General features: G+C 44.6%; 1 long non-coding RNA gene across 2 annotated transcripts; it reads left to right on the top strand.

Moving 5' to 3' along the window:
• The first annotated feature begins 21,803 nt into the window (after nt 1–21,803).
• LOC148504062 (uncharacterized) lies at nt 21,804–64,405 on the top strand. Of its 2 annotated transcripts, XR_015869923.1 has the most exons (6): nt 21,804–21,899; nt 26,252–26,403; nt 59,120–59,221; nt 59,973–60,059; nt 63,609–63,728; nt 64,321–64,405. It is a non-coding gene; the product is annotated as an uncharacterized LOC148504062 (long non-coding RNA). The 2 variants fall into 2 exon arrangements; XR_015869924.1 differs by lacking the exon at nt 63,609–63,728 and having other exon boundaries at nt 64,321–64,397.
• Nucleotides 64,406–72,089: the final 7,684 nt, after the last annotated feature.

Raw genomic sequence — 72,089 nt, 5'->3', positions numbered from 1 at the left:
AATTAATGCTTCGTGCTCATTTACGTTTCACTTATTCAGTCAGTGGTATCAGATTTATGACTTTTAATCCAATGCCCTGTATTTATGTTAGTAGCAGGGCTTAGATACTGCATTCTGTTGCTCTTACATGTGGATGGTGGAGGGCCAGGCAGGAAGCTAAGCCATGCCCCTGAAAGCTACACCAGACAAGGGGGCCTATTCATCAAAACATGATTATTACATGTGATAATAATGGTTTGAACTCGCTGCAAGTTCAAACTCAGTTTAGGAGGCATTCATCATGCTTCCTGCCCTAAACTATCTCCTGTTTCTACAAAGCAGTTTTTCAGAAGTGAAATACTTTTCTCCTGCACTTGGTCAGTTTTCACTGCCAGTCTTCAAGCTCCGCTGCGGACTTCACTCCCCCTGCATACTCCCCCTCATCGGTGTGCAATCAGGCCCCCCTCCCCCCGTGGGTGTACAATCTGCCCCCCCCCCTGCAGGTGTACGATCCAGCCTCCCCCCACCCACTCCTGGGTGTACGACCCCCCTCATTCCTGCCGCTGCATCTTCTTAGCCCGCTCTCCTGTCTTCTTTCGGTGAGTCCAGGCCACATGTCTACAGTGCCCCGGAGCTGAGCAACAATGCTTTCCTGCATAGGCCTGCAAACCACTAGGTGGTATTATCCGGTTGATGCCCCCAATAGAGATGTTAACCCTGCACTGACCAGCCTGTGCCTTGCTTTTTATAACAAGAAATGTCTCTATTGTGGTCTCACTGTTGTAAAAATAATAACCAAGGATATCGAGTGCTTTTATTGGTTGAGGATTTGGGGTGGGGTGGGGGATGACTGTGTGTGCCGTTTTACAAAATGGGGTACAATAAAAGTGTAAGCCTTTGGTGTAGTAATTATTTTCTAGGCATACTGGGAGCAATATACAGTACTGTAGCAAAAAGCTTCATAGACACATGTAATAAAAATAGTAAAAATGTTCCCTCACTTTTATGATTTATTTTTGGCAGAAAAAAAGCTTCACAGTATTTAGGATAACAGAGAAAAGACAACCTTATTTCAATCAAAGCAAAAGGTGTCATTATGAAAAGATAGCCTTTGGAAATCAGGTGCATCTTTGTTATCATTTTTTATTAATTGAGCCATGGCCATTAAGACAACAGGCCCAGGTGATACAAAGGGGGTGTGGCCAAATTTTGGAGACATGGCCACGCCCCCCCCAGAAATATGAATGGGAAATACTATGGGCGGTACGTGAAGTGGAGGGGGTCGTCAGACAATGCTGAGCATGGGTAATTAGTACCCCTCTCAGCATTCCTGCATACAGCATCAATATATTGATCAGCTTAACACCCTGAGCATACTCAGAACAACTATTTGAACAGAAATCAATCACCTCGGGTATAATCATTGGTAATACTTCACTCCACCCACTTTCAGATGCTGATGATTCTTTATAAACAAGGAGTTATTTCATACCAACTCTTTAAGCATCCCTTCCAAGAGGGGTGGATGGTAGGGAATGATGCTGGACACTGGGGTGGGCATGACCACGTAAATTGTGTCATCATGGTCTTGAAATCACCTGCAAAATGCCACTATTCATATAATGATATGATGCACCATGAATCACATCATCATGACCCCTGTAATTTGGGAGGCTCCGGGAGGGTGGACTACTCTCCAGGGAATGTGGGAAAATCACCAAAAATAGGGAGTAGGCAAGTATAGGTACTTTAACGTGACTCCTAGCAGTTAATCATTGCCAGATTATTGAGCTTCTAGCATTGATCCAGAATGACAGTGAGTTTCAGGGGTTTATTTACGAAGTGTTGGGTTGTAAAACCCCACACTTCTGTCCGTATTTATACCCAATATTTAAAAGGACAATACTTTTTCAAGCCCGGTCTTGCTAATAAAAGCACTAAGCTTTTAAATATCGGGCATAAACACGAACACAGGTGTAATGTTTTACAACCCATCACTTTGTAGATAAACCCCATGGTCTCAGGTCCTTTAGTTCAAAATAGGGATGTGCGCCGGCCCCCGTGTTTTGGTTTGGTTTTTGTTTTGGATCTGTATCTCCTTCAAGGTTTTGGAACTTGATATGGTTTTGCAAACCACCCTCAAGTGTTTTGGTTTTGGATCTGGATTTTTTAAATAAAAAATAGATAAAAAGTTTTAAAAACAGCTAGAATCATGTAATTTATGCAATCTAAAACCCGAAATTCGGATTTAAAATCCGAATTCCGAACCGCAAAAAGATCAGAACCGTGACCTGGATTTACCAGGATCTCCTCAGGAGATTAGAACCGCGACTCGGATTTACCCGGATTCACGAAATTCAGGTGGATTCAGATTTCTGGCGAACCGAACCGAACATCTCTAGTTCAAAAACATATGAATATACAGTATAAACCAATATACTGTAAGACTCTCGATATTTAGAGTTAGGACCACTCCTGGCAGAAGTGCTGTGAGTGGCTAGTGGCTTGTCACATATTTGCAAATAAGTGTAACTATTGCTTCTGCATTTAATTACATAGAGAGCTCTTCCCTTTTTTACCTGTGTATGGCAGAAGGCTGGGGGAATATTTTTGTGCTTTTCTTGTCTAGAAACCCCTGCCTTTCAAGCACCTGTTTAAGCCTATAAATTAATTTGAGCAACCTCCACTCTGTGTATCCTTGTCTGAGAGGCATATGTGGGATCGGTAGCTGGCAGGGAGTGCTGGTCCTTGTAGTGCCACATTGGAGACACTTGGGTACCTTGTGGTAAGTTAGCTCTCAAGACACACGACTGTATGACCCACTATAAGGACCTCTCCTGACTATTACTATTGGTCTGAAGCTCCTTGCCATTGGAATCCACATTTATTATTTCAACTATACGCAAATGTATTGCTTTTGCAGTGAACAGCCAGCTAAGTTCAGTACAGGAGAATGTTCTGTACATAATGTAATAAGGTTGATCTTTGGTTTTGAAAAAACCTGTAGGAGAAAGGCAGTAACTCCTACAGCTCCTCTGCAAACATCGTAATGCCTTTGACTTCAAGTTAGAGATGAGCGGGTCCGGTTCTTAGAGAACACGACCCACCCGAACTTGCAGATCCGAGGTGAGAACCGTGTCCGGCTCGAGTTTTCCCACCTGACTCGGACCTCGAAGTGAGGCAAAATGTCATCCTCATGCTGTTGGATTCTCGCAGGGTTTTGGATTATATAAAACTCCCCACGATCTGCGCCAATTTCACTCCGGCCAACCAGGGGCTGCTGTGTCTATCCAGGGGTTGTTGTGTCCATCTAGGGCAGGGGTGCTGTGTCCATCCAGTGGCTGTTGTGTCCATCCAAGGGCTGCTGTGTCCATCCAGGGCAGGGGCTGCTGTGTCCATCTAGGGGCAGGGGCTGCTGTGTCCAACCAGGTGTGCTCTGTCCATCCAAGGGTGCCCAGTGTATAAAAAAAATAAAAGCTAATAATATAATTAATAAAAAAATTATATATTTTTTTTGTTCTGTACCCCAGTGTACTATGTTATTATTATTTTTTTTACTGTGATGCAGTCTGTCAGACTGCAGTGTAATATTCATACACATATTGTTTGTGACACTGTAAGTGGAAAACGCAGTGTATTCGTAAAAATATCGTGACACTGTAAGTGGAAAACGCAGTGTATTCGTAAAAAATATTGACACTTAGTGGAAACGCAGTGTATTCATAAAAAATATTGACACTGTTAGTGGAAACACAGTGTACAGGTTGGAAATGCTTTTCAAGTGGAACCTTTGCAAAGGATTATTTAACAGTCAATTGTCAAGATGTGCCATGTTTTTGTGCCGCCCACTGCTGCCGCTTAGCTTAGTCAGCCAGCTAGCTTGGTGCAAATTTTGGGCCTAAACTGGATGAAAACAATATTGTGAGCTGTGAGGTGGTCAAAATTGACTCGAAACAAGTGGAAATTAATGTTATTGAGGTTAATAATACTGTAGGAACAAAACACCCCACATTATGTGATTTTAGTACATTTTATAAATTAAAAAAAAAAAAAAATACAGATCCAAAACCAAAACATGGAGGTCAGCGCACATATCTCCTTCAAATTCATTTTCTTGCTCCTCTATAGGAGCAATATGCATAATAGAGTAACAGCTACTGTATCTTAAGATGCCTGAGCAGGGGGCGACTGGGCCGGGGAGCAGGGTATCATCTACATCCCAGCCCGGTACATTTTTGCAATGCAAGGGCCATCAGTGTGCTCTGTAATAGACTTTGAGCAGGATGAGAGGACTCGAGGAAAGGAATGGGTGGCCACCACAGTGCCTGCATGTTCCATGTTACTGATAGCAGAAAGTGCAGTGTAGAGCGATGTGGGGGATGGGGGGTGTTTGGAGGCTTACCAGATGAATGTTCCTGGCTTTCAGCTATCTGCAGTCAGTGACATGGAACATGCAGGCAGTGTGGGGCCAGCCCTTCCCTCTCCTCAAGTCCTCTGCCACTGTAGACTAAACAAACTGAGGAGTTGGTACCGAATGACTTGTCCTTGGTGAGGAGAATTGATGTGTATATGTGTGTGGGGTTGGGAGTGGTGTAATGAGTGCTGACAGGGTGAGTGAATGTGTTTGTGGGTGCTGGAAAGGTGAAACGAGTAATGAATGGGCTAATCAGTGCTGGGTGGGGGGAAGTTGGGGTGCTGAATGGGGTGTTAATGGGTATAATAGGTTGATGGGTGCTTTGTGGGGAAATCTTTATGGGAGCTGATAAAGTGGTAGAAATTGTTAATGGGTGCTGGGAAGGTGAAATGATAATAAAATGGAGAGGAATAAGTTAATGGATTCTCAGGGGTAGGGGGGAAGTTGATGGTTTATTGTCTTGAGGAGAATAGGTGATGATGGGGGTACATTAATGGTTGCTAAATGGGTTAATGGGTGCTGACAAGATGGGTAAATAGCTTTGCTTGGGGTAAATAGTGGTTGTAAATGGGAGTGGAGGTGAATAGGCATATTGGATGCTTTGAGTAAACAACAGTGTTTCATAGATTAGAGACAGGATGTGTAGGTTTAGCACTGCTCCCTGCTCATTTTGAAAATGGAAAAATGCACCCTGACCCCTTTTGGATACTTACCTGACCCCTGACTGGGGCAGGTAAGTACCCTTACCCTCCCCTGTCCTCCCCTAACCCTCCCTTAGTGGTGCCTAACCCTAACCTCCCCCCCCCAGTGTCTAACCCTAACCTACCTCTCTGGGGGTGCCTAACCCTAACCACCCCTTACTGCTCCCTAAACCTAACCTCTCCCTGGGGGTGCCTAACCCTAACCTCTCCCCGGGGGTGCCTAACCCTAACCCTCCCCCCTAGAGGTGCCTAACCCTAATCTCCCCTCTCCAAACCTAACCCTAACCTTGCTAGACTCCATAATCCTAACCCCCCCCTTCACCATGGCTAACGCTAAGGAAGCCTCGCACTGACCTTCATTCGGAATGTCGTTCTGGCATTGGGATTATGATAGGCATCGGTATTTCAACACCTATCATGAATCCCTAGCTGGCATTCCGATGTCGGGATTGTGACCTGCGGCCTTGGGGCATATAAAATTAATCCTGCAGCACATGCACTAGGAATAAATCTATACTTTCCTTTGGAGGTGAGGATTCACAGTGATGCAGATGTATTTTCACCATAAAGGAAGGTTAAAAGGAACAATATATTGTAATACCTTTAGGTAATGTATGATATATGTGAAATATGTATAATAAGTAAATTTAGCTTATATATATATAAAAGTCATTGGTCAGTTTGTTTGTCTGTCCGGTTATGCATCCAGACTCCCCTGTACCAATTGGGCTGAAACAAATGTGAGGTGGACCAGTTGGGTCTTGGCCAGGTTTTAGGGGGGTTAGGGTCCAGGTTGAACCTCCCATTGGTGTACACTGTGTAGAACTTTGGCCCAGGAAGCCTGTTCTGGGCCTTCCACTGGATGGATTTGAATTAAAACTTTGCAGAGGGGTGGCAATTGGACTGGGATGCCTAATGGAGTGGTTGGGGTCCCGGTTTGACCTCACGGCAGAGAGTGCTGGGCAAAACTTTGACCCAAGAAGCCTGTTCTGGGCCTTCCACTGGATGGATTTGGGCGACATCACATAATTTGAATGAAAACTTCACAGAGTGGTAACATTGGATTTAGGTCCCGGTGGAACCTCCTGTTGGTGTTCGCTGGACAGAACTATGACCCAGGGAGCCTATTCTGGACCTTCCACTGTTTGGATTTGGATGAACACTTCACAGAGGGGTGGTAAGTAGTCTGGCATGCCTAATGGAGTGGTTGGTGTATCGGTCAGACCTCACGGCAGAGTGCACCAGGCAGAACTTTGACCCAGGGAGACTGTTTTGGGCCTTCCACTGGATGGATTAGGATGACATCACATAATAAAACGTAATAACTTGAAGATTTAAACTCAGGCAACAGCGAGTACTTCAGCTAGTTGAAGATAAACATAAGCTCTTGAGAGCAGATTGGTGTTCAGATAAACTCAGATTGATGTACAGATAAGCTCAATTGAAGAGCAATACAAATGATACACAGGTGTATCAATGCTTGTAGGATTCTTGTCTCCTTTCTTTAAGAATTAAGGGGCAGATTTTTCAAAGCTTGGAGAGAGATAAAGCACCAACCATCCAGCTCCTAATTGTCAGTTTACAGTTAGCAAAATGACAGGAGGTGATTGGTTGGTACTTTATCTCTCCTCACTTTATCGGTCTCCAAGCTTTGATAAATCTGTCCCTAAATCCATTAGGGAAAATCAAAGTAGATTTAAAACATTCAGAGACAATACATTGCGCCATAGATAAATTAAAAATATAAGTAAACCCCTCACTCCCTACACCACTGCAAGGTTGCCAGCACACTCCTTTAACACTGAATTAATTGCCCCCACGTTCAGTTTATAACTTTCTTAGTGGTAGATTTTTAGTGCAAATCCTCTGATACTGTATGTTAAACACATCAACAATTGGATCACATGGAATACAGTACTATGAATACAGTACTTCCCTAATTCTGGATTAAACTAGATATTTTGCAGCTGAATATCTCTTCTCACTTACTGTATGTAAGTAAAAATATATTTCATATTAGTGAATACTTAATTACAATATTACATAATTGTTGCTCAAATGAAAAAGTAATTAAGGCAAAATGTATTCTTGGCAAAAATAAGATTTGTTTTCCCAGGATTATTAACTGCATTACTTCCTAGTTCAGATTTTTAATATACAGTGTTTTATGTTGACTTTGAAAAAAAAAACAGATTGTCCTCTGGAGTAAATGGGAAGAAATTATATATTCAGGATACTTCTGCTTCGCCAGCCTTTGCCAAGCAGGTTATGCAGGGACTTGTAGTTCCACAGCATCTGGTGAGCCATATGTTAGTTCTTTTTTAGTCAATGGCATTACATATCTTATCTGCCACATTTAAAAACTATATTCTTAGCTGCAGCTTATTTTCTTTTGTTTTCTAAAATATGGCCAAGCAATTAACTTAATCAGCAAGTGTAAATGCAATCCAATTAGTACCATAACAAATATTCCTATTTCTTTTCATCTGTATTTTTCTTGTCGACATCCTCATTCTAATTTATGTATGAATGGAACAATGTTTGTCTAACTTAGAATAGTGTAATTATATTCTACAATATTTAAGGGAAACAACTAAAAAAATGCTAACATGCTTCTATGTCTATAGTATGCAGATAACTCCAAACTAGCAATTCACCTATACAGTACTCGTCTACTTTTACCTGGGTCCACGGAGATGTCAGATTGGACATGATTCTTTAAATTGTGTCAATGCGGCTCCACACTCAACCCCTCCCCATCTGTACAATGCAGTGATGTGCAGCATTGTGCAGTGCGGGTCAGTCATGGTGAAGCACCTTATGGACTGTTCACTCTGAGAAAGTGGGCATATACAGGCGGCTGGTTAACTCCCTTGGGACTCCAAGAGCCCTGAAATTCTAGGAGAGTAGGCAGAGACAGAGGTGTCGCTTCAGTCGCACAATATAGCTCCTCCCTATGCGCCAGGTTCCGTGTGACTCGACCACACTCAAAACGAGCGTCTTTTTCGCATACATAAAACTGGGAGCAACAAAACTAGTTTGCGCTGATCAAAATGATGTGAGACATTTGTATATCTGTGTGCGGCTGAGTCCTAATCCATGTAAAAAGGGCTCTGATGTGAGCAGCCGCGGCTTTTCCTCTTACCGAACTCTGTTGTGCTACATCTGTGACTTTGTACTAGTGTCGCAGCCCAAAGTCTCTAGTATACTGTAAATGGTGTTTTGCTGTATATGCGATGTGACTAAGGGGCTGATTCAGAATTTCCTGCAAGGGCAATGCTGAACGCAGATTTCCGATTATTGGGAATCTGCATGTGCACAGGTCCCATGCTGTGAGTGTGCAGAATGGTTCCTGCATGATTGCACAGCAGCCTCTTTGATGCCTCTGCTTGATTGACAGGCAGAGGCATTTAAGGGGCGGTGCGGCGGCGGGGTCGGTCGTTATTCCCGGAAACGGGGCATGTCCGTCTCGTTTTCTGGTAGTGGCAAGGCCAGGGACTGTATTGAAGGACGCAGTTTTCTGGCCTCACAAGCCAGCAAGCCTGAGTAAGCTGAGGCTTACTCAGCCAGCCCGCGGCCCAGCGCCAGCCACCATCACAACTATCGACCACCGATGCTCACGATGGTGATCCCTGTCTGCGACCTCAGTCAGAATGCTGGGATCACAATCCCTGTCCCTACTCTATAGCCTGTCCCTACTCATTAGTGTCGCGGCTCCTCATCAGCTTCTTTTGTCAGTGTGACATATCCGGTGCCCTCCTCACCCACAACTCTCTGTCTCACTCCTCCCTGGTGGCTGTATCTGCATGCAAAATGCTACATTACAGTGTCTGTAATGGGGGGCACCAAATTATAACTTGCCTTCGGGCGTCTGGGATGAATTTACGCCACTGTTCTTCATCATTCACTGAAAGGTTCACAGGTGGTCTGGCAATCTACCAGACAGAAGCTAAAAACCTGGGGCATATATATCTACCATTGACAACCTTTCCAGAGTTTTTGTCACAATATATAGATAAATATGTAAAATCAAAACCAATCTGGAATTTGATAGTGGTGCTTGTATGAGTGGATGCAGGCGGTGTTGTTATCTGGCTCCTTGTTGATAACGTCGTAGTAGCTGGGCCTTTGTTCATGCAGCTCCCGCTGCATCATAATTTGGTCTTTTTTTGCTGATGAATTGCTACATTCAATTCTACCGAGCGCCTATCAATATTTAAGGTCATTCTACTGTGGGTGAATTGGGCCGTCTGGTTAACTTGCACAGTCGGGAGGTGATGCTAGAAAATTGTCTGAATTGGTCCCACATAAAGTCCAACTGCATCTGCCTGAGCTACACAAGTGATCCAGAAACCTGCTACAAAGTTTACTGGGTTTGTGGTTGGGAGGGCAAGTCCTGCTCTGAGTCCTGTGTGGCTGAATGATGCTGGTGTTGTGCCCTCTGCAGCCTTAGCAGGATCCATTACTGTGATGATGATGGGCTCCTCCTCAGGCCCCACTCCTGCCCATCTGGAGCTGTACATGGTGTACATGTGTGAGATGGGCCATACAAGACAAGAGACTGTGTAAGTAATCAATAACCTGCTCTGACATTAGAATGTCCTTGACATTTGTCTATTTATAAAAGGATTACACTGTATTTATCTGGTCAATTTTACAATACTGACATTTACCTTTCTTGTTGAAAAACAAGTTTTGATTATTTAGGTTTGGTGGAAATATATTTGCAAAATAAAACACAGTTAGAAAGTGACTGACGATCACAGACATTGATAAGGTGGTGTTAGGTGGCCACATTACATTATGAAATCCTTATGTAATGCTGGGTAGTCTTACATTTACCAGAATCTCCTAATATCTGTGCTTCTCCAAAACCATTAGGACACTTGGAATTTTTCAAACACATTTATATTCTTGTCAACTTTTATGTCTTGACAGGATGCTTCCTCTTACTTTATTTGAACTATGATAAAATGTGTTTGTAATATTCTAGGGCCTGTGTTGGTAACATTGCTCATGCAATAATGTTTCTTACTTTACATTTTAGGACTACTCACCGGCTACTTCCCCATCATCTGCGCTGGTTGGTATTGTTTGGCTGGCTAGTGCACAGAGCCTAATTAACCATTAGGCTGCAGCCTAAAGCTGGCCATACACCAGACCAACTTTTGTTCTGTTTTCCAGTGATTGGGAGCAAATTGCTGACTGTCATTTGCTCCCATACATTACCGGATTTTCATTCCAACCAACCAATTAGTTGTATGATAGGACGAAAGTTGGTCTAATGTATGGCCAGCTTTAAGAACTCTAAATCAGGCCATAGCGGTGCAACTGTTGAAAAGTGGAAGGCAGCATTAAAGTACCCTAACATAACTCTTGTTTGTACGTTGAAGAGCAAACATAAGAAAAACATTACCTGCACCAGACAAATGGCACTGCCTATATTATTATGAGAATTGTCTTTTTACTATTACTATTATTTACTAAACTTTAAGAAACAAATAAAGTCAAATAATCAAAATCTACGATGCTTGTGGCTGGCTTTTTCAATGGAGTACAGATAAAAATGAATTCTGTACTATTGATTACACTGTTTAGTTGCTATTTTACAAACCATAGTACGTTGAAGTGATGTTGTGTTAATAGTCAAATTGAATCAAAAAAGGTTTATATGCCTTGACATGACAGAAATGGAAACCAAGACGACAATAATATGTTCAAAATACAATTTATAAAAAACACAGTATCAATAACACAATAAAACATATGATCATGCATAAGATAAATATCTCATTTGAAGACCACTCCAGAATCCTTATATAGCTGTATAAATAAATAAAACAGTGAATCCACAGTGTAAAGGATTTCCTCACAAGGTATCAATTTCAATTGTCATTTAGTATAAAAGTTATATGTCTCTCACTGGACTTGCATGCTCTTTGATAAAGCCTCCTAAAACGGAAGCGAACCGCGTCAGAGATATCTACTACCGATATTGCTATTCACCTTGTCGGACTCTATCTGACTTCAGCCGGAGGTCTTACTATATGTAGTGGGAGCTGTGTGGAGATTACGCCCTTAATACCTGGATCATAATGGCGGCTGGTTAAGGCGGTCACGAGACTGACTAAATTCCTCCCTTCAAAGCCACACAAGCCAGGATCATCGGGCTACTTTTTTTTCCTTAAGTCGGGACTGTGTATTCCATATGTGTTAAGCACCGTTATTGACAGTGAGTCTCCCACTGCTACAGTCTGGGAGGTCTGATTAATGAGGACTAGAAGGACCTTGTATATAAGTCCAGTGAGTGATATTTGACTGATACTAAATGACAATTGAAATTGATACTCTGTGAGGAAATGATTTATTTATACAGCTATATAAGGATTTCTGGAGTGGTCTTCAAATGAGATATTTATCTTATGCATGATCATATGTTTTATAGTGTTCTCTCCTACAGCTAGCTCCTTCCAAAACTTCTATGCTTATACTGTATAGGGCTGATGAGGTCAAAGTCACATGACTTTGGTCAAGCAATAGCTACAATGGTTTCAATCCAAACACGCTGTATGTTATGAAACTTGCCGTAGGTTGGTGAGATTTTGGCGGGTTACAGCAGGCGCCAACTAGATAGAAGTCACCATTGAGTTATGTAGGGCAAATATCTATGCAAATCCCTTGGAAACTCCCAATTTCCCCTTAAGGGTGTCACAGAAAAGCTCACATACTGTAGGGAAACTTTACAACTACATTTTCAGTGCTGTATGCATCCAGTAGTAAACTGATTGTGCTGATAGCTGAGAAATCATAGGCAAGTATAGTTTGTCTTTGAAGGATAAATTGGAGTAACATGTGATTGATTTGTTCACCAGCAATTCAAGAAGGATCTCAGTGTATTCTGTGCATGTAAACTGAATAAAGTTTGACATACTGTAGATTGTGCCTGGGTACTCGCAATAACATATATTTACATATTCATTTTCAGGACTGTGTGGAGTTGATAATAAAGCTCACTTTAAAGTCTGTAGTTATTAAAAGCCAGAGATCATGTGATGATATCGTAGCTGGTGTTATCAATGCCACTCCATAAACTCAGTCTTCCATCAATGTCAGCATTTCATAACAGCTACCAATATACTGTACACACATACAGTATACCCACATATATACTGTATATATATATATATATATATATATGTAAAAGTTATAACAAGCTAAATTATGCGGATAATAAAATGCTATGGGAAATGATGGGTATATATTTTTTCATATCTCTGATCATTTATCTGCCAGGAATATATATGTAGAGAAATATTACTAAGATGTTCATTTTTCCTATTGGTTCGGTTTGAAGCTATTGCCTTTTAATGTTTCCAATTCAGTAAAGTGTAACAGTGAAAACACAGCATAGATACTTTCTTTGTAACATCTTGTACCTATTTTGACACAAATGAACTCAATGTTTCTGAATAGTGCATGAATTTAGGAAGTAAGAAAGTGGAATTGGCAGGGTGCAAACCTTTCTCTGATGGCACGAGCTGATTAGATCGAATGTGATCTTTTTGTTGTTGTTATTTATGTATTAAGTATAACAAGTCTACATTAACATTCCTGATTCCTGGTCACTGAATAACCTGCTATTACCACTTATGTCAATTGCTAAAATGTGCTGTTCTCATTGGCTATAATAACATGGACCACACTTATATAATCTTTCTTATGCATTCAAGGATATTCCAGAGGGGTGTTTAGGGCACAGATGTGGGGGTGTGGAGGTGCAATTCATTTAATCACAGCCCAAGCAAACACTGCAAAATGCCACAATTAATGATGTCATCAAATCTTCATCCTGCCAACTTCACCGGTGAATTGAGCAGCATCTGAAAGGGTGGTCTACTCTCCTGGTCGTCTAGGAGTACTGGCTGATATTCTTTAGTTTCCAGGACATTCTGGAAGAGTAGTCAAGAAAAATATAACTAGAACATTCACTTGAGTTCACTGCAATACTATACGTTTTATAGTCATTTATAGTCCATGCTTCCAGGAGGCACATGCAATGAGCTCTTCCTATGTATACTGTTGTTATGTAACTGTATTATTATTATTATTATTATTATTATTATTATTATTATCCTGTATTTATATGGTGCCACAAGAGTTCTGCAGTGCTTTACAATGTACATAAACAAATGAGCAAACAAGAAACCAGTGACTTACAGTACAATACAATGCAGGACAAGGACAAGGTTTATATACATTGCTGTATTACTGATCATATCACTCAAATAAGCAGCAGGGCATCAGCAACCAAGTGTTAGGTGCCCTTGTGGAGAGTTAGGAGTAGAAGATAGTATAAGTAATGGCAGGAGAAGCACATGAGGGAAGAGAGTCCTGCTTGTGAGAGCTTACATTCTAAAGGGAAGGGGCAGACAGACACGGGTGACACCGATTGGGTAGAAGGAGCATGAAGCAGCGGGTATGAATGAGAGCTTGAAGGCTTTGATGAAGTAGTGGGTCTTGAGAGCCTGTTGGAAAATTTGTTAAAGAGTTGAGAGTTTGATGGGGAGAGGGAGAGAGTTCCAGAGGTAGTTCCAGTGAGTGGATGAGGTTCTTAGTATCCAGGCTGTGAAAGGGTTGTATCCTGGAAATATTTTTTAAATGGAAACTGCAGGACTGTGAGAGGTACTGAATGTGTGGTTTGAAAGGGAGGGAGGAGTCAAGGATATCTCAGATACAGAGCTAATAGAATATGAAATACTAATGCCATGCAGTCTACAATTAAGTGCCCGTGTATCTGGACAACTGTGTCATTAAGAGTTGCCTCTACACTTCTAAGAGAGCAAATGAAAAGTGGTAGAGAAAATACTCTTGATGCAAAGACGTTTATGTTGGTGAGTAATGAACTCTAATGACCAGCAGCTGCATACATAGGTATTTCCGACACTTCTGATTTAAAAGATAGGAAAACTTCCAAACTGAGTGGAAAACACCCATAATACACCCTGTTAGTCTCTTTATTGTTGCATGTTCTTGAAATACTTAGCTATGCCTCAGGACTTAAGTCACCAAGGGATGCTCTGGACAAGTACCCTGCAGCCCGTGGAGCTGCCTGTAGCTCCCTAACTGCCCAGAGTGTCCTAAGGAATATCTGCATAATGCTCTATTTACTGAAGACAGCAGCTCCGCCTCCTAGGAGCGACATCATGAAATCATGTGTTTAGGGGAAGGGCCAGTGCAGGAAAGCATAGAGCCCTTTTACAGAAATGCCATTGAAATGCTACCCCAGTTATATGATCTAGCTTCCTCCATCCCCCTTTATTTTTCACAGCTTAAATAAATTCTGATGGACTAACTTTGTATTGCTTTTAGTGCGTTACATAATGACAGAGGTAAGCTAGTTAGACACACCTGATGGGCAGACAGACACATCTATCTACATCTATCTACATCTATCTACATTTGTGTTACTTTATTTATGCTGTTTTAGTTTCTGTTTGTTATTTTATATTTCAGGGGCGTCTTTAGAGAGGAGGGGACCCGTGTGCATCCTCCATCATGGGTCCCCTCCTCTCACCCCAGCGGCCATCAGCCAACTGACACGGCTGGCCAGCCACCGCAGAATCAGTAGACTTTGGGCACTAGAGTGTGCCCAGAGAAAACTGCGCATCCACAGATTGCTGGGGAAATGGCATGACCGCCATTTTCCCAGCAATTTCCTCACAGCGCATGCGCAAAATGATGGACAATTGGCCGCGGTGGCCATTTTCTGGCATTATGAGAGTGCTGAGAGACCCAACGCGGGACCTTGGAGAGGTAAGTTTTAGATAATATGGGTACAGGATGTGCGGTGCTCATGGGGGTCCAGGGGGGCCCGTGTGCACCGCACAACCGACACCCATTATAGATATGCCCCTGATATGTTTGTGTGACGATACAGATGTGATCTTACACACAGCGGCTTCAGTAGTGCCAAACAGCCCCTCCCGGCATGTCATGTCCTAGGTGACTCAATCATGCTGAGCATCTTTTTAACTCAAAGGGGTGACAGTAGGGTCCTACGAGCCATTCTCACAGGGAACTTGCACTGTGAATTCCATTTGCAATTCAAATCCAAACTGGAAAAATCTTTATTGTAAGGTAAAAATGCCAGGACACAGAGCAGAACCTCTGGTGCACCCCTCCCAATGAATAATCATGCATTTGGAGGGGATTAAATAGCATCTTTGGCCCTATAGAGACATGTCAGTTTTTAGGCAAATTTCTCTAAAAGCTCAATAACCAGTTAAATGATGTGGGACAGGTACATGGAGGTATAAATTATATGGGACAGGTATACGGAGGTGTAAATGATGTAGGACAGGTATGTGGGGGAGTAAATGATGAGGGACAGGTATGTGGAGGTGTAAATGATGTGGGACAGGTATGTGGAGGTATAAATAATGTGGGACAGGTATGCAGAGGTGTAATCATGTGGGACATGTATGTGAAGGTGTAGATGATGTGGGACAGGTATGTGGAGGTATACATGATGCGGGACAGGTATGTGGAGGTGTAAATGATGTAGGACAGGTATGTGGAGGTGTACATGATGTAGGACAGGTACTTGGAGGTGTAAATGATGTAGGACAACTACATAGAGGTGTAAATGATGTAGGACAGGTACGTGGAGGTGTAAATGATGTGGGACAGGTATGCGGAGGTGTAATAATGTGAGACAGGTATGTGGAGGTGTAAATGATGTGTGACAGGTATGTGGAGGTATAAATGATGTGGGACAGGTATGTGTAGGTGTAAATGATATTGGCCATGTATGTGAAGGTGTAGATGATGTGGGACAGGTATGTGGAGGTGTAAATGATGTAGGACAGGTACTTGGAAGTGTAAATTATGTTGGACAGGTAGGTAGAGGTGTAAATGATGTAGGACGGGTACGTAGAGGTGTAAGTGATGTGGGACAGGTATGTGGAGGTGTACATGAGGTAGGAGAGGTACTTGGAGGTGTAAATGATGTAGGACAGGTATGCAGAGGTGTAAATGATGTGGGACAGGTATGCGGAGGTGTAATCATGCGGGACATGTATGTGGAGGTGTAAATGATGTGTGACAGGTATGTGGAGGTATAAATGATGTGGGACAGGTATGTGTAGGTGTAAATGATATTGGACATGTATGTGAAGGTGTAGATTATGTGGGACAGGTATGTGGAGGTGTAAATGATGTTGGACAGGTACGTAGAGGTGTAAATGATGTAGGACAGGTACGTAGAGTTGTAAATGATGTAGGATAGGTATGTGGAGGTGTACATGATGTAGGACAGGTACTTGGAGGTGTAAATTATGTTGGACAGGTACGTAGAGGTGTAAATGATGTGGGATAGATACGTAGAGGTGCAAATGATGTAGGACAGGTATGCAGAGGTGTAATCATGTGGGACAGGTACTTGGAGGTGTAAATGATGTAGGACAGATAGGTAGAGGTGCATATGATGTAGGACAGGTATGTAGAGGTGTAAATGATATTGGACAGGTATGCAGAGTTGTAATCATGTGGGACAGGTATGTGGAGGTGTAAATGATGTGGGACAGGTATGTGGAGGTGTAAATGATGTAGGACAGGTATGTGGAGGTGTAAATGATGTGGGACAGGTGTGTGGAGGTATAAATGATGTAGGACGGGTTTTTGGAGGTGTAAATGATGTTGGACAGGTACATAGAAATGTAAATGGTGTAGGACAGGTACGTAGAGGTGTAAATGATGTAGGACAGGTATGCAGAGGTGTAATCATGTGGGACAGGTATGTGGAGGTGTAACTGATGTAGAACAGATAGGTAGAGGTGTATATGATGTAGGACAGGTATGTAGAGGTGTAAATGATATTGGACAGGTATGCAGAGTTGTAATCATGTGGGACAGGTATGTGGAGGTGTAAATGATGTGGGACAGGTATGTGGAGATGTAAATGATGTAGGACAGGTTTTTGGAGGTGTAAATGATGTTGGACAGGTACATAGAAGTGTAAATGGTGTAGGACAGGTACGTAGAGTTGTAAATGATGTAGGATAGGTATGTGGAGGGGTACATGATGTAGGACAGGTACTTGGAAGTGTAAATTATGTTGGACAGGTACGCAGAGGTGTAAATGATGTAGGACGGGTACGTAGAGGTGTAAATGATGTAGGACAGGTATCTAGAGGTGTAAATGATGTAGGACAGGTATGTGGAGGTGTACATGATGCAACATAGGTATGTGGAGGTGTAAATGATGTAGGACAGTTACGTAGAGGTGTAAATGATGTTGGACAGGTATGTGTAGGTTTAAATAATGTATGACAATAATGTGGAGGTGTACATGATGCAGCACAGGTATGTGGAGGTGTAAATGATGTAGGACAGGTACGTAGAGGTGTAAATGATGTTTGACAGGTATGTGTAGGTGTTGTATTAATGGTATTGAGGCTCTTGAACCTGTAGATTAGCGGTAAAAGTGCTTATTCAACACCCTCCCATATCCGGGAACGCTGGCCATCTCCACCACCACATTGCCCAATTAATGCCTCTGCCTGTTAATCATGCAGAGGCATAACAGGGGCTGCATGCGATCAATTAGGACCCATTCTGCACATACGCAGAACGGGTCCTGCACAAGCACAGATTCCCAATATTTGGGAATCTGCATTCAGCATTGCACTTTCGTACAATGCTGAATCAGGCCCTGAGTCTGAATCTGTAAGAAGAGCTCCGATGCAGTGGCCATGGCTTTTCCTCATGCCAACTTCCTTTGTGCCTTATCTGTGACATTGTACTTTTGGAAAACCAATTCCTTTGTCATTAAAGTCCATCGTCTCTGGTATACTGTGAGTGGCTTTCCACTGCGTCTGTGATGCGACAAAGATGCAAAATGAAAGAAAAATATTGAACCATACTGCTTTCGTCGTGTCTCAGTTGCGCTGGGAATCTCTGAGCATATGGCGTACAACCAGTAGGTGAGGACTCATCGGTATTGTTTGTGTGGAGAAGCTGGTTTGTGTATTTTTATTTAGTTTTTTTCATAAAAAATTGAGTAAAAAGAATTTTAAAAAGAAACAAAAAAAGAGCTGTTTTGGAGCTGTATTTTTACTTGACTTCTGATTTAGTGCACTGCTGAACGCAGATTTCTGATTATCAGGAATCTGCGTGTGCGCAGGACCCATTCTGCGAGTGCGCACAATGGGTCCTGCTCAATCTCATGCAAGCCCTTAAATGCCTCTGCCTGATTGACAGGCAGAGGCATTTAAGGGGCGGTGCAGGGGCGGATGGCATTCAGAGAAACAGGGCATGTCCGCCCCGTTCTCCGGGAGTGGCAGCCCAGAGACTGCGCAGTCTTCTGGGTCCGGCCAACCTGAGTAAGCTGAGGCTTACTCAGCTGGCCGGCTGACCTGCGCTGTCCACCATCGCAACCATCGACCATGCAGCTTTGCAATTGCGATCCTTGCTGAATCAGATCCTCATGGGCATACAGCCAGCAAGATGCAGCAACCATAATAATTTCAGCGGTCCCTTCTCATTCTCAACAAAATAGCTAACATGATTTAGCCTCTTCATTTTGAAATGACCCACATGATAAGTGTTTCCTGTAATTACATGCTGATTGTATCACTTACTGGATATGACATGCTCTTCATTTAATGAGTACTGTATTATGTTGATCATTTCAGTGATGTGATAGCTTAAATATATTAATGCTTTGTGTAATATTTTTCAGTTTTCTTGAGTACAGTATACTGGTCATTCAGGGGCATTTTTAAAAAATATTGGGACCTGTGTGCAATTGTTTTTTTATGGATTCCCTTCACTCTCCCACCTGGCTGACATCAACGACATACTGTATTTCCAGTGATGTCTTCTAGAACACAGGGGGTGATTTAGCTTAGGACGGAATTGCAAAGCTGCATGCAGGCAGCTTTTTATTTAATTTTTGCTAATATGCAAACACAGCAGAGGCTGTATGACACCCCCTGCTGCATTTGCGATCCCAGTACTGCATTCCGCCGGCCAGTTGAGTAAGCCTCAGCTTACTCAGGTTTGCCGGCTTGCGCAGTCAGCAAATTGTGGCCTTGCTACTCCCGGAAAACGGGGCAGACACGCCCCCGTTTCCGTGAATGCTGGCTGTTCCCGCTCGCGCACCACCCCTTAAATGCCTCTGCCTGTCAGGCAGGAGTATAGAAGGGGCTGCGTGTGATCACGCAGGATATGTTCTGCACATTTGCAGAATGGGTCCTGCGCACGCGGAGATTACGTGCAATGCTGAATCAGGCCCACAGCTTCCATAATCTTTAGTCAATACAAATACAGACAGCTTTTTATAGCTACATGTACATTTAAGACTTGCACACTGCTTTTTCAATCATTCGCACACAAACTTTCCATAGACAGCCAGACTTTTTATTGTATTAATTATGGGTAAAACATAATATTAACTATATTAACTTTTTAAGATATTAAAACATATTGAGAGTTTCTGGGTCATTTCAGTGGTTCACTCCTAATTTTTTGTGACTACAACACAATCAGGGAAACTGTTTTGAACTGAGCTTTGTTGAGAACATGTGATCATTCACTGTTATTAAATATTTAGCATACCTATTCTCTAACATGCTTTGGTCAGCAGAATTAATCGAAATGTGTACAAAGGCAATATACAGTATGAACATTCTCTATTGCTTACATTTATGACAAAATAATTGATGAGGATTAAAACTATTGACTATACAACAATAAACACATCTTAATAAATGTATGTACTGTATGCTCACTAGGAAATAATCTAACTTTTGTTTGGAAATTAAAACATAAAAGGGATATACACGACAATCTATATATTCATTCTATAAGGTTTTTACTTTTAGACCTATTTTGAGAGAACTACTGAGCATAAAAATGTTGTTGCTGTATCAACATAAGGTATTACCATGTAAACGTGCCAGTCGAACAGAAAAATTAGATTGGGGCAACATTTCGGACATGGCGGAGTGACAAAGTTCTCATGTAAAGTAGTGTGTTATAATGACATCATTCCCACTAACATGATTGGACACACTAGATCACATAGCCGTGCATTATTTCCCAATGACGGCACACTTCCCTGCATAGCCGCTCACCTGAACTCATTCCAACTGTCGCGTGACCATCTGTAACAACACCATCAATCATACAGATACTACTCACAGGAAAGTAGTACATCCCTGCCTCACTGACAGCAACACATCCCTGCCTCACTGACAGAAGCACATTCCTGCCTCACTGATAGCATCCCTAACTCACTGACAGCAGCACATCCCTGCCTCACTGACAGCAGCACATCCCCGCCTCACTGACAGCAACACATCCCTGCCTCACTGACAGAAGCACATTCCTGCCTCACTGATAGCATCCCTGCCTCACTGACAGCAGCACATCCCTGCCTCACTGACAGCAGCACATCCCTGCCTCACTGACAGCAGCACATCCCTGCCTCACTGACAGTAGCACATCCCTGCCTCACTGACAGCAGCACATCCCTGTCTCTCCCTGCCTCACTGACAGTGGCACATCCCTGCCGCACTGACATAAGCACATCCCTGCCTCACTGACAGCAGCACATCCCTGTCTCTCCCTGCCTCACTGACAGTGGCACATCCCTGCCTCACTGACAGCAGCACATCCCTGCCTCACTGACAGCGGCACATCCCTGCCTCACTGACAGCGGCACATCCCTGTCTCACTGACAGCGGCACATCCCTGCCTCACTGACAGCGGCACATCCCTGCCTCACTGACAGCGGCACATCCCTGCCTCACTGACAGCGGCACATCCCTGCCTCACTGACAGCTGCACATCCCTGCCTCACTGACAGCTGCACATCCCTGCCTCACTGACAGCAGCACATCCCTGCCTCACTGACAGCAGCACATCCCTGCCTCACTGACAGCTGCACATCCCTGCCTCACTGACAGTAGCACATCCCTGCCTCACTGACAGCAGCACATCCCTGTCTCTCCCTGCCTCACTGACAGCGGCACATCCCTGTCTCACTGATAGCAGCACATCCCTGCCTCACTGACAGCGGCACATCCCTGCCTCACTGACAGCGGCACTTCCCTGACTCACTGACAGCGGCACATCCCTGCCTCACTGACAGCGGCACATCCCTGCCTCCCTGACAGCGGCACATCCCTGCCTCCCTGACAGCGGCACATCCCTGCCTCCCTGACAGCGGCACATCCCTGCCTCCCTGACAGCGGCACATCCCTGCCTCCCTGACAGCGGCACATCCCTGCCTCCCTGACAGCGGCACATCCCTGCCTCCCTGACAGCGGCACATCCCTGCCTCCCTGACAGCGGCACATCCCTGCCTCACTGACAGCGGCACATCCCTGCTTCACTGACAGCAGCACATCCAGTGGTGTAACTACCAAGGGTGCAGGGGGTGCGGCTGCTATGGGGCCCATGCTGCCTCCAGGGCCCGCCGCTCCCCCTGCACTCAGTTAGTTACGCATGGATTGGTCACCTGTAAGGAACTCGGCAGGCTGGCTGGCCAGAGAGTGAAGTAGAGTGGCACATGGGATTTGTAGTTTTATCTTTTACTGCTCACACTCTGAGCAGTTGAAGATAAACTATAAATCCCATGAGGCTATGATCCGCCCTCTGACTTCACCTCTTCTCCTCCCCTTTCCTTCTGCTCTGCATCTCTTGACTGGGATACGGACACAGAGTCGGTCCCAGACTGAATCAAGTTAGAAAGAGAAGTTAACAGGGACCATCACAGACAGCTACACAAAGCATGCTAGGTGAGAGCACTGGGGTAGGTGCATTATGTGTGTATGACAATGGCTGACTGCTGGTTTATTGTGTGTGTGACTGCTATATGTGTATGACAATGGCTGACTGCAATGTGTGTGTGTAACTGCTATATGTGTGTATGACAATGGGTGACTGCTATATGTGTGTGTGTGACAATGGCTGACTGCTATGTCTGTGTGACTGCTATATGTGTGTGTGACTGCTATATGTGTATGACAATGGCTGACTGCAATGTGTGTGTGTGTAACTGCTATATGTGTGTATGACAATGGGTGACTGCTATATGTGTGTGTGTGACAATGGCTGACTGCTATGTCTGTGTGACTGCTATATGTGTGTGTGACTGCTATATGTGTATGACAATGGCTGACTGCTATGTGTGTGTGTAACTGCTATATGTGTGTATGACAATGGGTGACTGCTATATGTGTGTGTATGACAATGGGTGACTGCTATGTGTGTGTGACTGCTATATGTGTATGACAATGGCTGACTGCTATATGTGTGTGTGACTGCTATATGTGTATGACAATGGCTGACTGCTATGTGTGTGTGACTGCTATATGTGTGTGTGACAATGGCTGACTGGTGTGTGTCAGAAACAATTAGTGACTGCTGTGCTTGAGGCAATGGGTAACTGCTATGTTTGTGTGTGTGTGACAATGGGTGACTGCTACATATGTGTGTGACAATGGCTGACTGCTATGTGTGTGTGTGTGTGACAATGGTTAGCTGCCATGTGTGTGTGTGACAATGGCTGAGTGATATATGTTTGTGTGTGACAATGGATGACTGCTATATGTGTGTGTGGCAATGGCTGACTGGAGTGTGTGAGAAACATTTAGTGACTGCTGTGTTTGAGGAAATGGGTAACTGGTGTGTTTGAGGGACAATGGGTAACTGCTATGTGTGTATGAGGGACATTGGTTGACTGGTGTGTGTGTATGAGGGACGATGGGTGACTGGTGTGTGTGTATGAGGGACGATGGGTGACTGGTGTGTGTGTGTCAATGTCTGAATGCTATGTTTGGGTGAATTTGTGCATGTGTGTCTGAGGTCACCACCAGCAATGCCATAATGCGGAAGGCAGGTTCGACATCTGTGCCCACAATTGCGGGGTGGCTCTACCAAATGTCACTGATCCTTATTTGTGGGTCAGGAATAAATGCTAAGCAGATCCAATCAGGGCTGAGCATGTGCTCATATGATTTTGGCACTCAAATATTTTAGGGCAATATTTCAGTCCTCTCAAGATTAAAAATGTTATTTCCCCTATCAAGTGGGGGCATATTTTTTTTTTACCTCTCGGTGCCCTTTTAAAATTTTGCTATGGCCCTTTTAAAATTTTGCTATGGGGCCCACAAAGTTCTAGTTACGCCCCTGAGCACATCCCTGCCTCACTGACAGATGTACACATTTCTGTTGCATACTTACATGTAACAGAATGTCTTCCCCGCAGCAAAAAGCAAAAGAAAACGTAAGAGCTTTATTGAAAGGTGTAAGCGATTGATGGGTCGCAACCATATGTCTCAAACAAGAGGGAATGAAGAATATTGGCAAAGTGAGTCTCATTCCAACAACATTTACAACCAAATCAAGAGGAGCAGACTATCCAGCCCTCAGCCATCAACCTCTAGACAGCGCAGTCCACAATGCAAATAGGGGAGTCAAACCAACTGCCAGTGAGTCCCAACCAGTGATGTTTGGCAGTGTGTGAAATGACAATTATTGTGACTCCCCTATTTGAATTTTGGGCCGCCAGTGCATTGAACCAATTGGGACATCAACACTCTGAGCACTTTGACGATTTCATTTTGCCTGATACCTCAGATGAAGTAGAAGCAGAACTGATTCCTCTCTTGATGCCAACTATAAGAAGACGTAAACCACACATTCACATGCGCATTGAATCCTGATTTTTCTGTGGGTTACTACTTTCACTGTAGTAGCTGTTGCCACGAAAAGAAAGTTCTCCTGTCACCGACTCTCTCACCCATTACTTGGAAATCTTCTGTAGAAAGATGGTGACTCTGACAAGCGCCATTTCTTAGACAACATCAGGAAATACAATAGCACAATGTCATTAGCTTCTTTTGTTGCAAATGAAGCTTTTTACCTGTAGGACGTGCCCATATACTTTCAAGATCAATGGCCAGCTCCATTACAAATGTGGCCCTTTGCAACCCCAGAATGTTTCTGAGCAATCTTATGCACAACTTTACATTATCAACACTGCTGAAGCAACTGAAATAAGGATTGGACGTAACCTGCGATCCTAATCTGATGGCAAAACTGCATGAAATGATCCTTGAAGTCACCCTGTAGTCCATAACTACAAGATGATGGCAGAAGTTAGGAAGGCCTGATTCATTACGGATCTCAACTGCAACAGTATACGCAGATCGGCCAATGGTGCGTACTGCACATGCATATACATCACAGTGCGAGTGCGTGAGCTAGCATAGTGATCGCTCTGCGATCACGCACACAAAAAGAAAACCAACGCATATGGAGGGACGCAGTGCTTAAAGAGATCCTAGTGAAGTGGTGGTACTCACCCCCTTGGTGCTTTTTCAATAAAGGGGCGGGGTCTCAAAAGAAAGAGGCGTGGTCACACAATAGTGTTTACAATTCAAATTACTCCACACAGTAGCACAATCCTGATTCACATTACACCACATAGTAGTGTCCCTTATTCATGTATGACACACAGCAGTGCCACTTTTACACAATGCCCACAATTGTGACCCTTATACACAATGCCCACAGTAGTAGTGCCCCCTTTACAATGCCCACAACAGTACTGCCCCTTACACATAATGCGCACTGTAGTAGTGCCTCTTATGCAATGCCCACTGTAGTGGTAGTGCCCCTTATGCAGTGCCCTCAGTAGTGGTAGTGCTACTTATGCAGTGCCCCCTGCACAATGCCCCCATTAGTAATCCTCCTGTAATAGTGCCTCCAATAGTAGTGCCCCTAGTAGTAATGCCCCCTGTATTAATGCCCCCAATAGTAGTGCCACTTGAGTAATGCCCCCTGTAGTAGTGCCCCGTCATAATTCCCCCAGTAGTAGTGCCCCAATAGTAATGCCTCCAGTAGTAGTGCCCCCAATAGTAGTGCCCCCTGAGTAATACCCCAGTAGTAGTTCCCTCTGAAAAATGCCCCCAATAGTAATGTCCCCTGAGTAATGCCCCAGTAGATGTGCCCCCTGAGTAATGCCCCCAGTGGTAGTACCCCCTGAGTAATGCCCCCGATAGTAATGTCCCATAAGTAAAGCCCCCAGTAGTAGTGCCCCCTGAGTAGTGCCCCCAGTAGTAATGCCCCCTATAGTGAAGCTGTTTAAAGTTTAAATAAAAAAACAAACAAAAAAATACTTTAAGCCCCGCTACTGCGTCCGTTGCCGTCTAGTCCGCCTGTCTGCTCCTCTGAACTATGGGAGAGATGTCAAGACATGCCTTTCTGTTTGAACGCCATTCTCTGGGCGTGCATACATTAGCCCCTGCGATGGCATACACTGCTTGAGTATTCACTGCATGCGACAAGGTTAGCAATATCTGAGTAAGTTCAGACCTGTTGTAATTGTGCATGAGGGACCGATGTTACTCGATGTTCCCGATGTATACACAGGACTGCAAGGTATTAATGATGTGAGCTAGTGGTAGTGGGAGTTAGTGGGCATCTCTATGCTGGCTGTGTGACGCCATTGCGATAGCATTCATTAGCATATATTTGCAGCAGACCTGCGTGCTTAATCTCCAGCCACGATCGCAAAAGCATTTCATAGTCCAGTCAGTTAATTTTTCCCATCTGATGTCATGACCTCCTGGTGCTCCGTACTGGTGCTGGGACGTGTGCATGTCACACACACATCCCAGCGACAGCAGGGCAAGCAGCAGTGTTCTTGTCTGTGTGACTGGGTGCACTGGGAAAAGCAGTCCAGGCCCTGGAGGCAGTTCAGGCTCTATAGCAACTGCAACAACCAGCACCTGCCGTATTTACCCTTGGTGAGGGCTCTGCTTATCAGTGAGCTTACACTCTAATTGGAAGAGAGCACAGTTTGGACACTGCAAAAGGCAAAGAGTGCTATTATTTGTGTAGTAGAAGTAGACGTGCGATAAGTTCTAATAAAGAGATGGTATAGTTTAAAGATTTGATGGCTGTCGGAGAGTCTGATATTGAGGACCACATAAAGCGGGGGCCCAGCTACGCGTTTCATCCACTTCTGTGGACTTTTCAATTGGGCAAAACTTTGAATTGATGTATGATCTGTCAGGCAAGAGGAGTTGAATATTATATCGACCTATTATAATATGTTGCCCCTGCTTTTGCAATTGAACAGGTGAGCCTGCAAGCGGGACAGTACTTTTGCTAACAAAGTGCTGGGAACCTGTTACCTATACCTTTGTCCACCCTGGATCCAAATTCTGCCGTAACAAGCAACCGACATCACTACGCTGACCAGAGGCTGTTGGACTGGCCAGGACTACGAAGGTATTGTGTTTTATTCCAACGCACAGTGGGCCTGTTTCAGCAAGGATCGCAAGTAAGAGATTGCACGTACCTGATGAAAGCATACGCACAGCAATCGCACCACAAGATTTAGATGCTCAGCACTACATAAAGCCAGCCCACCTCCCTTTACTCTATGCTTGATCAGTACGCAGGCTTGCGAAAACATCGGTAACATCAAGAACCATGGAACCCATACGCACATCTGTGGTAGCCCTGAACTGCCGCAGGATTGCAGCAGCTCCCTGTGTACATCGAGACGTACGGCTGCATATGCCGCTGCATGAACTTAATTATGCACGTCCCTGTAACACCGTCCAAACGCACAAGCACGCCCCCCCGCCACTACCCACGAAATGCACTTCCTGTCAATCAACATCGGGGATCTCCGCGCTAACTGCGTATGCCATGCGATCCCTTACTTAATCTCAATGACTGGTACGCGCACACACATTGAGACGCACACGCATGCGCAGAGACGCAACATCGGCAAACTGCGAGTTCATTCTTACTTGCAATCCTTGCTGAATCAGGCCCAGTGACTTTTCTCTATACACTGCAACATCAGGTAAATCATACCTTGAGAAATTATAGTGCAAATCGGATCAAACTACTAATAGCCTATCTGGAACGATATTGCTATCATACCAGCGCGGTGCTAAAATCACTTTTGATTGGAATATTACAAGCCCATTTTACTATTGAGGATAAATGGAACATTTTCTACTTCAGGGTCCATAGGGTATCCACAGGATACCTTGGGGTATAGGTGTGACGTCAGTCGCAGGGCACCAAAGAGTTAAGCTTTCAGCCTCCCAGGATGCACTAGGTCCCCCTCCTATACCCCGCCCCCGGGCCAAGGCACCCCAGTTTAGTTTGGTGCCCGGCCGGAGTCGGGTGCACCTGTTGGAGTGGGGGCTAGAAGAGCCCCTGAAGCTTATTCTTCATGCAGCTGTGGCTGCACAACTGGATGAACAGCATGGACAGTCAGTCCTGACGTCCATGCTGTCTTCCCTACACCCCGCCGGTACCAGAACGCCGGTCCTGATCCGGGGATGCTGGTGGGCGTCTGGGGTCACAGCTAGCGGTGACCCCAGATGCTCCGGACCATGGCCGGATTCAAGGGGGACAGAGGTAAGCAGCGGGGTCCCGCGGTGGGTCCCCGCTGATCACATGGTCCTAAGTCCCCAGGCAGGGGGCTCCCTGGGGACTGGCTGCAGCGTGGAGCCAGGCGACCAACCTGCGCTTCCACTACCCCCTGGGACAGCGGACCGCAGCAGAGCGGTAGCGCTGCGGCGTCCCAGGGGTTAAATGCATGCCAGGGGAGCGCGCCTTCCCTGTCTCACAGCCGGCGCCTCCCCCGCTGCACACAGCCCTCTCTGCATGCTGCCGACTGGTCCTGTGGCAGCGCTCCTCCCCCAGGCCAGCCTCCTCTCTGCTCCTCGGCGGCCATCTTCTCCAGAACGCATGGTGAACGCTGCTGGAAGCGCTGGACGGAAGCATCGTGGTCTGGGTCCCCCCGCATACCTCTCCTCCGCTGTGGTCAGGTCTGTGTATGCAGCGCTGTGTCCTACCAGGCCCTGTGTCTGTGTAGTTGAGTGATCAGCGCTGTTAGTGCAGGAATTGTTATTTTTCTGCATTGTATGTGACTGTGCTAGCGCTGCTGCCTGTAATCTTTTCTTCTCTAAACTGTCAGCTTTATTACTGTCCCTGTTCTTTCTGCTAAAGCCCTTGCGGTGCGGTGCTGCAGGGTGGTCTCTCGCCTATTTAATACTTAATTGGTGAGAGAGGTCACATACGTGGTGCCATCATGTCTGAAAGTGATTTTCCCCTCCGGCTACAGTGTACCACGTGCAAAGTACAGTTAGCGGAGGGGGAGGGTAGCGCGGAGGGCCTTTGCCGGCAGTGTTTGTCCATGGCGCGGCCTATTACGGTTACAGCACCGGTACAGGAGCAGCCCTGGGCTTGTTTCGCTCAGGCGTTAACAGCTTTAGTGGGCCAGTTAGCTCCGCAGCCCGCGTTTACTCCGATGGGTTTGTCCCAGCAGTCTGTGGTGTCGTCACCCATGCAGGGGTTCCCACGACAATTGGTGGTACCCCACAGTCTCCCTATTTCCCCGCTCCCGGGTTCTCAGGAGCCAGCGTGGGTTAACTCCCTGACGAGTTCTGTACAGCACTTGTCGGATGTGTTGCAAGGGGAGTCTGTGATGCGGTCTCATAAAAGGCCGGTGGCGTCTCTGTCCGCTCCTTATGAGGATGACGAAGGGACGTCTGATGATGGGGAGATTCTAGATCCTTACGATCAGGAACCTCTCCATACTAAGGACGCTGATGCTAAGTCCAAAGTATATATTCCTGGACTTATTCGGGCGGTCCGCACAGCCTTGGTGATTGAGGACAAAGTTCCCCCAGCGGCTAAATCTAAGTATGCCTTTTTCAAAGATGTGAAGGGCGATGCCACAGTCTTTCCTCTTTCGGGTCAGTTGGTGGACCATTTAGAGGAGGCGTGGAAACAACCTGGCAAAAGATACCAGCCGCAGAGACGCCTGGCGGTGGCTTATCCGTTCGCGGATAATTATTTTGCGAAGTGGGAATCCCCTCCACAGGTGGATTCTCACGTGACCCGTCTTGTCCGTAGTGCCACATTGCCGATGCCATCCATGTCCTCCCTTAAGGATGCTACGGACCGCAAGGTAGAAATCTGCCTGAAGTCCGCTTATTCCCTTGCAGGGGGGGCAGCACGGCCGGCTATGGCCATTTGCTGGGTTGCCAGAGCGATGGAGCGCTGGGCGGATTCATTAGAGGCTTCTTTTGAATCCGACTGTCCGGCCGATCAGGCGGAGTTGATTGGCAATCTCCGTGATTCGGCCACCTACATCAACGAGGCGGCTCTAGACATTAGTACTCTGGTGTCTAGAATTTCTTCAGCAGCGGTAGCTGCTCGTCGCACCTTGTGGTTGCGATCCTGGAAGGCGGACGCAGATTCCAAGAAAGGTCTGGAAGCGTTGCCGTTTACCGGAGAAGTTCTCTTCGGTCCGGATCTGGATAAGATTGTGGCCACGCTGGCGGCAGCCAAATCTGCCTGTCTCCCGTCGGCCGCTGCTCCTTCTGGTTCGGGACCATCGTCCTTTCGGTCATCTAGGGCCCAGGGCAGGCCCAGTTTCCTCGACAGGCTGGCCCTAAGAAATCGGTCAAGCCCCGGAAGCAGGCATGGAGTACCAGACGTCCGGCCCCCAAGCTAGATGACAAGCCTGCGGCCTGACGGTCCGGGCCTCCCTTTGGGGGATCCCAGGGTGGGAGGCCGCCTGCTACAGTTCGCCCAGTGTTGGTCGACCACTACGACAGACACTTGGGTTCTGGAGGTGGTTTCCCACGGATACGCCCTCTCCTTCCGGCACAGACCCCCGGCTCGCTTCTTCACCACGGGTCTCCCATCAGACCGGAACAAGGCTACGGAGCTGCGGAAGGTATTGCACACTATGCTCCAGGCTGGAGTTATAGTGGCGGTTCCATTCTCCCAGAGGGGCCAGGGTTTCTATTCAAATCTATTTTTGGTACAGAAACCCAATGGGTCATATCGTCCGATTCTCAACCTCAAAGCACTCAACAAGTCTTTGCGGGTCCCGAAGTTTCGGATGGAGACCCTACGGTCCATCATTCTGGCGCTGGAACCTGGGGACTACTTGGTGTCATTGGACATACAGGACGCTTACCTGCATGTCCCTATTCTTTGGCGCCATCAACAGTTCCTCAGGTTTGCAATCAGCAGCAACCACTTCCAGTTTCGGGCGTTACCTTTTGGCCTGGCAACAGCACCACGTGTTTTCACCAAGGTGATGGCGGTCATGGCGGCTTCTCTGCGGCTGCAGGGAGTCCGCATGTTGCCGTATTTGGACGACCTGTTATTGGTGGCAGGATCTCCAGAGCTCCTGTTACGCCACTTGGACCTGACCATTGCACTGCTGCAACGGCACGGCTGGCTAATCAACTGGCAGAAGTCCACTCTAATCCCGTCTCGGAGGATTCTGCATCTTGGAGCCTTATTGGACTCGGGACAGCAAAGGATCTTCGTGACGGAGGACAAGATCTCTGCTTTACAGTCAAGGGTGCGCAGTTGTCTGCACAGCCGCCGGGTGTCCTTACACTCGGCGATGAGGTTACTGGGCTCCATGGTGTCGGTGTTCGACATGGTGGAATACGCCCAGTTTCACTCCAGACCTCTGCAGCACCTGATCCTGTCCAAGTGGAACGGGCTGACTCAGTCTCTGAAGTCCCAGACGATTGTGCTCACCCAGGAGGTTCGCCTGTCCCTTACGTGGTGGTTACAGACGACCCACCTCAACAAGGGACGTCTGTTCTGGGTTCCAAATTGGGTCCTGTTGACAACGGACGCCAGTCTTCGGGGCTGGGGAGCAGTTTCGGGTCCACACTTGTTCCAGGGCAGGTGGACGCCGACAGAAGCGGAGCTTCCAATAAATATCTTGGAACTCCGTGCGGTCTTCAATGCTCTCCAGCAGGCACAGCGGTTTCTCCAGGGTCGCCCGGTGCAGGTCCAGTCGGACAACGCTACCACCGTGGCCTACATAAACAGGCAAGGAGGAACTCGCAGTCGGGCGGCTCTCGTAGAGGTCTCTCGGATCCTGGTTTGGGCGGAGCGCAATCTTCCGGCCATATCAGCGGTCTTCATCCCGGGAGTGCTCAGTTGGGAGGCGGACTTTCTAAGTCGCCAGGACGTTCATCCGGGGGAATGGTCCCTGCACCCGGACGTTTTTCAACTACTGGTGGACAGGTGGGGTCTTCCAGAAATCGACCTCATGGCGTCCCGGCACAACAACAAGTTGCCGGTGTACGGGTCTCGCACAAGAGACGAAGGGGCGTCTCTGGTGGATGCTCTGTCCGTCCGGTGGACGTTCCGGTTCGCATACCTGTTCCCTCCGGTCTCCCTTCTTCCACGGGTAATCCGGAAATTCAAACAGGAAGGAGGGACGCTCCTGTTGATAGCTCCCGCGTGGCCCAGACGGCACTGGTTCTCAGACCTTCAGGGTCTGTCCGTGGACATTCCTCTGCGGTTGCCGCTACGACCGGACCTTCTGTCTCAGGGTCCTTGCCTTCACCCGGACCTGACTCGGCTGTCTTTGACGGCGTGGCTGTTGAGACGGCCATGCTGAGGTCCCGGGGGTTTTCCAGCTCTGTGGTGCGTACCATGTTGCAAGCTCGGAAACCGTCTTCCGCGAGGATATACCATCGCGTGTGGCATACGTTCTTCCAGTGGTGTCGACCGAGAGGTTATGCACCGCGGGAGTTTCGTCTGTCTCGGATTCTCGCCTTCCTGCAAGCGGGACTAGATCATGGGCTTCGCCTTGCTTCTTTGAAGGTACAGGTTTCGGCCCTATCTGTCTGGTTTCACCGTAGGATTGCTACAATCCCTGATGTGCGCACCTTTATGCAGGGTGTTCTCCGCATTCAGCCGCCCTTTGTTCCACCTGTGGCGCCTTGGGATTTGGCTGTGGTCCTGAGGGCTCTCCAAGGACCGCCGTTTGAACCACTGGGCTCAGTGGATCTTAAATGGCTAACAGCTAAGACTGTTTTCCTTCTGGCCATTGCTTCGGCCAGACGTGTTTCTGAGTTAGGGGCTCTTTCTTGTAGACCCCCTTTCTTGGTTTTTTATGGGAACAGGGCAGTGCTCCGCACTCGGCCCGAGTTTCTTCCCAAAGTTGTTTCCCAGTTTCATATTAACGAGGAAATAGTTGTTCCGGCCTTTAACTCACCGGGTCTTTCCGTGGGTGAGGCCTCTTTGGATGTTGTGCGGGCCTTACGGACTTATGTTGACCGCACTTCTTCGTTTAGGAAGTCGGACGCTTTGTTTGTCCTCTTTGGCTTCCGTAAAAAGGGTTGGCCTGCTTCAAAGCAAACTTTGGCAGCCTGGATCCGTATGGCTATTTCTGAAGCTTATCTTCATGAAGGCCTACCGGTCCCTCCTTCTCTGAAGGCTCATTCCACTAGGTCTGTGGGTCCTTCGTGGGCAGCTCGACGTGGTGCCTCGGCAGTTCAGATCTGCAAGGCTGCTACGTGGTCTTCTGTCCATACCTTTGTGAGGTATTACAGGTTTGACACCTTCGCCTCTCAGGATGCTTCCTTCGGGCGGCGGATTCTCCTTTCTGCACAGGAGCGTCCCCACCCTTAAAGGATACTGCTTTGGGACATCCCCAAGGTATCCTGTGGATACCCTATGGACCCTGAAGTAGAAAATATGAGATATGGTAAGAACTTACCCTTGTTATCTCTATTTCTACGAAGTCCATAGGGTTCCACAGGACTCCCGCCCTGTCGCACCTGTGCTGCAGATGGGCTTTGCTCTGGTCACCGGTTTTCCGTCTCCCTCTGGTGAGAATGTGATTCTTGTATGTGTCCAGATCTTTGTTCTCTCTCTTCCTTCTCCTCCTCCGGCCTATGGCTTGGTAACTAACTGAGGTGCCTTGGCCCGGGGGCGGGGTATAGGAGGGGGACCTAGTGCATCCTGGGAGGCTGAAAGCTTAATTCTTTGGTGCCCTGCGACTGACGTCACACCTATACCCCAAGGTATCCTGTGGAACCCTATGGACTTCGTAGAAATAGAGATAACAAGGGTAAGTTCTTACCATATCTCATATTTTATCTATGTATGATTTACCTGTGGGTGCTTCAAGTAATAACAATGGGCCTGATTCAGACCCACTCGCGAGCGGCTGTCCGCTCGCAAGTGGGTCGATGGTGTGCACTGAGCATGCGCACGACGGAGGGAGCTCCGTCGTGCACCTGCGCGAGACGCGACGAGCGAAGGACTTTCCTTCGCTTGTTGTGTCTGATCAAAGGGGGCTTGCTGTCGATGTTGATTGACAGCACGCCCCCTTTGGTGGGCGTGCCGGGGGCGTGCCTCCCAGACAGGGGCGTTCCCAAGGGAACGCCTACCGTCAGAAGCCGGCCCACTGACATCACTAGTGATGTCAGTGGGAGTGATTTTGGATCTGATAGAGCCAAAATCACTCCGGGCCATGCGGTTGAGAAACTCAACCGCAGGCACCGGCTCGCAGTGGCGATGGTCGCGATGGTCAAGACCATCGCGACCATCAACCTGCACGCTCGTATAGGCTGTGGGTGGTGACCCACAGCTATACGAGCGTCCAGGAGGACGCTCCATTTTTATGGAGGACGGCCCTCATTCAGAGCGAGCGCTCTGCTCAGAGCGTCCGGCTCTGAATGAGGGCCAATGTTGCTACTGCTATGCTTCTGATTCACCTATACTAGTAAGATTGTTTTTAATGTTATCAGCGTCAGCAATAAGTGTGAGGTCCTATTTTGTTGTTTGATTTATGTATATAAATATATGATAGAATAAATACTTTCATATTTGGAAATATTAATGCTGTCCAGATATTTTGTTTACAAGCGCATTCTCTTGTGATTAATTATTTTTGTTTATGGGATTTGCTCATTTTTCCCTTTTTAAGAATTGCAGAAGGTGAACAATAATTGCTGAGTAATTGATTCACAAGCGCTGGGGAATTGCTTTTACCTTTGCTTTTTTATTGTCAAGAGCTGAAGCAAGAGTTTTGTCATAGAGAGAGGCAGTTTACTTGTATTTTTGTAAAACGTATAATCTGGTGTCAATATGTTAAATGTTGACATTATGAACATGTCGACATTTTAACCACATTTTTGAATGTCGACATATTGGTTGCCGACCTAAAGTCCATGTCAACATTCTAACTGTCGACCTTCTGAATGTCTACATTCTAGCTGGATCCCGAGCGACACTGGGCGATATAAAAATGATTGGTCACCACCTTTAGTTAAGGACTAGATGTTGTAGTGACTGAGGTTGGGTCCCTTCCCATCTCCCACTGTTCTGATAATGAAGTGTCTGACTTGTGTTATTATATTAATAATATAAATCATTATCACTTACAATGATATCACATTAAATAATTAAAGCTTCCCTGGAAATTGCTAACTGATTCTGACTTCATAAGCTATTATTAAACAATGAACATAATACTACGGAAATGTACTACACAACTGACCAAAATTTGACGTTCATAAGTGTGTATTGGGATGTACTGAGCACTGAAACTGTCAGCCTCAATATGAAAAAAAAATGAAGCATTCTTTTGAGACAAAGGGCCTGATTCAGACCCACTCGCGAGCGGCTGTCCGCTCGCAAGTGGGTCGATGGTCTGCACTGAGCATGCGCACGACGGAGGGAGCTCCGTCGTGCGCATGCGCCAGACGCGACGAGCGAAGGACTTTCCTTCGCTCGTTGTGTCTGATCAAAGGGGGCGTGCTGTCGATGTTGATTGACAGCACGCCCCCTTTGGTGGGCGTGTCGGGGGCGTGCCTCCCTGACGGGGGCGTTCCCAAGGGAACGCCTCCCGTCAGAAGCCGGCCCACTGACATCACTAGTGATGTCAGTGGGAGTGATTTTGGCTCTGATAGAGCCAAAATCACTCCGGGCCTTGCGGTTGAAAACCTCAACCGCAGGCTCCGGCTCGCAGTTTCGATGGTCGCGATGGTCACGACCATCGCGGCCATCAAACTGCACGCTCGTATAGGCTGTGGGTGGTGACCCACAGCTATACGAGCGTCCAGAAGGACGCTCCATAGTTATGGAGGACTGCCCTCATTCAGAGCGTGCGCTCTGCTCAGAGCGTACGGCTCTGAATGAGGGCCAAAGTTTTAAGTAGTACATTAATATATTAGCTCGAGTTACAAAGGAAATAATATAAGCAGTTGTACCAATCTGTAGTCTTTTATTTTACAAATCAAACTTTCATTGGTCTCAATGAGCAGATTAGTATGTGCTTAAATAAAAACAAGTACAAACTGGAATGTGGAAAGGGGATTAAATACTAGTCAGTCTAATGGATGTATATGCTGGAAGATTTTAGAACATTTCTACGATTTCAGAACCTTGAACTTAAAATGTTAACATTTATACGGATACCAAATCCTCATATTTATTAGAGATGTGCAGCGGGCCATTTTTGCTGGTTTTGGTTCTAATTCATCATCCGGTTTTGATTTTGCCAAAACGCTGTGACTGGTTTTGGTTTCGGATTTTTCCCAAAAATTGACAACAAAAAAAGCTAAAATCACATCATTTGGGCCTTTTTATTGTTCCTAGAGAATTATTAACCTCAATAACATTATTTTCCAGTTATTTCCACTCAATTTTGACTACCTCACAGCTCACAATATTGTTCACCAATGTAAGCGAAAGGCTGGCTGGCTAAACTAAGATACAGAGCAGCGGCACAAATACACGGCAGTTATTTCTGTTTAAAAATGTTTTGCAAATTAGTAATGTGATTAATCAGCCTTTTTGTTGAGCAGTTCTCCCAAATCTCCCCAACAATTAAACTAGCATTCCGTACCTGCGGGTTAGATACCGTGCAGGTTACAGTGCGGGTTGGATACAGTGCGTGTCATGTACAGTGCGTGATAAACTGCGGGTTGGATACAGTTCAGGTTGGATACAGTTTGGGTTGGATACAGTTTGGGTGGGATACAGCGTGCGTCGGATACTGCACCAGTCAAATACAGTGCACGTTGGATAAAGTGCGGGTCCGATACAAGGTGGTTTGGATACAGGCTGGGTCGGATACAGTGCGGATCGGATACAGTGCGGGTCAGATACAGTGCGGATTGGATACAGTGCAGGTTGCATACAGTACAGGTTGCATGCAGTGCGGGATACGGTGTGGGTTGGATACACTGTGGGTTTGATATAGTGTGAGTCGGGTACAACGTGGGTCGGATACAGTGCCGGTCAAATACAGTGTGGTTTGGATACAGTGCAGGTTGGATACAACAATGGTGCACTTACTGTGACAGTGGGTGCCGACATTGTACTCAGGGCCTGATTCAGAGCCGGACGCTCTGAACGAGCGCCCGCTCTGAATCAGGGCGTTTTTGGGGTTTTTTTGGTGCGTCCTCCTGGACGCTCGCATAGCTGTGGGTTACCACCCACAGCTTATGCGAGCATCCATGATGATGGTCGCGATGGTCAAGACCATCGCGACCATCGGGCTTGCGATGAGACCCTGCGGTAGGGTCTCGCTGCCGCAAGCCTTGGAGTGATTTTGGCTCTATCAGAGCCAAAATCACTCCAACTGGCATCACTAGTGATGTCAGTGGGGCCGGACCCAGATGGTAGGCGTTCCCATAGGAACGCCTCCGTCTGGGCAGCCACGCCCCGGCACGCCCACCAAAGGGTGCGTGCTGTCACTCACCATCGACAGCATGCCCCCTTTGGTGCGAGACCCCGAGCGACGGCTTCCCCGTCGCTCGCCGGGTCTTGCGCATGCGCACGATGGAGCAGCCTCCGTCGTGCACATGAGCATTTGGGTACCATCGACCCGCTTGCGAGCGTCCTGCACTCGCGAGCGGGTCTGAATGAGACCCTCAGTGCGGGGGTGCGGGCGGTGTTGGCCGTTTGGGGGTGCTGGTGGTGTCGGAAGTTCGGGTGTGTCGACAGTGTCCTCAGTGTGCTGGCAGTGTTGGCAGTGCAGGAGTGCCGGCAGTGCTCTTAGTGTGGGGTGCCAGCAGTGTCGGCAGTGCAGGAGTGTCGGTGGTGTCGGCAGTGTGTGGGTGTTGTGGTGTCCTCAGTGCGTACTTGCTGGCAATGTCAGCCGTTCAGAGGTACCGATGGTGTCGGCAATGAAGGGGTGGCGGCGGTGTCCTCAGTGCGGGAGTGCTGGCAGGAGTGCCAGTGCGGGGGTACCAGCAATGTTCGCAGTGCAGGAGTGCCAGCAGTGTTCTGAGTGCAGAAGTGCCGGCGGTGTCAGCAGTGCAGGGATTGCCGGTGGTGTCCTCAGTGCGGGGTTGCTTGCGGTGTAGGCACTGCAGAGGGTGCCGGCATTGTTGGCACTATGGGTGGCGGTGTCCTCGGTGCGGTGGGGGCCGCCATCTTGCATCTGTTTGCCCCATTGAAGTCTACAGGGAAGCGCTGATTGGCTGAGAACTGTGACAGACAGCTCTCTCAGCCAATCAGCCAATTGATTTCAATGGGACTTTTGAAATTGGCACCCAGGCCAAAAACACAAGCTCCGACAGTAGAATCTTAAGGTTTTGGCTTGCGTAGGGATCTGAGGCAGACAGGGAGATCTGAACTGTGGCTCGGATCGCTTCAGATCCCGGAAGTTCGCGCTTGTATGGATTCCAAGAAATCCGAACCTCTCATCTCAAATATTTACACATCTACATTACATCCATGTTATATATTCTTTATTTTTTTAAAATATTTTAATAGTTTAATAATTTTATAGCGATCTGCAGAATATTGATCTATACAAACTACATTTTGACAACTGAAAATTCTCTACATTAAACATTTTCTAGTTTCTTGTCAGCGACTGTTTTTTTCCAGTGGGTTCATACTTTCAGGTAGCATTGGATCCTTTCTGTATAAAAAAAAGGAAAAAAAGATGAAAATAATGTATGTGCCTCATTAATTACTATAAATAATATACTGTATGTGCCCCTTTATTCCTTTTAAAGATATACGTGCCCCCTTTATTAATAATAAATATTAGTAATATTATTAATATATGTGCCTCTTATTGCTATAAATTATATGTGCCACTTTTATAATATAAATAATATATGTTGCCCCCTTATTATTTTTAATAAATATATTTGCCCCACAATATTTAATAATACATTTTATACTGTAATAATAATAATAATAATACTTATGTCCCCTCTCATTTTCTGTAGTGTAGTGGGACTTACCATCTTCTATCTTGATCACCCAAAATCACGCCAAAAAGCAATAATATTTACTTATCGCTATTTACATATTCCTCACTGTGTCTGCCCAATTCCCTGAACTTTCAGCAATGGATATATTATAGATCTAATCAACTAAACTCATCACCTGTGCTTTGTGAGTACTACATTCTGGACATGAGAAAGTTAAAATCTTTGTTCCAGACTCTTGTTTCCAGAGCACACAGCTTACAGGGAACATACTGCAGCCTAGCACAAATTAATTAGCACATACAGGAAAGCTTCAATTATTTTTAATAATTTCCTTTCCATCACAATTTATTTACATACACAATATACAATTATGATGTTTAACAGCTCATTAAATTAATTAAAGCAGTCCCCTACAATTAATGTAAACGCCATATGTATGGCTGGATGTAAGGCAATTATATATTTCTCCTATGACCCTTGCAGAGTCACTGAGGGGATCTCACACAGGAGTTTGCAAACCAGAGAATTCAGGAAGTAAGGAAAAAATTCTTTATTTTATGTTTTTATAATAAACAAGAAGACACAATAAAGTACAGACAGGCTTCTATAAATAAGGAGGCCCCATAGTCTGTTATTTGGCACCAGAGGAAGTGGGGGATATAATGACAGTCCAGGTAAAGTCTTTGTATAGGATGGGACTAACTCATGGACTTCCAGCTCTATCTGTGTCTACTCATAATATTTTGGGGTCAGTACCAATTACCTTTAATTGCTCAGTATAAGATACACATAATTAATGACAATTTGCTAGTAACATGAGTTTATGTTCACAGTTCAACAAAGGTATGTGATTTATGTCTAAAGCTGCATACACACACAACGATTTTGTTGCCAACGATTTTCTGAACGATTTTCTGTCAGATTATCTTTCAGATTATCTGTCAGATTTTTTAAAATGTAATGAACGATTTTTTTGAACTACAAACGATTTTTGCATATTCCCTTAATGAAAATCGTTCAGTTGACAAGTCTGAGTGAACTACAAGCTACAAACGTGAACGGGCATGAACGATAATCATTCATCCTTTGACTCAGAAAGAGAACGATTTTTTCAAACTTATCGTTAAACGATAATCGTTCAAAAAATCGTTGTGTGTGTATGCACCTTAAGAGGTTACAGAATATTTTTAACCTGTGCAGTCACAAGAACATTAAAATCAGAATCCAGCCTTATGCCAAGAAAATAACATTAGCAGTAAAAACAACACCTATGTTAATCCATTTAACACATTAGCAGGACAACTTTTTGTTACTTTGCCAGGCATACTGTGTATTTTGCACTTACTGTACTAAGTTGTCTACTTATTATTAAGAACCAGGCAGAAGATCTTCTTTTCAGGTATTTATAAAAAAAAAGTCACCGGGACAGCTGTCTAATGCTCAGTTCCCTTGTGGCACTGGCCGTCAGTGGCAAGAGCCGACTATTGGTGCAGTCACAGATTACTGTCAGCAATATTACAGCATGTGCTGCCTGCTTTACGGGCAGTGGCCCGACTCAGGAACAATTACATCTGTTGTATTTTTTTGATGGAACTTATAATGCATAGAGCACTTACAGATGTGTCCTCCTAGACTGTTGCTCAAGTCGTGGCAAATGACCCTTCTTGATACGAGCACCCGCAGATTTTTCTGTCTCCAAATTCCATGGGGCTTCATCTGCGACTTTGTATGTGTGTAAAACCAGGGTCGGACTGGCCCACTGGTTTACAGAGGAAATTCCCGGTGGGCCCCACTCCCTCCTCTAGGGGTCAGTAACTTGGGGGAGGAGGATCATGGATAAACTTGGGTGCTTGGTTTGTTTCTATGGAAACTACACCAAGATTCGCCCTCCTGCCAATCAAAGTGATCCTGACATACCCCTGTCCCTTCCTTTATGGAAACTACAGCAAGATTTGCCCACCTGCCAATCAAAGTGAGTGATAATGAGACACCCCTGTCCACCCCTTTATAAAGAGGCCCTGTTTTTGCTTGTCCTAGCAAGTCCCTCTGTGGTGGCTGGCCACACCCCCTCTGGTATCTGGCCACACCCCTTAAGCTTGGGCCCCTATCACTGCATTCCCTGGTGGCCCATCATGCCCCAGTCCAACACTGTGTAAAACCAATTCCTGTATGGTTAAAGTCGCAGCCCAGCATCTCTAGTACACTCTGAGTGGTGTTTTGCTGCATCTACACTATGACTATGATGCAAAATTTGAAGAAAACTACAGTACACTACTCCATTCGTAGCATCACAGTCTTGTTGGGCATCACGTGCCCTATGACGTATAGACACTAGGTGTATGAAGTAGAAATGAGTGGTTCAATTTAGCTGAAAACTCAACTTTGGGGTTCCGAGTCAAACCGAGTACCAGCTCGGGCCTTCCCACAAATTGGATCTCAGATATAAAAACCAGATCTCGCATGTTTTTGATTACATGTACTGTAAGTCCCTTCCTTGTGATTTAAAGTGTCAAAACTGGTCAAAATTGTCTGGAAATTATTGGTAATTAAAGTTATTGATGTTAATAATACTCTAGGGACAAAATCAGGCCCAAGTTACAAGATTTTGGGTCAGATGTACTAAGCTCTGGAAAGTGATAAATTGGAGAGTGATAAACTACCAGTCAATCAGCTCCTAACTGTCATTTTTCAAACACAGCCTGTAACATGACAGTTGGGAGCTGAGTTGCTGGTACTTTATCACTCTCCAATTTATCACTTTCCACACCTTAGTACATCTCTTTAGCTGTTTTTATAAAATAATGTTTAAAGAAAAATGAAACTGAACCAAAACACTTGAGGATGGTATTGCCAAAACCAAAAACAAAAATAAAACCTTTGAGGGTGGTTTTGCTAAAAGCAAAACCAAAACACAGGGGTCCGCGCACATCTCTAGTATGAAGACAAATCTGTAACTGGCGTCTCTAATTGGCTGGTGCCGTAATCACATATTTTTCAAATACCTTATTTAAAGAAAGCCATAAACAACTTTTCAAGATTTGTACATCCTGCAATGTAATATTGTGATTGTGAATGATACTGCTTTTATGCCTAAGTTCCAAGCCTGACCCGGAGGTTGGAACAGGGTTGCAATCTGGATCAGACCCGAAACTTCCCCGGAGCCGACCCAGGATTTTCCCGAGTCGGCTTCGTTCACACCGGAGATAGGTCTGCAGTGACCGTTGAAGTGGACCCTAGGAGATGATATCATCTCTAAGCGCCGCTGAAGCTGGCTAATCGGCAGGCATGCGGCACGAGCCGGGTCATCGTGACCTGGATTGTGCCATTTACACTGCAGGGTTTCATTCCCGTGTTAAACACTGCAAGTTACCTGGGTTGGATTGCAGGGTCACTCAATCCAGGAATCCAACCCTGTCCCCTTTTACACCTAGAAGCTACCGAGGTTAACCCTGCAATAACCAGGGTTTTAGCTCTGGTGTAAAAGGGTTATGAGTTAAAAATAGTCTTTTTTTTTTAGTTACCATACTGTATGTGGGTTTACTAAGAGGAAGAGTAGTGCGTGCTCACTGCAAAATGCTCTCACCTGTCAACAAGTATCTATTCTTGTAAGCACCTGAAACCTTTACTTACCTATTTGTAATTAAGTTCAGTTGCTCTTTTACATAGAGGAGCTTTAGTCATCCTTTAGACAGAGAAAACATTGTTGCGCTGCATTCTATTACTTAGAGAGGTGCGACAATGCAGGGGCTTGAAAAGTTCATCAGAATGTGACAGACTAAGACTTAAACGCTGAATCTTTAATGCACAAGAGACAAATGAAATGATAAAATCAATAATGGCTGATAATTAGTGTAGAATTGTTCTCTGTCTGGGTCCGTTTGAAGGATAGATTCAATTATTTCAATGAAAGGTCAGCAAAGCTTATATATACTGTGTAAAATCAATTGGATTAAATCATGTAAAAACTGCACCGTATCACCATTTATCATCCTTAATTTGTATAGAGTATATAAATCTGTTATTTCATTCAGTTTATCTACCTGAAATGGCATTACCATCCAACTGCTGCATGTTTTATATGTGCATTATAACATTTTTGTAGAAATCAGTATGGGAACTATGCTGCCTGGTCTAGAGCAGTAGTAGGGAACAGGTGACCTGCGGGCTGTAAGCTGCCCATGAGACTCTCCCTGCGTCTCCTAGCTCGGTCCTCTGCTCTGACTTGTTCTCTGCTTTCTTATAACCTAACATTCAGTCTTATTCTTTGTATTATAAGAGAGAAGAGAATAAGTCTGAGGAGCTTCTGCACCATGTGACCTCCATTGCATCTTCATGCAACCTTAGGTCACTTCCTGTATCCTTTTATGTAGAGGGGTGCTTCCCCAGTGACCATACCAGCCCCTTAATCCTGCACCCTAGACAGCAGTACCGGTTGCACACCCATTGTTATAGCCATGCTTTAAACGATCAGTAGTTCCAGGACTATTGGGGAGATGTACTGAGCCGTGGAGAGAAGTAAAGTGGAGAGAAATAAAGTACCAACCAATCAATTCCTATCTGTCACTTTAGAGGCTGTTTTTGAAAAATGACAGGAGCTGATTGGTTGGTACTTTATCTCTCTCCACTTTATCTCCAAGGCTTAGTACATCTACCCCTATATGTGTTATTCATATCCATCTTATTGTTTTAAATATGAGCTTGTACACTTTGTGGAATAAAAAGTTTGCTCTCCCAAATACATTTTTATATGTATACAAAAACATACTCTAGACTGAGCACTCTGTAGCATTTACTACACCATCTTTGAATGGCTTATCACTACTGCAGCTGCTATATGTATGTGTAAAAGAAAGAAGCATATAATGACAATACATGTCTATAATTGATGTATAATGTGATTGTGTGTCTCACTCACAACAAAGACCGGATGCTTTTAAAATGATGAAGAATGGGATACCAGCGCTAGAGCATATCACTAAGTTAAAATAATAATGGTTAGGGTGGACGGCTCATTAAAAAGAATATATATATTTATTACAACAAATAAAACAGTAATCATCTAAAAAAAGGACATTTTTCAATGTCAGTTATAATAAACCAATGGGGTATAAAATAGATTGTATAGGATATCCACATAAGAAACTGTTAAGTCTCAATGATAATCATTCTTACTCCTTGGTATCAATAAGACTCATACAGTATAGGCAGCACAATGTTACCGATTCAGGGATAGCAAAGTTAATTCAGTCCTTAGCAGTGTTCACCGCAGAGATGTGGGCTGATGTTGATCCTCCGGATGCTCGTAATTGCTGCCAATAACTGGTATAATTTAGTCCAGAGTCACAGGTGTAGATCCAAACGGAGTCAAGTGTGGTATGTCCAAGTGGCAATCATAAAAAAATGTGCTTTGTGCTGCCTATATTAGTCTTATTGATACCAAGGAGTAAGACTGATTTTCATTGAGACTTAACAGTTTCTTATGTGGATGTCCTATACGATCTATTTTATACCCCATTGGTTTATTATAACTGACATTGATATATGTCCTATTTTTGATGATTACTGTTTTATTTGTTGTAATAGATATACATATTCTTTTTAAGGAACCATCCACCCAAACCATTATTATTTTAACTTAGTGATATGCTCTAGAGCTGGTATCCCATTCTTCTTTTTTGTCTATAGTTACCCAGGGGCTGACACCCCTATTACCAGCTGCTCTCATACAGCGCTTTGGCCCTCTATACGTTTATTCAATTGTTTTTTGTGTCATTTGCCTTAGCAGCAGTCATGAGCTGTTTTATGAATTTTAATGAGAGAAATGTGAGAAAGCAATCCTACTTATCTCATTGGGAGGAACCGGACAGGAGTATAAATGTACCTGATGATACTGACATAATTAAAAATCTTTATAAGCTTGAATATCTGCTTAAAGCAGAATCCAGAAACTGGTTAGACAGTATAAACCCTCAAAAATATATAGATAGTAAGATAGTACGATGATATTTAAAACATCCATTTTTCAAGAGGATAATATGTTTCAGAAAGAATGGGATCAATTGCTGGATAGCTGCTCATTTGCATTAATGAATTTGATCATCAGATACAGGTCCTCTAAGGTACTCCATATTGAAAAAGAAATTGATCTTTTGAAGGTATCCTTAGATAAATATAGCTCACAGAGCGATTTTGAAATAAGGGATAAAAAGATTAATGACAGAGTTATCAAATTTGAGACACAACTAATTGAGATGAAACAAAAGAAATTTAGAAGAGACCTGACAGACTATAAAGACAATATGGTGAGGAATTATAGGACAAAACAAAGGGAGTAATTCTCTGGGAGAAACACATTTGGTCATAGTCCATCTAATTCTGGTCAACAGAGATTCTATGAGAATAAAAACAAAAATAGAGAAAATAGAGTGATTAGGGGATCTAAAAAAAATGTTCATACCAATAAATTTGCTCCACTTGCCACTAAAGTTGCCTATGAATATCATATACCCAATAGATATCAGATGGATAATCGTCATCAGCCTGAGAGATCTTAATTACATACTGTAGATCAGAAGATAGGTCTGAACAATCAAATGATAAAGACTGTCTGGACCATAGGTCTTTTTAGGGGCACACCCAAAACAGATCAGGGACACACACATGACCTACTATCAATACAGCAGAGATACACCCAAAAGCCAGAGAGATCAAAGCCCAGGGGGAGGAAAAGAGGGAAATGTAACAAAGAAGAAAATAAGTAGATCAGAACACTTAGGCATCTAGACACAGATGTACCATTAATAAAAAACATTTTTAATATTTCATCCAAAGAACTGGACAAGTCACAATTATCACTCCTTAGAAAAGGTCTCAAATATTCCCCTACAAGCGAACCAAACAGTTTTGACCTACATGTTAATCTGAATCGCTATGTTTGCACATTATGCCGTAAAACATTCTTTGCAAATAGACACCTCCAGAAACAAGGGGATCCCTCTTTACCTATCATACTTGATAGTACAGATGACATTCTTCTTTCCACCTTTGAAGAAATTATGGAAAGAAAATAATGTGATGGGGTCTAGCTGTTTAGTAGCAGTAGAAATCAAAACAGAAAAGATCTTGACTCTAAAATAGATACTAATGTCTTTAAGAAAAAGTCTGAGTTATTTCCCATTAGTGCCAAGAGTAGTAACATTTTTAGCTTTTTAGAAAATCACACTTGAAGATATGCCTCCAATCTAAGGGCACTTAAATCCCTAACAAAGGACCAATCAATTATTATCAAAGAGTCAGACAAAGGGGGGGGGTCTTGTTGTTATGGACCGTGCCTTCTATGTTGCAGAAGCACAGAAATAACTTCATGATACTAGATTTTATACTATTTTGCAAAGAGATCCCACCAGTATATATATTTCCGAACTTAAAACATTTCTTGATTCTGCGGCCAACTCGGGGATCATATTTAGGGAAACTTACAGATTCCTGTTCCCCACTTTTCCTACCACTCCTACTTTGTACTTACTTCCTAAAATTCACAAATCTCTCACTTCACCTCCTGGGCATCCCATTATCTCGGTTATTCATTCTTTAACTTCTAATTTGCCCTTCTATCTTGACTCCTTCTTACAACCCCGTGTTTGCACCCTGCAGTCACATCTGAAAGACACCACCCATTTTCTTAATCAGATTCAATCAATAGAGTGGAAATACTCATATGCCTTTCTCACTCTAGATGTAACTGCTTTGTATACTAACATTCCTCATTTCAAAGGACTAGAAATGATTAACAGTAGACTCATTAAAGATGATGACCTGTCATTATAACACAGGAAATATATTTTGGATTCTATTTGTTTTATTCTCTTTCACAACTATTTTCTTTTTTTTGGGTATCTTCTATTTATAGGTGATGGGAACGGCCATGGGAACCAGGTTCACACCCAGTTATGCCAACCTGTACATGGGCACGTTTGAGGATGAACATGTATGGGGGGCCCCTGGGAGGAAAGCCTGGTCTTTTATGGCTGTTATATAGATGATCTCTTTATTATTTGGGATGGGGATCTTCACTCTGCCACTTCCTTTGTTGACTCTCTTAAATCTAATTTATTCAATCTTACTTTTACTCGCACTTATAACAGGAATCAGGTAGGTTTCCTGGATGTGATCCTAGAGACAGATGGGAAGGATATTGTTACTTCTAATATTACCAAGCCTTTTAATACTAATGCCTACTTGCACTACAGGAGCTTACACTATGCCCTTTGGAAACAAAATATACCAATGGGACAACTGATGTGACTCCAGAGAAACTGCACTGATTAAGATACTTTCTCCCGACAAGCTAAAGAAATTATTAGTGCCTTTGTCGAACGGGGTTACCCTGAGAAATTATTGAAGGAATCTTATAAAGATGTTCATTCTATGGATAGGAGATGTCTACTTGGAAAATCTGAGAAACAAAGGGGAGCTTCTAATCAGAAAGAGGACACTGGGGATTTTAGGGAAATGGCCTTCGTATGTAAATATAACAATAGTTCCTGTGAAATCAAAAATATTATTACTAGGAATTATAGGCTCTTAATACAGGACAATTTACTACAAGATATTCTTCCTATCAAACCACAGGTTACATTCTGGAATAACAGATCCCTTAAAACCATTCTGGCACCCAGCCACTTTAAAAGTATGAAGATAGAAGAAACACCAAGTGTCCTTAGTTGGTTGGGTACCAAACCTTGTGGCTTCTATATGTGTGGCAAATCACGTTGTACTATGTGTTCTCACATGCCAAGGAGAACTACCAAGGTGCAGATTCCTACACATTCCGAAATGTATAAGTTGATCTCTTTCATTAATTGTGATTCTAAATTCATAATATATGTACTGAGCTGTGAATATAACCTATATTATATAGGTAGGACAATGATATCTCTACATGTCAGATTTATGGAGCATCGTAGGAATATTATAACTCAGAATAGTCTACGTAGCATCTCACAACACTTTATAAATAAACATGATAGCAATCCAGGAAGCTTATCAATTATAGGTTTGGAATGTTTCCCCCCCATTGATCATGGTGGCAATAGGTTCAATAAACTATGCTGTAGGGAGCTGTTTTGGATGCTTAAATTCAATTCTCTTCATCCTGATGGACTGACTGAAAAAATAGAACTACATTCAACACTAAGTAGAACCTGACTTTACGATTTCATTTCTGTTCTCATTACTATTTTTTATTATTATTTTTTACTTTCCATATTTCAATTAATGAGACCTGTGTTCCTCTATTGAGATTCTTTCTTTGTAATATTTGTTCAAACTATGTGTTTGGCGATTGGGTGAGATACTTATGTTAAGATTTTCATATTTATTTTTATTTTTATATTTATATTTATTTATATTTATTTAGTAACATTAGATTTACTCTAGGTCACCTGATTGGGATCAGATCTATGATCCCATTTAACTTTATATGATTATATGTAGAATTCAATCCAAGAGTTCATCCATGTTTGTATAGTTACCCTATACCTCCCCTTGGTTCATATTGATTAGTATCAATGTTCATAACCATTATTATTCTAATTACTCAACAACAATGCTTTTTTTACTATTTGTTCCCATAACAACACCAATTACTATGATAATGAACAATCTCTTTAATGACATCACTACTGTTTACCTTCAAAATGAATATTAGTGGCTCATGGGTGTCACGTGATTCGTGATCATAGGATTTGCGATCATGTGACTCTATCTAATGTACTAGACTGTATATCTATCTATAGTGAACGCGGATCTTCCGGGTCATGTGATTGGGATTGATTACGTGGACGGATTCCCATAACAACACAAATTAGTAATGAGAACGAATGTCCTTTTTAAAGACCTCACTATTGTTTACCTTCAGTATGAATATTAGTGGTTCATGGGTATCATGTGATTCATGATCATATGATTTGCGATCAGATGACGCCATCCAATTTATTAGACTGTGTTTTTCTATTCATCTCAAATGAACGCGGCTCTTCCGGGCCACATGATCGGGAGTAAACACGTGGACGGTCTCCGTAAATTATGCTTTTTGAATACTACACTAATAAGGTAACATTTATCTGTGGCTGTTTACAGTTGTAGCTTTGAACTCCAAATACTATGTGATGTCGAAGCTGAATAATTGGCTGAGACAAGATCAGTTTAAAATTTAAACGACGCAATCTCGCAAATGGCAGCTAGACTCCATTTTAGAAACAAGAATCTGCAAGACGCCATTTTGTGACCAGCGTCATTTCAAGTTACAACTCAGGAGCTAAGAACAGATGGCAATGTTTCTGTTAATCTACCAAGGGCAACTGGAAGAACAAGCTTTCTGAGTAAAAGTAAATAGAATAGACAATGGGTATTTTTACATACAAATTGGGAATCCCTGGATGCAGATAAAGTATAGTTGTGGCAATTGTAATATAATCCAGGCATTGATCTACACAATTGGATTTGTCTGAATAATAAACAGGTCTTAGCCCCACACACAGACAGGATGGCCCCAACTTCACAGCTTGATTCACAGTTCACACAAGAGTCTGGGAGAACAAAAGAGGTTTTTCCCTTTGAACACAGGACAGGTGGGGGCCTGCTGACAGAGGGCATGTGGGACTACAATGCTCAGCAATCCACACTGCTGGATGTTCACTTCGTGTATGAGAAATTATGCACAAATCTCACCCATTAATAACTAGCGTCCTTATATCAAACCCCGAATGCCCACACATTACATATTCACACATAAGGTTCAATAAGCTCTAAAGTGTATGATTTAAGTTGGTTCAGTTAGTTAAATGCTGAGGAATAAAGATATTTGATAACTAAGGTATTATACATGCTAAACAAGTCCTGTTTGGAGTTGTACTGATGCGTATTCTTTTTACAGTATTCCGGTGTTATCGGTGAGGAGATCGCATCATGCATTCTCGAGTTATGGATCGCAGAGCCTACAAGCAACAAAATGTATATTTTAGGAACAGCTGTTAGGATGTTGGAGGGGGCGTGAAGAGGAAGATCCCCAGCTGTTAGAGGCAGGGAGAGTCTATTTGAACCAGCCTGTTAAATGTGCTGTAACAGATGCTTCTCCCCTGGGAACCAATGATATCAGCAACAGACTTCCCTATTGTCTTGTTTATTCTGGGGGGTATAAATATGAGTGCACAAACGCTGGTTCTCATTCTTCATGCTGAACGCTGTATGACTAGGGGTCTCTTGCTGATGCCTATCTCCGGGTCCGGAAGTGCCTGCGTATGTATACTGTACTTGGGTCTGTATAATTTTCTTTTTGTGCCTAAATTGTGTCTTGATCAATTGCGTGTAACTGTCTGAACTTTTACCTGAATATCACTTGTGCTTTGGAACCACAGATTCCACGTCTAAGTTTTTATTTATGGTATGACTGCGTACGCAAATTAGCGTCATCCTTAGAGGTTTATAGGAAGGGTTTTAGAAGGTACAGGCAGGGGTATATAGAGGTTCATTTTAATATCAACAAATGGGGGCTCATCGAGTGAAGTCACTTACCTACTCACACGGCACATACGGCTATCGATGTCTCAGCAAAGGGTGGAGTGGCCACATACAGGGTTTTCCTGCAACCGCTTTGTGCTGAAAAATTGCTATCCATTTTCGTGTGAGCCAAGGAAGCTGATTAGAATCTAGGGACAAGAAAGGAAAAAGTTTGTTTTCCTTTGTTGATAGAACCTAATGCTTAGAGGGGTGCCGCAGTATTGAGTACGTGGCTGAGACACATTTTTGCGTACGCAGTTAAAAAAGTCATTATACGGTTGTGCGGTAGTCGCATTATTGTGTATGTGGCTGGTCGCACAATAGCGTATACGTACTTCTGATTGTGCTGCCACGTGTTTGGACAAAGCCATTGAGGTTTATATTTTTTTTCTATTACCAATATCTGGGTTAACGTGTATTTTTCTGGGCAGGAATAAAGTGTGTAACAGTGAATATGTGTTGAACAAAGTTAAGAGTATCGTATGATCCTTAAAGGCTAGGTGCAAGGGTTAGTCTAGCCGCTCGGTAAGCAGCTTTACCGTTCTATACACAGTAGCAGGTGTACATGTTGTCTTTGTAGTAGAGAGGTGCATGAGAGTAGCCGACATATAAACTCTCATAGGTGTAGAAGTCGCCTTACTAAATCTTATCCGGGTGTGGAAGTTGCCTTTTTCAAATCTTATCCAGGTGTGGAAGTTGCCTTACTAAATCTTATCCAGGTGTGTGGGCACCGCTGACTTAAATCATCCACAGGTAAGTGAAAGTGTCTTGATTGTCTTTCACCAGTCTAAATCTTTATTGAAAAGCATAGGAGTTGTCTCAGAATGGGAGCCACGCAAACAGTAGAGATGTTAGGCAATGATGTGCTGCTAATGGAGGCGCCGATCGGATCGGCCCGTCGTATCATGCATACCAAGTACGGTACTTATGCAATAAGGAATTGTGATTTATGGTTTAATATGACGAGGATGAGTGTTAGACCGTTTCCCAGAATTGGTAGTTTTGATAAGGATGTTTTAGAGATTGTCCGGGATAACATCAGTTTGATGCGCTCCCGAGAGAAAAAGGTTAAATATTTTGAATGTTTAAAACTGTGGCAGCATGAAGGGGATGCGTGGCTTAAAAATGTGCAAACGACGCAAACTAGCGTCGTGAGCACATTGCCAGAAAATACATCCGCGACGCTAAATTGCAATATGGGCGAGATGCAAAATGGCACCTTATGTGGATGGAGGTGCAAGTACAGTTACCAAAAATACCCATAAAAATGTAACAAGCAACTTGTACCCTCTCTTAAGCAACTATAAAGAAAATGTTCATGATGCGGATGATGAGCCTATTGTAATGTCTGCCATTTCCCATGCTGTGCAGATGATAGATGCTGCATCACCACAATCACGGGTGGTGCCGCCATCTCCATCGGTAACAGCAAGGGAAGTGTTAACACACTCTGCACCTGTAGAGGAAGTTGTTAATACCATACGTAGCAGCAGCAGATTAAACTCCCAGCCAGGTAACCAGGTCAAAGGTAGCAGCGCTACCGGTCTGCATCCCATTCGGACAATAACTGTTCCGAACAGAAATGCAGATGCGAATGGTGTAGTGCCCACGAGGGAAGTAGTAATGCATTGTCCTTGGACAAGAGCAGAACTAAATTCCATCATAAATGATTTCCCCGATCCCAAAAAGGAACTAGCCAAATGTCAATGATTTTTGAGAAATTTGGGTAGTTCTCATGAGCCAACTAATAAAGATTGGCGTGTGGTGTTAAGGGCCTGTCTACCATGCAATACCGACGTGACAAATTTTATCACGGATTGTGTATTGGATGGTGACGTTCCCTTAACAGACCAAGTAAACCAAGGTAACATTTCCCACATTGTAACTCAATTGGGTATATATTTTCCAGTAGTAGTTAACTGGAACAAAATTTTCACCATCAAACAGAAAGAGAGTGAGACTGCAGAAGATTATTGCGATCGGGCTCTGCAGGCTATCACCCAGTACACTGGGATAGAAGATATTAAAGATAGCACTCACCACAGGGGAATGATAGTCACGGTACTCATGGAAGGTCTGAGAGACGACTTAAAGACTCGGGCTCAGACCTCACTGCCTGGCTGGAGGGGACTTACAGTAGATAACCTCATAGAGTCTGCTATAGAACATGATAAAAATATCACAAAGAAGAGAGAGACCCAGGGCGAAAAACTAATTGCTGTCAGTATCCAAGCTCTAGAAGGAATGACAATAAAATCACAGCCAACCGACACACCTGCACACACCGACACACCTGCACCCACACACACACCTGCACCTGAACAATTACACGTCCTCACCAATCCCACACCACAGCAAACACATCCTTACCCCACATATCATGCACAACCACAGGTCCCATACTCATATCCCCCACAATATCCTTACCCTCCCTATCCTTACCCATACCCACCACCTTTCTCTCTTGCTCAAATCCCACAACAATCTTTTCATCCACCCCGTTCAAAATTATGTGTTAACTGTCACCAAGTGGGACACATAAGTAAGTACTGCAAAGTGAAGAACACGATACAGGAACACGAGTTTCCCATGGGTTCATAGGTAACCCCAGTATCTTCTCCCAGGCCTTATATGACTGTTTACAATCTTTTCAACCTGCCAATGTATCTGTTCTAATGTAAAATGTGGACAATTTATTGTTGTATTTTAGGTCATGTTTAAATGATATTAAACTGTTGTGCTTTATCTCCCACTCATAGGACACAAGGTTGCTAAGGATAAACGGCAGCCATGCCAGGCTGAGGTCGACTACTCGGAATACTATTCAACCCAGTGACCCAGGCATTATTTAGAGCAGTAGCTATTAATAACAAGATTTAATTGCAGGAACCTGTATGCAGATACTATGGAGCTTATTCAGAGGCGGCAGTACGGTCTACGACCGCACGGCCACCTCGATGTTTTGCCAGTGCGCATGCGCATGAGGGAGCCGGCTCCCTCGTGTGCATGCGTGAGACCCGCTACAACCGACAGCGCTGGTCATAGTGGGTCTCTTTCCAAAGGGGGTGAGCAGTCGATGTTGATTGACAGCTTGCCCCGTTTGGAAGGCGGGCCGGGGGAGTGGCAGCCCAAACGGAGGCGTTCCTATGGGAACGCCTGCCGTTTGGGGGAGGCCCCACTGACATCACTAGTGATGTCAGTGGAGAGCTTCCGGCTCAGACAGAGCCAGAAGCTCTCCGGGGCTTACGACAATGGGAGACCCTACCCTAGGGTCACGTCGTAAGCCCCGATGGTCGCGATGGTCTTTGACCATCGCGACCATCACCCGAGCGGTCGTTAGAGCTGTGTGTGTTAACCCACAGCCTAACGACCGCAACAGTGGCGGGCGGTCAGGATGCAAGTGGCCGCCCAGTTTCTGAGCGACCGCTTGCATCCTCCGACCCCCTCTGAATGAGGCCCCATATCCCTAGAATTATTAAAAAAATGATGGGGGGACTTATTTTACAGGTGACGTTTCCAAGAACATGTGAAAGGTGATGGGTAACAACACTAAGATTATCCCAGACTGTCTTTTCCTTTATTTGCCCTCCTTGGAGATACTGTTCAAACAGTCAGCCTCATGTGAAAATATGATAATGAGGTTACTGTGCAGGGTCTCACGAAGATGAATGAGAATAACTGAAATTGAAAGTGTTATTAACTAACATGTCTAATGCAAACTGTCATGATGTCAAATCTGGAGAATTTGTTATCATCCAAATTTTTTTTAGCTCAGGTTGTTTGACTGATCGGTGGAAAGGTCCATATCTGACGATACTACATCCACAAAGGGTGGCCGGGGAAGATACGTGGGTCCATTCCACTCACTATAGGGAGGTTAACCAACCGGTGGAGATACAAGGCAGAGACAAGGCCGATAACATGGACCTGTCGATTGCGAGCTTGTGCCGGAAGGATTAAAAAGGTGATGGTGAGATATCTGAGCTAAAGAAATGTGTAGATCAGTGCTTCCAGCAATGGAGTAGTCTGCTGTGGTCATCCTAGTTCTTTTTCTTTCCAGAGTTTTGTCGTGATGATCTGTTTGGGGATACTCAGTGTCTGTGATGGAGGACCGATTGAGGAAATGGGAGCTGATGGCAGTGCTGATGGAGTGGAGTCAGGAGGAGTGCAATGCCAATCAGGGGAGTGTCTGACCAATTTTAGTATTGTAATTGTTATGTTATTTGGGAAAAATACTTCCAGAAGTTATGAAACCTCACACATGTTGAAATGCTGGGTATACATAAAAACACACCGTCACCCTATCTTCACACACAATATGAACACAGAGGCAAAAGAAATATGATGCGGTGTGTTCCTATTGTGTTGAAGTGTGGAAAATGTAAAAACAGAGTAAAACGAAAGAATGAAATTATGATAGTGGCCAGTATGAATACCGAGGTAAATACAGAACTGCATTACAACCCTGAGCTAGGAAATACCATAATTTAATGTATTATATTTAGCCATGCATAAAAAAATGTATTATTGAAATGTTATTTTTTTTAAAAAAAAAACCCAAATAATGTAAAGTCTAAATTCCCCTTCAAGACTGCTTTTATAAGACTGGTGCATCCCCACACCTTTCACATGATCTTCCAAGATCCGCGGTGTGCGTATAATAGTAGTTTTATGTCCCCACTCAGAGACACATTATTGATGGATTAAGAACCACCTTGTGCCATCCCATGATAACACTAAATAATATGTAAATGTAAGCCTAAATTAAATTCTAATAGCAGATTGTGATAGCATGTTGTTTGCTATCAAAGGGTGGACTGTCGAAGCTGAATAATTGGCTGAGACAAGATCAGTTTAAAATTGAAGCATGCGCGACGCCATCTTGCAAATGGCAGCTAGACTCCATTTTAGAAACAAGAATCTGCAAGTCGCCATTTTGTGACCAGCGTCATTTCAAGTTACAACTCAGGAGCTAAGAACAGATGGCAATGTTTTTGTTAATCTACCAAGGGCAACTGGAAGAACAAGCTTTCTGTGTAAAAGTAAATAGAATAGACAATGGCTATTTTTACATACAAATTGGGAATCCCTGGATGCAGATAAAGTATAGTTGTGGCAATTGTAATATAATCCAGGCATTGATCTACACAATTGGATTTGTCTGAATCCTAAACAGGTCTTAGCCCCACATACAGACAGGATGGCCCCAACTTTACAGCTTGATTCACAGTTCACACAAGAGTCTGGGAGAACAGAAGAGGTTTTTTCCTTTGAACACAGGACAGGTGGGGGCCTGCTGACAGAGGGCATGTGGGACTACAATGCTCAGCAATCCACACTGCTGGATGTTCACTTTGTGTATGAGAAATTATGCACTTAAATCTCACCCATTAATAACTAGCGTCCTTATATTAAACCCCGAATACCCACACATTACATATTCACACTTAAGGTTCAATAAGCTCTAAAGTGTATGATTTAAGTTGGTTCAGTTAGTTAAATGCTGAGAAATAAAGATATTTGATAACTAAGGTATTATACATGCTAAACAAGTCCTGTTTGGAGTTGTACTGATGCATATTCTTTTTACAGTATTCCGGTGTTATCGGTGAGGAGATCGCATCATGCATTCTCGAGTTATGGATCGCAGAGCCTACAAGCAACAAAATGTATATTTTAGGAACAGCTGTTAGGATGTTGCAGGGGGCGTGAAGAGGAAGATCCCCAGCTGTTAGAGGCAGGGAGAGTCTGTTTGAACCAGCCTGTTAAATGTGCTGTAACAGATGCTTCTCCCCTGGGAACCAATGATATCAGCAACAGACTTCCCTATTGTCCTGTTTATTCTGGGGGGGTATAAATATGAGTGCACGAACACTGGTTCTCGTTCTTAATGCTGAACTCTGTATGACTAGGGGTCTCTTGCTGATGCCTATCTCCGGGTCCGGAAGCGCCTGCGTATGTATACTGTACTTGGGTCTGTATAATTTTCCTTTTGCGCCTAAATTGTGTCTTGATCAATTGCGTGTAACTGTCTGAACTTTTACCTGAATATCACTTGTGCTTTGGAACCACAGATTCCACGTCTAAGTCTTTATTTATGGTATGACTGCGTACGCAAATTAGCGTCATCCTTAGAGGTTTATAGGAAGGGTTTTAGACGGTACAGGCAGGGGTATATAGAAGTTCATTTTAATATCAACAGTGATTAAGTAGGACTGTCTTATGATTGGATAGATCATTTTGGGTTATAATGGACGGTTCCTTTGTTTGGTTGTGATTTGAACACAGATTTGATTAATTAGTGGACATATACAACAGGTATAAAAAGACCATTTGGGAACACATTCATATATGCTCCTGACGAAGCTGGACTTCAAAGACATCCAGCAAAACGCATTAGTGTGCATTTTTTTAATGATTTTTTTATATGACTTGGACATACCACTCTTAACTCCATTTGGATCTACACCTGTGACTGGACTAAATTATACCAGTTATTGGCAGCGATTACGAGCATCCGGAGGATCAACATCAGCCCACATCTCTGCGGTAAACACTGCTAAGGACTGAATGAACTTTGCTATCCCTGAACCAGTAACATTGTGCTGCCTATATGAGTCTTATTGATACCAAGGAGTAAGACTAATTATCATTGAGACTTAACAGTTTCTTATGTGGATGTCCTGTACGATCTATTGTATACCCCATTGGTTTATTATAACTGACATTGATATATGTCCTTTTTTTTAGATGATTACTGTTTTATTTGTTGTAATAAATATACATATTCTTTTAAAGGAACCGTCCAACCTAACCATTATTATTTTAACTTAGTGATATGCTCTAGCGCTGGTATCCCATTCTTCTTTTTTGTCTATAGTTACCCAGGGGCTGACACCCCTATTACCAGCTGCTCTCATACAGTGCTTTGGCCCTCTATATGTTTATTCAATTACTTTTAAAATTATACCTTTAAATCAATGGCAAGTGAGTTATTAGATATGGTAATGCCCATTTTATTTATATAAATATGAGTTGGTTAGTATACTTTCTGAAAGAGAAAGCTTATTAGTCTACGTACATGTATATTTATTATAAAAACTTGCTTGGCATTAAGCCATTTGTATTGCTTATTATAACACCTTTGAACTGACTACTGCAGCTTCTATATTAATGTGATTTCTAAAAGAAACAAATATATTTTGATGAATAAGGTTTATTATTGTTGTATGCCCATTGAGAGATGCCTCCTTTCAGAATACTAAAAGAAATATTAATAATTGCTTAAATTATTCTAGCTACTTATGTTTAAACATGTGGACGGGATTAGCTCAATAACAGCTATTAAAAGTATACCCTTAATGATCAGGGCTTATGAAGACCAAAAGAGATATTAACCCCTGAAAAAATTGTTCTGATTGCAACAAGATGCATCAGTTGTCTGTACAAGGATCAAGCCACTTCCTACTTGGAATTACAAGGATGCAGGATGCAGGTGCAGGATGCAGGATATTGAGGATGCAGGTGCGGATACTGCGCATACATTTCACACACAAACACAGAAAAAAAAAAGATTATTTTATTTTGGTTGGAGCGCACTTTGGGGGTTACATCATCCTTTAACAGGCAGACGCACGCTTGTCGCTGCTGCTTTGAGGATGCAGGTGCGGCTACAGCCCACACAATTCACAAAGACAGAAAAAAATTAATTTATTATTTTTTCTGGAGTGCACTTTGGGGGTTACAGCACCCTTTAACGGACAAGCTATCTGGCCCTGTACTTATGACACAGGCGCACGCTTGGCGCTGCTCTTTTGTTGATGCACGTGCAGCCACAGTGCACACAATTCACAAACACAGAAAATAATTCCTCCACCATTCTGTCAGTGGTGACGGTATCATATGCAGTGACAGTAGACATGTCAGAAATTGACATTGTTGGCACGTCCTTCAGTCCGGACCAGATGTCCTAATCGGCCCTTAACTTTTGACACAGGCGCACGCTTGGTGCTGCTGCTGTGCTGATGCACGTGCGTCTACTGCGCATACATTTCGCACACAAACACAGAAAAAAAAGAATTGTTTATTTTTTGTGGAGTGCACTTTGGGGGTTACACCACCCTTTAACAGATGAGCCAGCCGGCCTTTTACTTATGACACAGGTGCACGCTTGGCGTTACTTTGTTGATGCACGTGCGGCTACTGCGCACACAATTCACAAACACAGAAAAAAATACATTTTTTTTGGAGTGCACTTTGGGGGAGCACCCCTGATGCACAGATCACCCCCTGGACAACACTACAGCACCCCTCTAGGACTAGAGCCTTTATGGGACACTGCACAACACAGACTTGCCAGCCTCTATAGACTTTGGAGTGGATACAGCCCCTATGGACAACTGACTGCACAACACAGCCCAGCCAACCCCTATGACAGCAGCACAACACTGCCCAGCCAGCCCCTATGGACAACAGCAGCACAACACAGCCCAGTCAGCCCCTATGGACTGAGTGGTCACAGCCCCTATGGACAACAGCAGCACAACACAGCCCAGCCAGCCCAAGCTCCCACCCTCCCTCTTCACTGTCCACCGCCGGAGTGAGAAATGGCGCCGACGCAGGGACCTTTTATAGAATCCAAAACCCGCGAGATCCGGAAGGTGGGATGATGACTTTTTGCCTCGATTTCAGTTCCGAGTCAGGCGGGAAAAGTCGAGCCTGACTCGGATCGGGGGAGCTCGGGAGGGTTCGGATTTCAGAAATCCGAACCCGCTCATCCCTAATCGCTACAGCTACTGTATTTATAATATAACTAAATGTTTTCTTACAGTACAGTATGTCCTCATCAATGATTAGGTGTAGGGTACTACAGTAGAATGGACACTACAGTATAAGAGCTCTACTTATTTGTCTTGTGTCTAAGGACATTACAGTCATGTGGCATACTGTACTGTACTGTGTGTAAAGGCACTGCATAATGTCTATAAGGGCACTAGTATTGTGTGGCATAATGTCTGTAAGGGCACTAGTAATGTGTGGCGTAATGGGGGGAGATGTATGAAGCCCAGAAGCGGTATCAGCGCACGTAGTGTGCGCTGATACCGCTTCTCCCTGATGTATTATCGGGGGTCTGGGCAGTAAATGACAGGAGCGCTATGCGCCCCTGTCATTATCGGCACTGCTATCTACAAGATAGCAGCGCCAAGCGGCAGGGTCATGCATGAACGGTCATACCGCATTTACAAATACTGCAATAGTGCCTAATGAGTATGTACAGTGTTTCAGTATACTGTCTTTGTTCGTGGTTTATGGTGGGTTCTGGTAAAGAATTGCACAGTAGGGGTTTATTTGTTACCAACCATTTTGAGGAAAACTGACGGTACAGTGTTATTTCTCCACAGTCCAGACACCACCACCACCACCAGCCCAACCACCACAGGCCCATCAGGACAGCAGTTAAGCTGGCCCAAGTAGACCTCCCCCAGCCAGACTTACCCCAGCCAGTAAGTACTCTCCAATTACTCCTTTGCTCACCTTGCTTCCCAACTTTATCAAGTACTGAGTGTTTTTTTTTGGGGGGGGGGGTTTCACTGTTATTCTCCCTCCTGTACAGTGCCTCCTTAAAACCCTTTATATATTTCACATTTTCTATCATGTCCCCACTTACATTCTCTGCTCCAAACTACAGTATACCGTACATGTTAAAATCTTCTCAGCTTTCACTGGTAACAGTAAGTTTTGCAATATACTGTACTGTAGCCCATACACATACAGTAAGGTCTCCAGAAATGGGCACAGTATTCCAGATGTGGCCGTACCAATGCCCTGTACTGGACAGTACATATTGTACTGTACAGGATACACTGGCATCATTACTGTTCTTCTATTTTCCTGCTACTGGTTCCTCCCCCTATGCAACCATGCATCTTACAGTACTTGCCTTTCTCATTGCTGTGTTGCATTGCTTCCCTGCCTATTAACTCACTTAAAGTCATCATGTTGTACTATAGAAATGTGGCCAAATTGCTTACAAATACCGCCGAGTAACTACAGTACTGTTTTAATTGCACAAGCCAAGATTTGTTTCTTGTACTGTATTGCTCTTCAATTCTCGTGCAGTATGTACAGTCTTTCAGTATATTGTCTTTGTTTATGGTGTTATGAAGGGTTCTGGTAAAGAATTGTACAGTAGGGGTTTATTTGTTTCCAAAACATTTTGAGGGAAAGTGACGGTACAGTGTTATTTTTCCACAGTCCAGACACCACCACCACCACCAGCCCAACCACCACAGGCTAAGCAGGACAGCAGGGAAGCTGGCCCAAATGGACCTTCCCCAGCCAGTAAGTATTCTCCAATTACTCCCTTACTCACCTTGCTTCCCAGCTTTATCATGTACTGAGTGTTATTTTGGTTTTTTAAACTGTTCTTTTTTTCCCACCCTATGAGCAAAGATGCAGCAAGACACAAATGTATGTCATGAAATAGTTGGTAGTGTATAGAGTCAAATTCATGATTGTTTAGTTGGTCAGATGATTGTTCAGTTGACAGATCTGATGAAAACGTTAGTAGTGGATGATAAGCTTTATTCCTGTCAACTTCACTTCTAAACATGGCTGGCGCTACAGCCTGTCAAACCTAAATGATTGCATAGGGTGCAATGGTTTAGTGCACCTAAACACTAAGGGCTTTAATCAGAGGTGGACACTAATGCATGCACGGCTACTAATGTTTGCGGAGTCACAATGGCTGTAATATGCTAGGAGCATATGACGGATTCTGTGAACTCTGAGATGCCAACTTTCAATGCTTGTGGACACTATCATTCCACCATGCACCATCAACACTTATGATGCCCTATTGCTAGTGCAGTGTCTCGCCTTCTGAAAATTATCTAAACATGGCTTCTGTGGCTGCGGTTCTGCCATTTGGGAACACAGCTGCTTTCCCTGAACCTCCGGCGTCAGTCCCATAACACACCCATGAGAATTGTTTTGCATTCACTTCAGGCCACGTCCCAGACAATGCCAAGGGACGTGCTTGGATTTCTGCCACCAGCTCAAATGGGAGCAATTCCATATGCAAAAGTGGTCTCTGTGTACACTCAGTAATAAGCACATGCCTTAGGGTTTTCCAGGACTTTTCTCTCATGTACAGTAGCAAATAATCGCTCAACTGCACAAACATTGACACTGCGTCCACCTCTGCATCAGGCCCTGAATAAGTGACTTCATTCATAACTCATTCAGCATCTCTATTTTTACTACCTGTCAAGCTGTGAAGCTGCCGGCTTCTGTATCACCGTGATGATGATGCTGCCACAGCCCAGAGCTAGACTCCAAATAGGAGAACATGCCATAAGATAGTATCTGGAAGAGGCACCTTATTGGGAAGAAAGGGGAACAATTGTAGGCTCTTGTTATCATCCTCTCTAGAGAGCGCTAGCGCTATTCATCCTGTGTCTTCATTTTAATAAGATGATGGCAAACAAGAAGATATTATTGTTTTCTATCACCTTTTAAATTATGACCTTATACTTGGAACAGTAAGGATCATTTTAATTTATTGGCCTGATGAGTGCTGCATCTGGGAGAGAGAGTCATGGAAGCAGGGGCGGATTGACCCTTACCTTTAGCGGGGAAAATCCAAGTGGGCCAATTGGTGTGTTGGACAGCTTCTCATCTGTGGCCCCGCCCCCCAAATCGCGTCACAGGCAGGCAGCCCAGCTGTCGGCTCCCCCTGGCCCGCCTCTATTGCAAGAAGCTGTTTAGAAGGGAGCTACATCAGATGCTGCACACCTGCACCTTGGAGGAAGAGTGCTCAGGCACAGGTCCGCGGCCGGCGGCAGAAGATGGGGTAAGTTACAGGGCTACCCAAGCAGCCAGCCTGATTGTCTCCTCTCCACTCTGCCCCCTCCACAGGCTGTGAAGTATGAAGTTAGGGTTTATCTTCACAGCCCGGGGAGGGGACAGAGTGTAGAGACAATTGGGCTGGCTGTCTGTGAGACTCAGGTAGATCTGGGTTAGTTAAAAATCATGAGAGCCCCAGGGAAGCCACAGTGCCGAATGCCTGGGGCTGGGGGAATTAATGATGATCTGTGGGGGGTTTACTCTGTAATAAAGGGAGATAATCTGTCTATGGCAGAGGGAACTATTTTTTTAACTAAAGGGAGATGATGATGATGATGATGATGATGATGATGATGATCTGTCTGAGGGGAAGGGGGATCTGCTATACTAGGGGTGATGATGACCTGCCTGTGGGTAGGAATAATTCTGTGCAAAGGGGAGATGATGATCTGCCCGGGGGGGTTATTCTGTGCTAAGGGAAGATGATTATCTGTCAGACCGGCATCAGGGTTGCAGACAATCTGGCTGTCTCTTCGGGGAGGAGGCAGCCAGATTGTCAGAGCAGGGGGGCGCAATTTGAATTTGGGGGCGGGATAGAGGGCTAAACTGGTCGATCACATTATCGCGGCCACGTCCCCGCTACAATATGGCGAGATTACAGGCATTTTGCAGCCGGGGATGGGGCCACGATGACGCGATTCACGGGGTTCCAACCAGGAGACTTGCTCACTCTTCCGGGGTGGGGGGGCGGGATCGCCATCCAATTTTCAGGAGGCTCCCGACCATCCTGGGAGAGTTGGCAAGTATGGCTGTTGTGCTAGGAGGAGATAATGATCTATCTGTGGGGAGAGGGGACTATTCTGTGCTAAGGAAATATGATCTGTGTGTGGGGGAGGGGGATTATTATGTGCTAGGGCAGGAGGATGGTGCTGGTGAGATGCAGGATAATCGCGCTGGGAAGATGCAGAATGATGGTGCTGGGGAGATGCAAGATAATGGCCAGTGGCATATCTAGGGGGTTAGAGTGGGGCACATGCCCTGGTCACCGTGGCAGGCCTAGCAGAGGGGGGTGCCGCTGGCCAGGACATCGTACCCGCACCACCCGCCCCCCCATCACCATTGCGTCTGGCCTGATGAGCTGTGGCAAGCAGCAACTGTGCCTGCTGGGGCAGACTGTAGGGGGAGCTGCAGCAGAAGTACGCAGCCTTCCTATTATGCATGCTGACTGCTGAGAACAGCCACACCGTGGGTATGTAGTAGTGTGGTCCGGGGGAGTGGGAGGGGTGTATTGTCCCGGCCAGTCAGGAGTGGGGGAGAGGGGGTATCTGTGTCAGTGTGTGTGTGTGTGTCTGTGTCAGTGTATGTGTTTGTGTTTATCAGTGTCAGTGTATGTGTCAGTATGTGTGTATCTGTGTCAGTGTTTGTGTCACTGTTTGTGTGCATCTGTTTCAGTATATGTGTCAGTGTGTGTGTGTATCTATATCAGTGTATGTGTCAGTGTGTGTGTGTGTGTACTGTATCTGTGTAAGTATGTGTATCTGTGTCAGTGTGTGTATGTGAGTCTGTCTGTGTGTATCTGGGTCAGTGTGTGTCTGTGTGCATCAAATACACACAGTAGTGTATACAATAGATCCACTTCAGTGTTTATTCCTGGAAGTGACGTCATTGACAGTAGAAGTTTAGTCCCATGCCCACCATACAGTCCACAAAAAGAAGAAATTTGTCCCTTTGTGGGCTCATTCCACTCACCACAGGTTTATATTCCCCCTCTATGCCCACATGGATAGTAGGGAATGACATTGGACAGTAACTGATGACATCAGGGTATAAATACTGAAGGGGATCTATCCACTACTTTTAATATATATAGGGAATATCCCTTATTCACATGTCCTGATGGTGTGGAAGTGGAGGGGATAGTGTGCTGAGAGACGATGCGGTGGGGAAACGATGGTGTGCTGAGAGACAACACAGGAGGAGATGGGGGCACGAGTCTGGTTGAACCGCTGTTGTATGATGATGACCTTGCTAATATTCCTACAGAAACAGGCATCTTCCGGATGATGCGACCTACATGAATAGTGAATATTGACTTAAGACGTCGTCTTCCCAGGGAGGATACATTTCTGCAGAGGTTCCACATTGTGAGAAACCACCATATAGGTAAGGTGCATATGGAATGGAAAGGAATGTTTCCAGAGTGATGAGAAACTATGCCCCTTCTGGTATGTGACCACGCATATATAGTTTCTTATATGTATGGGGGGGCGTCGTTCTTTGTCTTGCCCTGGGCTCCGAAGACCCTAGTTTCGTCAATGACAATGGCACTGGGAAGATGCAGGATGATGGCACTAGGGAGACACAGGATGATGGTGCTGAGAAAACGCAGGATGATGGCGCTGGGAAAACGCAGGATGATGGTGCTGGGAAAACGCAGGATGATGGAACTGGGGAGACGCAGGATGATGGCATTGGGGACACCCAAGGCGATGGTGCTGGAGACACACGAAGAGGATGGTAGGACCCCTGGTACTATTAGAAGAAAAGACTGGGGGACAGTAATCTTCAGTAAGACAGCAATTCTAATGAAACCATATTACAGATGCAAATGGAACTAAATGAGCATATATATGTTATTAATAAAAAATGTTTGATGTGGGAAACTCACATTTTGTCCTACCCCAAAACTTCTATTGCTATCTTGTTGAACCTCTGTTGCATGATGATGACATTGGCTTTATTACAACACAAACAGGTGGCTTCCAGACCATGTGATATCCTGCATGAATTGCCTATCCAGGGAGGACCAATTTCTTCAGAGGTTCCCTCATTGCAGATAAATCATATAGGTAAGAAAATACTCATTCACATGCTTGCTGTGCTTATTCATTAGAGAGAGGGACTCTGGGCATGGCTATCAGCTCCTGGAGTGGTGGACATGCCCCCAACATGATAAAAATGGGGAAGTGGCCTGTGGGCATGGCATTTCACATTACACACCCTGCCACAAGTCCATACCAACTTTTACGGGCGAACGCCTTCACTACTCACACAGGAAGACTTTCAAAGGATTAATCACTGACAAGTACTACTCTGTTTTACACTTTCTATTACCATGAGCAAAACTGTCCACGCTGCTAACAGTCATATGTATTAGAGTCCAGAGATTAAATGGAAGTGCTATTTGGACTTAAGATAGACAGTAAAAAAGTTGACAGTGTCTAGATATACACTAGATGTTAGGCAGTCAGTAGGTCAACAGGGACAAAACGTCGACAGGGACAAAAGTTCTACACACAAAAGGTCGACATGGAAGAAGGTCGACACACAAATGGCCAACACATTTTTTTTTTAGGATTATAGTTAGGCACTTACCGAAAGGTTAGGGTTAGGCACTTACCCCGATGGTTAGGGTTAGGCACCAGGAGGGAGGGTTAGGCACTTTCCGGAGGATTAGGAATAGGCACTATAAGGGGCGGTTAGGGTCAGGCACCTACCCCGACGGTTAGGTTTAGGCACCACGGTTAGGGTGAAGATTAGGATTAGAAAACAAACATTTTTGTGTTGACACTTTGACCATTTGTACCTGTCGTCCTTCTTCCATGTCAACCTTTTTTATGTCGACCCTTTGTTCCCTGTTGACCTATTGACTGTCTAACATCTGGGGCTAAATTATTATTATTATTATTATTATCATTTATTTATATGGCGCCACAAGTGTTCGGCAGCGCCTTAATAAGTACATAAACAAATTGTAGACAAGTGACTTACAGAACAATACAATACAGGACATGGATAATATATATTGCTACATTAGCGACCATATCACCCAGATAAGCAACAGAGCATAAGCAGCCAAGTGTTAGGTGCCCTAGTGGTGAGTAAGATGGAAATGACACTAAATGTAATAGGGTGAGAGTTTAGAAAATGTTAGAGTTTACTCACACTTTTTAATCTCTGCCAGTGTAATAGAGTCCTAGAAAATGCAAACTCGCATGTTTTTAGACTAAAAAAACTCTTACGATTAAAGATCTGAACCTGATGTTTTCCATTTTTAAGATAAAACTCGACCAATGTGAAAGGTTACTGCTGAACTCTCACATTTTCTAAACTCTCGCCCTAATACATTTGGCCCCTGGTGTCTATCTAGACACTCTCAGCCTTTCTCCTGTCTATCTTTTATACCATAACCAATGCAAACAAATAAATGTAATTGTGTTGCAAAATAATTACATAGTATGCTGTTCTCTTGATGGCGTCACATAAAACATGAGAGCATAAGGTATGTCTGTGATGAGACAGGGCAGAATTCCATGAGAGCAGCCAGTCAGGTTGCACTGTATCTGCAGTGTGCCTAATGATATGGTCAGCCTCTGCGCGGACAGTAACATCATAGCATCTCATCTCTCGCTTCTTGTACCTTTCCAATGTCATTCCTGTGCCGAGGGTGCATTAATGCTTTAGTAGACAATCATTCCCTGTTATATACAAATGCATTCTGTACAGTGTTTTCAAATGACAAAGTGATGGCAAGTGAATTGCTATCTATTGTTTTCTTTTATGTAAACCAATGCAACTTTCTCCATTTGCTGAAATGAAAGCTCAGCATCATACATCGCTTTTACATTATACCACAATGCACTACCTGACAAAATTAGCAGCTGTTAGTGCATTGTGCTGTTCTAGCTCACAAGGCTTAACAAATACTTTTGCATTATATAAATATGAAAATGCACTGACGGATCAAAGTCAGCAGCTCTAAGCTGACTATTTTATGATAATGTTTTGCTTGCATTGGTATTACTGAACATACAGAAAAGCTTGTTGCAGCATATAACTAACCTACCACCGGGCCTCTGTCTATAAGTAGCAAATGTGTCATTTAGTTGAAGGATAAATACAGTATATTAATTTCAGGGAATAGTCTAATAATGCATTTTAGAGTACAGTGTTACCACATGGCTTGTTCAGATTTGTCCAAGTCCATCTCTGCATCATTCTCTTAACTTGTATGATGTTACTGCTTGGCCGTGTGCAGTTGTTAAAGGTTGTAGTAAGACCTGTGGGTATATATACTAATGAGCGGTTTGTCACACTGTAGCTGCAGATCATTGGAGGCTTTGTCCAGGGCCGTAGCTAGGGTAGTGCGGCCGGTGCCATCGCACAGGGCACCACAGGTCAGGGGGCGCTGTTTGGGCCTCTCAAATTTCTGTTTATTATCATTCTTGCTTGTAGCTTCCTCTTATTTCATCCCCAGCAGCTTCTGGCCTCTCCTATGTCTTCCCTGGCCCTTCCCCATGAGGCCATGACCCTTTTTTGGGTGCACTATGTCCCTTTGAAAAATGAGAGGGGCGCCAATGCTCTTTCTGGCACAGGGCACCAAAAAGTCTAGTTACGGCTCTGGCTTTGTCTGATGGTTTTAAAACGGTAACAGAAATAAATGGTAAATAAAGTCTACTTATCAGCTGCTTTCCCAAACTGCTCGTTAGTAAACAGGGGCGTAGCCAGAACTTTGTAGGGCCCATATAAATAATGATTCTACAGAGGCACCTCTGCCCACAGCAATTGCTAATTTTTTGTCCCACCGTAATGTCCTAGTTCACAATATACCACGGTGTAGAACTTGCAGTACACATTATGCCACACAGTGCCCCCAATTCACATTATGCTACACAGTGTCCCTGGTATATATTATTCCACAATGAAGTGCCACCAGTTCATAATATGCCACATTGTAGTAACCCAAGTTCATAGTATACCACATTGTGGTTTTCCCAAGTTTATTTCATGCCACATTGTAGTGCCCTCCATTAATATAATGACACATTACAGTGCCCCCCAGTTCTTATTATGCCACATTACATGCCCTCTATTCATATTAATCTATACTATATTGCCTCCAGGTCGTACTGTGTCACATTACAGTGCCCGCGTTCATATTGTGTAACATTACAGCGCCCTCTAGGTCATATTATTCCACATTACAGTTAGCAGTTAAGCTTATGCCACATTGCAGTGCCACTTACCTGTTCAACATCCACTACTCACACCAAATTCAGATTGGGCAATGGGTCAGATCCAATTGCTTGGCAGGCAATTCAGAGAACTTGGTAAACAACTTTATGACTGTGTGCCCCATAGCAATGGCACCCTTTCCACCCACTATAGCAGGGGTGGAGAACCTTTTTTCTGCCGAGGGCCATTTTGATAAATATAACATTATTTGCGGGCCGGTGCAGGCCACGCCCCCTCTGTGTGATGTCACACAGGGTGGGGCCACAATCATCGGTAATTACAGCAATGCCCGGAGCTGTAAGGGCAGCGGTGTAACTGTCTGAAGCATCCTAAGGATGCTCCAGGCGGCACTGCTGCATAGATTCTGGCTGCAGAGTAACATTATAGGTACCCTGCTAGCCAGATGAGGCTAGCAGAAAAAAAGCTCAGAGGGCCAGACCAAATGATTCCGGGGGCCTTATAGGGCCCCCGGACCTGACGTTCCCCATCCCTGCACTATAGCTACAACCATCTTAGTAAATATAATCCCTGGTTTCAACTAGGGATGTGCACCGACCCCCAGTGTTTTGGTTTTGGTTTTGTATCTCCTTCAAGGTTTTGAAACTGGATTTGGTCTTGCAAAACCATCCTTAAGTGTTTTGGTTTACGTTTTGGATCTGGATTTTAAAAAAAAAAATAGATAGAAAGCTTTAAAAACAGCTAAAATCATTTATGCAATCCAAAACACGAAATTCGGATTTAAAATCCAAATTCCGAACAGCAAATATATCAGAACCGCGACCCGGATTTGCCCAGATTTCCTCAGAAGATCTGAACCGTGACTCAGATTTACCTGGATTCACAAAATTCGAGTGGATTTGGATTTTTGGAGAAGAGAACCACACATCTCTAGTTTCACCCAACGGTATTACTGCAGGTCTTATCCGGGAAAAAATAAAACTGTTGTTGATTTAAGAACACACAGAAATCGAGTCCTTGTTTCTTTTCAAATCATTTGGGCAGTGACGTGCGGTGAGGTCAATGGCTGGGGAGACGCACATGTATAAAAACACAATTTATATGTAGTAGAAAGAGAAACAACAGATAATGAAAACATCAGTAGCTGTAGTTTAGTATCACCCACCTCGGGATCCTGTTACTTAAATGCAGCAAACAGGGGTAAAGGTAAATGCAAATTTGATAACAAAATAACATATATCACACAGATGCAGCAGGTGACATGATGCACTATTACCAGTGATGTAAATTAAGAGTGACAGAAGGCATGTCATATGCCTGGTGGGGGGTTTTACACATGAGGCTTGGGTCAGCGGACACTGACTAGACAGGGTTAATTGTTTGTAAGGTTAGATGATTAGCATAGATGAAGTTTCATTGGCTGAGTGGTTATGGGTGTGTGTTTGAGGGTATTTCTATCCCCTGTGGAACCTTCTAGGTCCTCTTGCCTGTCGGACATTGGTTGTTGTTGTCGGCTTTTGGCTTTTGTGGGAAAGAGTGCCTGCAGTGATTGTCTGTCTCTAGATCTTGAGGTGCGTTCCTCGACAATACACGGTTTTTAGGCTGATTCTACCACTGTTCCAGGTGGGCCTTATGGAGTTGTGTCATTGGGAGAGAAGCAGGATACCTTGAGTGGAGTATGATGGGCTGGCAGAAGACCCCCATCTAGGCCTGGTTGTGGGAGTTTGCAGATGGTTACTCTGTCATTAGGACCGCTCTTTCTTTGCCACCATACTCCTCCCCTTTTGTCATTTAGTCATAGCTTAAAATTAAAATGGTTTAAAATTAAATAAAAGCTGACCCTTTCTTTCTCCACTAATATATGCCTCCGAGTCTTTATCCTCGTGATGTCAGGTGCCATTTTACACAGGATAGTGTATGCAGGGCTGCCATCAGAAATTGTGGGGCCCAGTACTGATTGGTAGGCCCCCTCCTCCGCCCCGGAGGTATGCGGCAGAGGTGGCCGAAGCCATGAATAATGTGGGTGGAGCTATTTTTGGGGTGAGGCATCAATTGGTGCGTAAACCAGTTTAAAAGTTCTCAAAGTTTGGGCTGTGGGGGCAGTTGTTACAGAAGGCTGGTTGGACTAGGGGGCCAGCTGCACTGGGTGAGGGGCAGGGCAGGCAAGCTGGCTGGGCAAGGGCAGGGCAGGGAAGACAGGCTGGACTAGGGCAGGGCAGGGAAGACAGGCTGGCTTGACTGGAGCAGGGAAGGGAAGACAGGCTGGCTGAACTATGGGTAGGGCACAGGGAAGGTTGGCTGGCTGGACTGGGGGGTGCAGGGAAGGCTAGCTAGACTGAGGCAGGGCAGGAAAGACAGGCTGGACTAGGGCAGGGCAGGGAATTCAGGCTGGCTGGACTGGAGCAGCGAAGGTAAGACAGACTGTTTGGACAAGGGGTGGTGCAGGGAAGGCTGGCTGGACTAGGATAGGGCAGGGAAGACAGGCTGGACTGGAGCCGGGAAGGAAAGACAGGCTGGCTGGACTGGAGGAGGGAAGGGAAAACAGGTTGGCTGGACCTGGGATAGGGCACAGGGAAGGTTGGCTGGCTGGACTGGTGGGGTGCAGGGAAGGCTGGCTGGGATGGAGTAGGGCAGGGAAGACAGGCTGGCTGGACTAGGGATAGGGTGCAGGGAGAGCTTGCTGGACTTGGGGGTTTGAAGGGAAGGTTGGCTGGATTGGGTCAGGGCAGGGAAGACAGGCTGGCTGAACTACGGGTAGGGCACAGGGAAGGTTGGCTGGCTAGACTGGGGGGGTGCAAGGAAGGCTGGCTGGACTGAGGCAGGGCAGGAAAGAGAGGCTGGACTAGGGCAGGGCAGGGATTTCAGGCTGGCTAGACTGAAGCAGGGACTGGCTGGACAAGGGGTGGTGCAGGGAAGGCTGACTGGACTAAGGCAGGGCAGGGAAGACAAGCTGGACTAGGATAGGGCAGGGAAGACTGGCTGGACTGGAGCAGGGAAGGGAAGACAGGCTGGCTGGACTGGAGCAGGGAAGGGAAGACAGGCTGGCTGGACTGGGGTGGGCACAGAGAAGACAGGCCGGTCTGGGGAAGGGCAGGGATGACAGGCTGGCTAGATTAGTGGCAATGCACATGGCTGGCTGGCTGGACTGGGGGAGGAATGTAGGGAAGGCTGGCTGGTCTGGGGTAGGGCAAGGAAGATAGGCTGGCTGGATTAGTAGTAATGCACAGAGCTGGCTGGGGGATGAGTCCAGGGAAGGCCGGCTGGACTGAGGCAGGACAGGCTGGCTGGACTAGGGGTAGGGTGCACGGAAGACTAGCTGGACTGGGGAAGGGAAGGCTGGCTGGATTGGGGGAGCATTCTGCGCATGCATATGCATCGCAGTGCTCAAACTAGCAATTTGCGATGGGAACTGCATTTGCAGAAGCTACACAGACCCAGCACAGAGTGATTGGCAGGAAGTGCTGTTTGTGGGTGATGAGGGAGGGTGGTCAGACGAATGCAGACGTGTCAGTGCGTTTCAATGCTGTTGCAGGGGCGTGCATAAATTAGCCACTGCGTGGCCATAAGCAACAATAGCTCTGATAGCAAGCATGGCTATTAGCAATTTCTGAGTAAGGTTATGGCTTGTGTAAGTGTGTTTATGGGCCAAATGCAGTAGGTTGTCTGTTTTAGTTAATTGCAAGTTTTTTTTAATAGGGTGTCAGTTCCTGTAACTAGCATTTTTTCAGAGTTACTAAAAATCTCCATTCTGAAAGTCGCATCCAGATGTTTTCCCATTTAAAATTATCAACTCTCCCAATGTAATAGGGTGTGAGTTTCAGACTTGCAAAAAAAAGATAACCAAAAATACCCAAATAATAGACCAGCTTCAAGATAGCGAGTATATCCTGAGCAGATCACAGTAACACAGAAACATGCATATATCCATGATATCCATGTCCACAAGGTTAATTGAGGTGAACCCTGTGGCTACATCATTGGATACAATGTCATGGTTCCCATCAAAGACTTCAATGGAGATTTCTCCCCATTGAAGTCTATGGAGGAGACAGACTGACCGCACACAGCCAATCAGCAAGCAGCTCCGATGGAGACACCCGCAGATCTTTCTTCGTGTTTTGGATCTGGATTGGTTTTGCCAAAACCACCCTTCCGTGTTTTGGGTTCTGGGTTTTGTGTTTTGGATCTGTATTTTTTTGAAAAAAAGCATAAAAACAGAATTCGTGGGTTTTTCTGCTCCTATGCTATTATTAACCTCAATAACCTTAATTTCCACTCATTTCCAGTCTATTCTGAACACCTCACACCTCACAATAGTGTTTTTATGTCCAAAAGGTTGCACCGAGGTTGCTGGATGACTATGCTAAGCGACATGAGTGGGCGGCACAAACACGTGGCCCATCTAGGAGTGACACTGCAGTGGCAGACAGGATGGCAGTTTGAAAAACTAGGCCCCAAACAGTACATAATGCAAAGAAAAAAAAGAGGTGCGAGATGGAAATGTCCTTGGGCCCTCCCACCCACCCTTATGTTGTATAAACAGGACATGCA

The sequence above is a fragment of the Taudactylus pleione genome, unplaced genomic scaffold (genome assembly GCF_031769625.1).
Source record: "Taudactylus pleione unplaced genomic scaffold, aTauple2 ptg000468l, whole genome shotgun sequence".
Classification (NCBI taxonomy): domain Eukaryota; kingdom Metazoa; phylum Chordata; class Amphibia; order Anura; family Myobatrachidae; genus Taudactylus; species Taudactylus pleione.
This window is presented reverse-complemented; position numbering and strand designations above follow the sequence as displayed.